Source organism: Medicago sativa, chromosome 1, assembly GCF_051527215.1.
Source record: "Medicago sativa cultivar Bolivia chromosome 1, Bolivia_mono, whole genome shotgun sequence".
In the NCBI taxonomy this organism is placed as follows: Eukaryota; Viridiplantae; Streptophyta; class Magnoliopsida; order Fabales; family Fabaceae; genus Medicago; species Medicago sativa.
Genome location: NC_140749.1, coordinates 65,640,485 through 65,712,573, shown reverse-complemented (window position 1 = coordinate 65,712,573; position 72,089 = coordinate 65,640,485). Strand labels below are relative to the sequence as shown.

The 72,089-nt window shown below is 35.9% G+C and overlaps 2 protein-coding genes and 1 long non-coding RNA gene across 3 annotated transcripts; 1 reads left to right on the top strand and 2 right to left on the bottom strand.

The window, feature by feature from the left end:
- Nucleotides 1-2,981: 2,981 nt before the first annotated feature.
- Nucleotides 2,982-12,242, bottom strand: LOC146956483 (2-oxoglutarate (2OG) and Fe(II)-dependent oxygenase superfamily protein). The gene is made up of 14 exons (XM_085729107.1): nt 12,060-12,242; nt 11,796-11,957; nt 11,079-11,252; nt 10,768-10,836; nt 10,518-10,644; nt 10,067-10,139; nt 9,768-9,884; nt 8,079-8,198; nt 7,926-7,944; nt 7,146-7,221; nt 6,703-7,019; nt 5,846-5,961; nt 5,657-5,750; nt 2,982-3,307 (listed from the first exon to the last, which is right to left on the bottom strand). Exons 1-14 carry the CDS (start codon nt 12,147-12,149, stop codon nt 3,239-3,241), a joined length of 1,623 nt encoding a protein of 540 aa, XP_085585233.1. The 5' UTR covers nt 12,150-12,242; the 3' UTR covers nt 2,982-3,238.
- Nucleotides 12,243-13,435: 1,193 nt separating this feature from the next.
- On the bottom strand, nt 13,436-15,942 carry LOC146956482 (uncharacterized). The gene is made up of 2 exons (XR_015020184.1): nt 15,236-15,942; nt 13,436-13,681 (listed from the first exon to the last, which is right to left on the bottom strand). It is a non-coding gene; the product is annotated as an uncharacterized LOC146956482 (long non-coding RNA).
- Nucleotides 15,943-36,940: 20,998 nt separating this feature from the next.
- Nucleotides 36,941-55,963, top strand: LOC146956481 (protein SPIRRIG-like). Its single transcript, XM_085729101.1, has 19 exons — nt 36,941-37,682; nt 38,634-38,703; nt 38,806-38,891; nt 40,477-40,612; nt 40,710-40,766; nt 41,058-41,237; nt 41,577-41,768; nt 41,905-41,970; nt 43,355-43,469; nt 43,585-44,747; nt 44,956-45,655; nt 45,730-45,832; nt 45,933-47,044; nt 47,141-48,791; nt 48,915-51,998; nt 52,284-52,592; nt 53,138-53,444; nt 53,544-53,690; nt 54,150-55,963. The coding sequence occupies exons 1-19, from the start codon at nt 37,501-37,503 to the stop codon at nt 55,326-55,328; spliced, it is 10,839 nt and encodes a 3,612-aa protein (XP_085585227.1). The 5' UTR covers nt 36,941-37,500; the 3' UTR covers nt 55,329-55,963.
- Nucleotides 55,964-72,089: the final 16,126 nt, after the last annotated feature.

The window sequence follows — 72,089 nt, the reverse complement described above, 5'->3', positions numbered from 1 at the left end:
CAATTTCTATTGTCGGTGTAAGAACTTTAGAACTTTTTTGTAGGTGATGTGTAAGTACCTTTGTTAACGTTCGATGAGCCTTAAGACATATCTTAACCATGATGAGCCTCTAAAATTCAACACACCTAAACCTTTGTAAAAAATTAAACTAATAAATAATAAACATGACGAATAATTGTGTGAAAATTTTAACAAACTTTGTTTTTTTATACTCACTCATTTAACAAACTTGTTATTACTGTCTCATTATATCATCTTAGGGGAATATATAAAGTCCACTATATAATTGGTCAAATCAACGACAGCCATAATGTAAATAACTAGTGAAAATAAATTGTAGATGCTAGTGAAATTATGATTTTAGAACATTATTTTTACAATAATTTAGTTAAAGTCTCTGCCTGGATGATGTAGATTGTCCAGCTTGTGTTTAAGAAGTTACACCATTTTGGATTTAGCAGCTAAATTCCAAAGGCCATCATATCCCTAGTTTTTGTCTCCATGACAAACTTGGCTCCACAATGGTCATGTAGGCCAAGTTAAATTTACCTAAGAATTTCAGAAGTAAATTTACCTAAGAATTTGTTAATTCTATTCTAACTGAAACAGCTCATTAATCTACGTTTTTTTTTTATAAATTCCAAATCGCAGCTCGTGAGTTTGTAGGTCCCTAACTAATTGTAATTACCATCCCCACATACATTATTATTATGTATATTATATTATTATTATTTTTTTGACAAGATATATTATATTATTATTATTATAAACCATAATAGTTTAAGATGGGTCCCCTTCACATATAGTTTACCAGTTAGAAAGGTGCAAAAGAATGCAATTAGTCAAATTGCATATTAGTGGGGGGAATCACTTCTACTTGTATGCATAGCAATACGTATTTTGATTCATTCCATTTAGAACCAAGACTCAAAAACTCATATACCAACTCGTGTTTAGTAATTTTGGGAGTGGTGTAGGTTGGCCACATTTATTGCCTAATTTCAAGAAATTCTTTTCCTCGTCACTTTTTCTTTTGAAGTGTTATTACTTATTAGGGGAAAAATGGACAGTGTTAAAGAAATATAACCTTTTCTAAAGATAAACAAAGTGTACGCTCCAAAACCCACAGTTTTATAAGCGTGAGTGAAAAGGTAAAATAAGCTTAAGAAAGAATTTAGTATGTGTATTTGTGCGGAGTGTAATAGTGGTCCGGGAGACATAATTAAAAGGTTAAAGAGTAAAGAGAAGAAGAAAAAAACAAAGGATAAGGTTAAAAAAAAACATGTCAACGGTTAAGGAAAAAATGTTTTGAAAGATTGAATTATAATTCTGAGCCTTTTTTTATGTGAATCCTTTATCAAATTTTGTGCCACTGCCACCCCCCACGCCCTGGTCCTTCCCCACAAGCACAATATATTAGCCTTTGGTTGGCGTCCACAAGTGCAATCACTATCAACATTATAGTGAAGTCAATGTACATGAAAGTCTAATAAAGTACTTATAATGCTTTGCATATAGAACCAATCTGTCAAGTTTTAAGTGAGTGAACATAAGAAAGATTAAACTCTTGTAATTGTTCACAATTTAGCTAATTCAGCTCAATTATTCGGATATTGGAGCTTTGTTAATAAATTGATACACTTAGATAATATGGGCGTTTGCTTTCTAAAAAAAGTTTTCTATTTTTATTTTTAAAAAATTTGTTAGTGTTACTTACAATGAGAAAATAGAAGTCTCACATCTTATTAACAAGTTAAAATGAACATGTATTCTAAAAAATAAAAACTAAAAATGTGTTTTAACAAAATAAAGAGACACTAATTTAGTCATTGTTCACTGCATAAGGTGAAGTAAAATTTTAAGTGTGTGTACCACTAGAAACCATTTCTCTAGCCATTGGAAAACTCAAAATGGAATGTCATACGAAGTCAAGAGAAAGTGTCTAATAAAACCCTAAGAAATATAAGTTGTTGAACATCACTTTAGTAAGGATTGCATTAAAAACTGTGCTTTCAAGCTCAGCATAAGTTAACAAAAGGAATGGAGAAAGTTTTGTCATTAAACTCGGTAGAAGGAAAAGAGCATAGGGATTAACCAAAGGAGGTATAGTGTCTGTCAGGTTTTGGGTGTTATGGTATATCCAAGCTTTTGAAAAGGATGTTTATAAGTTGCAGTGTTAAGGTACAAAACATCCCATTTGCCTACTCAAAGAGACTCTTTCAAATATCCCTCTGATAAAAAAGGAGACAAACTAAAAGCCTCTTCTATTCTCTCTCTCTCCCTCCCTCTCCCTCCCTCTCTCTCTCCCCCTGTCAACATTCTTGTATATGTCATCTTCCACTAGGGAATCTCATCTCCAATGCTAATAATTACCTAAACTTTCTTTTCCTTGTCATTGCTTCACTTTTTCCTTCAGCTGCAAATCCTCACAACACCGTCCACTCCCTAAATAAGACTGTGATACACATAGGATCATGGACGGTGATATTCTGTCTACCCACTTGAAAATTAATCTTTATAAGGTATCCTATCCTAAATTATATTTCTAACATGATTGTGTGATACACAGTAGAATATTGGACGTTTTAATTTAGGCACCATCCTTCTTTGTCAAGCAAAATTCAAGAAAATGCTACAAAAGTCAAACTGGATTTTAAGTACACATATCTATCTATACAATGAGAAAAGAATAAAGTTGCATGATGCAGATACTAATGACATTGCAACAAATATAACTAAAAAAGATAAAAGTATCCACGGTACCATCTGATTTGCACACAATGGGGGAGACCCAACTTTTTTAATATGTAAAATTTACTTACACCAACTAATCAATAATGTACAAGACATAATTATACATGGAAACATCTTGTGAACTAGTTTAGCTAGTTCAAATTGGGAACATCTTGTGAACTAGTTTAGCTAGTTCAAATTGGGAGCTTCTTTATTTCAGGAAAATATTAAATGGTGGGGTCAAAGAATCAATACACTACAACTTCAATTTTGATTAGTAAATTCAGTGTATCAAATACATAGGGGCTAGGGCACATACAATTGATACTACCTATACAACACTAACAACTGTTCAAATGTGTAATAATCATCTATTGAACGAACTGTAAACTGACAAGTAAAAGTACAGATCCAACGAAGAAATGCTTTGGTTTCAAATATGCATCAATTTATTCTTCGGAGGTACCTTGGTGGGCCAATTCATTCATAAAGTTCACTTAGCATCTCATCTGACCCCTGGCTTTGAGCATTCTAGATTCATTCCCACAAATTTGTCCAATACATTTTTAAATGCCTGAACCATACATGAAAAGAAAACGTAAGAAATGAATAGAGAATAAGTATTTTCATTCCATATACTTCTAAAGTGTGAACATTTCCTGAAGTTTTTAACATCTAATAAAATCACCTTTGATTAGTTTAATTAACATGATTTACATTTAAATGACTATCTTTTTGTCTAAACTACAAAATCCCAATAACCCAACTGCTTATTCTCTTTAATACATGAAAGTGAAACTAAAGTCTCAATGCACATGCAGGGCAACCAATGCCAGAGACTCATGCACTGAAACAGTGATGAGGATAGAGACAATAAAAAAGAAAAGATGCCATCATCAAAGTATATTTAGGAAATAGAAAAATAAATATTAAAAATATTAAATAAGTCAGTCAAAATTGTCTACATCAATTGATACTGATAAATAAATAAAAAAACAGTTTGTTTGGTCAGAAAATCATAATGAGTTTGAATCTTAATTGAAAATGACAGACACACAATACATAAAATGTCATCAATGTTAAGGTCGTGCATAAAATAATATTGTACATGGATGTGAAAATGCGCCAAATGCTAGAAAAGTTAAAGTAGCAAGAGTAGTGCATTGTACATAGAACATGAAACACATATTAAGGTTTCTCTTCTCTCAAAAAAAGAACATGAAACACATATTAAGGTTTAAATAATGCAATTATTTCCAAATAGTTATAGCATAGATGGCAAAAGTAATTTCAACCTCTTTCTGATGAACATTTATTTTTCATGACTGTATCGGGGCAGCAATCGAAAATTAAATGAAAATAGCTTCCCAGTGTTCTTTACAGCACCGGTTCACAATTATAAGCAAAAAAATGTCTATTGGACTCATATATAAGCAAATGTGAACTAACCTATCTACATTAAATGTTATTATTCCAAAAATCTATTGGAGTAATTTCATAACTCTACCCCCTTATTGCAACAATCTAATAGCTCTATCATATAATGAATTAACAAATAATACATAATACAAGAATATATAGTTTATACACAAGAAGGAGTCTGAAACAAATTATCAAAAAGACATCACAAATGGTATGGTCAAGTATTCCAAGGCAAGTGGAAATTTTGATCTCAAGTCACATTTCATGATAGACCTGCTATAACAAAAATTATCATGGAAGGAAAATAAGGGGGAGCAAGGGTGGGGACGTGGGGTTGCTGTATCATCCCAGACCGAGGAGAACATTGGGCCACAAAGAATGGGCCTACAAGGATATGCAAAGAATGAAGGTATAACAACGGCAACAACAGAATGGGGAATAACAGAACGGACATGTGTCAATTGGAGAGTGGAGGATGAGACAGGGAATCAGTTCCATACAGTGGAAAGGTGGGGGTCTGTTTGAGGGGAGGAAAAGAATTGGATAGTAACGGAAAAGCTTTGCCTTGGTGAAGGTTGTTTTCTCCATAGGGAGAGCGGTCTAGTTGTTTTACATTTTCATCCATAGTCACTCTATTTTCTAGTGAGGAGCTTTGCTCCATTGATAGCAAATTCAAGACAATCCATCATCTCCATTTCAACATTGATTCAGCTTATTTGTTTTTGTTTGAGCATTTTATTACGTGTTAGCTGAGAGGTGTTACTGGGGAGCCTAGAGAGGCTCCTATCTAGGGCAAAGAACATTGTAAGGTATTGCACGGAGAGGCCGTCCAATACAAAGAATGCTTCAGGGTGAAGCTTGAGCAGGATGTAAATAAGCATGTTACATAGTGAAAAATCCAATTAATTGTGTTCGGAGTTTCAACATAGTCCAAAACTTTTGTGAGTGAACCCGATATAAATTCCGTGTGCATTTCTCTCTTCCTTGATCTATTAAGTTTAGTAAATTGGCCCTTTTGTTAGTACAAATTGTCATTTCATCAGAATTTGAAAACTGGTCTTCTCAAGAATATTTATTGTTACTAACGCAGAAAGCTCAAACCTTGTTTTAGAACTTATGCAGACGCATTTTGAGAAAGTATTAATTCCTGTGAACTATTTTTCAAATAATCATAATACTTAAATGGTTTTAACTGTCTTATCATACAATGGAAAACAGTTCGAGGGTATATTAGAAAACTTCTTTCCTAGGATGTGTCATTCCATCAGCAAATTCATGTTGCTTTAGTATGTTGCATCATTAGAAGACTTGTCTTTTGAACGAACTTTGAGTGCTTGTATTACTTGAGTGAGAGTCAGAAAAGTTTTGGGTTAATAGGTTGGAGATTCAAGGGTTGCAATTGAACTCCCTTCATGTGACTCTAAGTACACACACCAGAAGGGTAAATATGGACGAACAATGAATTCCAAAAGATAAAGCTAGAGCACAGCTCCTCAATTACCTGTTGTGTGAATAGCTCCTTCCCCTTCAGAATAGAACTCATTGCTGCAGATTGATCATCAAACGCACTGTAGAAAACCTCGTAGAATCTATTCCTGCAATTAAAAAGGCGACCAAAATAATACGATGTTATCTTCTTGACAACCAATCACATGAAACACTTATGAAAATAGTACATATTAGAAAGTACCGATCTTCCTCAATAGTTAGTTCATCCATCTCATCAAATTTCCGTGTAAGAACTTCAGCCCCAACTGGTGATAGTACATGCAGAACGAGAGCCTCTAAAGTTCTTGGGAAGTTGTTCTGAAAATAGTAATAGTGCAACATATTTGAAATATTAAACATAACTTAAAAATATCAAAGAAATAGCCACGGCATGATTAAATACAAGGAAATTAGTATGTAATTTGAGTTAAAGAAGTAGCAGTAGTCTTTATACAACAAACAAATAACCCAATCTCATCTAGCCCAAGCATCACTTCTAAAGAATAAAGGAGGCATGAAATAAAAGCAGTTCCCTTTTAACGACAATAACACCTTTTCCCACTAGTTGGAATCAGTCATACTCTAATATATCAAATAATGCCACAATGTCCTACCATATATCTTGTCTAATGACAAGCCATTTAAATCTAAATCCTTCTTAATGGTTGAGCCAACAATTTTCATTGGTCTCCCTCTACCTCTAATAATTAGACTATCCTACATATGATCTACTCACTTTACGTAGGCTTTTACAAGTAGTTCCCTTTCAAGCAGGAAAGATATTATTATTGGAAGAGAGTCACGTGAAATATTCCTGAGAAAATGAGAAAAATAAAATGAAATGTATTTGTCAACTTGCAAGGAAGATTTCCATCGATATGATCAAGTACAAATGCCTTGTATCAACAATAACTTTGTTAAATCATAATTCGTAGTCCTCTTAAAAAAAAAAAATCACAATTCGTAGCTAAAACACCCACGCCATGGTTCACAGTACAAAGAAGTGCATAAAAACAACTTTTCAGACATTTGTAAATTGTATGGGTAATGAAAACTCACTGCCATAGCAAGAAAGACATTTTGAAGAGTTTGTGGTTTGACATTCCAGAGAATTTTGGCAACTGGATCATCTTTCAATTCAGAAGTCACTATTTTCTCATATTTATCGCTGCCTATGAGATCATAATCATTTATAGAAGTTGACAGTGATTGTTGATCCTGGCTGGCGCTAACACTGTTGTGAACCAAAGACACGAGTTCATGAAGCACCTGGACTGCAGCAGGTTCTAATTCTAGCAATGTCTTCCCCTCTTTAAGTCTTTTCTCCTTTAAATCCATTCCTTTCAACATCTGACTGCAATTTTCATCAGCGTGATCTGGTAATCAGATTATCAAAATTGATTAGACCGTCAATGGAGAAATGATAAGCTAGAATTTAGTTTTCTTGTAAGGAGAAAATCATAGAACACAGCTATATTAAAGCCATTTTCTAATTATCTTACTTGCTCTTCCATTCTTAGGAAGCGTGTTCGCACACATCCTAGTTTTTCCCATCCCCAATTTTAGCAGTTGCTGGTCCTGTCCTATATTGAAAAAGCATGTCATCGGCCCATTACAAAAACAACTAACTTGTGAGCATAAGGAAAAAAGATATCAATTTAACTCGATGAACTTTGATAGGCTAGAAGAATATAGACAGAAAACCCCTCCATTCTTCACACTCAGGAACAAAATTTAAGAGATAAATAGACAAATGCTCAAAAGACTTAAGCTTCCTGTTAGAATCAGTGACTATTATTAGTTACTGTTAGTATTCCTTGATTGTACGGATTCTTAAAATAGTGCTAATCAATTAAACCTTCAAATGTATTTACTAACACCATTACAAATACAAGGTGGTGTGGTCTGATTTAGACACGCAGAGGTACAAATTTTACACTTCCTGCTTCATCAACCATTTGCAAAGAAAATTTTCTGAAAATTTGTAATTCAATAACAATTAATCTGTACACTTTATGCTACCACACAAGAGAGAAAGGAACATCATGGCACTTAACGAAGCTAAACATCTAAAAAATTCTGAAAAAGGAAATTATTTATATGCACGCGTGCACACATACATGTGTAGATGCATTCATAAGTAAGCTCATACAAGAGCAAGACTAAATATTAGTTCTCTTCCGTATCCACTCTCCAACCCCACCAATACAAATGAAAAAATAATAGTGTAGGCTTCAATAATGTTTTCTGCAGTAACTGACATGTACAAAATAAGCACATACCATCTCTTTGTCAATCAACCTTCGAATGCATCCATTGGATCAACAGGCAAATGATATTTGAAAGAAGAAGAAAAAACAATTAACATTCAAAAGTCTTTTTATCACATAATATTCAATGACAAATTTAAACAGAGAACTACATCATCACCATACCGTCTCAATATTCTGCGTAAATAATAAGCATCCATATGTTCCATCATGCAAGACATTGTGTTGGATCTCCACCAAAAGTTAATAGCAATAGTAAAATCGTCACTATCTACTTGGTGGAACCTACACTATAGAACAGTAATTAAGAGACGACGTATAGAGAACAAGACTAAGACACCTGAGAAGTTTATTCATGTAAAAAGAAACATAGATTTTGTAATGAATATGCGAACTAGGGAAATATGCCAATTGCATTTTAAACACAAAACATAGATCCTACTGCAAAATACGGTTGGGTGGCATGAAGTGACAAATGAAGCTGTTGAGACTTGAGTCTCATACTGGATGTGATCATGTGATAAGGTCTAGAAAAGCATTTATAAGTGGGAGACATCTTTCACCCTATTTTGTAGGGTTGAGTTAGGTTCAACCCAAATTCTAAGATGGTATAGGAGTTTATCCAAGATTCATTGGGTCACTCGTTACTGTCCACTCAGGTAACACTTCGATATTCAGGTTTGAGCGTGAGAGGGTGTGATAAGATCCCCAAATCGGATGTGATATGTCCTGAAAATGTGTTTATAAGTGGGAGGCATCTCTCACCTTACAAAACCGTTTCGTAAGGTTGAGTTAGACCCAACTCAAATTCAAAGAGAAGACTAATGCACTAAATGTATATGCTCAAGCAACGGAAATTAATAACAACCACAAGATCAATAAACAAACAAAATGAATTTTAACTGCATCTAGGATATGCTTAAAAAATTCATCCTTCAAGAAAGATCTATACTCTCATGGCACAATTACTTTTAGCTAAGTGCTTGAACAATGCACATTCAAATGTACCATTTTAACCAACAACCAATAAATGAAAAGGACCATGATCCTGGAGTCAAGGAAAAGATGACATAATGCGAAGATATAGGAGTGAAACAGGCAAGAATTGTTAGCAATTGTAGGTGAGTGATCCCTCAGGCTTGTAAGCATTTATTTTTTAGAAAATGACTAAAGCTGGTTAACAAATGCACAAAGACTCAAATTAGAAAATCGAAACACAACTATATTTTCAATTTGACAAGCATGAACCAATGCACATATCAATCACCTTCATCAAAAGCACCAAACAAATGTGCATGAATTCTTTCTCGGATGCATATCTGATGTTTGTTTCTGACATTCTGTGTCAGCACAGCATTGGGAGAAAACAAAACTTAGTGTTAATAGAAAACTGTAAAGCGAAGATTCCAGAGAGCTTTTGCATCTCTGTTGTGACTAACTTTTTCTATACAACTCTGTTAGAATGATTTTATTACAGTTACAAGAGGTTGAAGAGTCTATTTATAGACTAAAGCTAATGACCTCTAGTGTGTCAGTCACCATTCCCTAGGTAACTGGCAGTTGCCAGTTGTACGGTTAGACAGTTACAGGGAATGCAATCTAGTGCAGAACCTCTATGGTGATCATGCTGATCACCAGTTATCTAATTATGAGCTGTTCCTTCAATAAGTGTGAACATTGAAAGTTCCAGATATTTAACCAGTACAGAATTCCCAGAAAACAATCAGAGAAGTTAAGCTCTTCTCGTATGACACCCAAGTTTCCCTGTCCATGTCTGCCAAATATGGAAGAGAAATAATCTACCCAGAAACAGAAAGGCTTATCACAAAGACATTGATGAGCTATAGACCTTACCATCCTTCAGGAATGAAAAGTGCATCGCCTGCCTCCAGAACAACCTTTTGTCCAAACTCCATTAAGTCTTCTGCCCTTGGATAAATTGAGTAATCGGGGTTTTCTAAAGCAACAGAACTGCCACAAGAATTTTATTGAAAAGAAAGACAAAAGAAGGCACTATTAGAATATAAAAGATATGTCAGTGAGCCATGTTTTGAGAACTGAACATGTAAGAGCTGTATTGCTCTCATGCTAGTAATAATCCGTGTTTACTACATCAATACATATAGAGGGCTCTTAACAACCATTGAGTATACCTGTGATTGGAAGCTTCCCCATAGATAGGCATTGGGTAGAGTGAGGGACTAGCAGAAGGAGGCCACAAAACAACTGCAAAATTTCGGTTTAATTAAATGACAGAAATGGATTGAGGCTTGAGGAAGGAAAAGAAGGTAGGGACGAAATATGTAGAATAAGTAACTGAAAACCCTGGAAAGGATTTTTTGCAGAATCATAAAAAGAAAATGGCCAGTGTGAAGCCAATAGAGTTCCAAAACTCTGCTATATGTTATTTACTATCACATTACTTTAGACATTAAATAAATTAAAACATCGGCAAACCAATACAAGTACTAAAAATTCCTACACAGTTGATAGCATATTACTGACAAGAAGCACCTGCATTTCTGCAGTGGTGAAAAAACCCATGCTGGGAGGTAGTAGGTAGGATAATAGGTCATAACAAGAAGAGGAAGACATATAACTTACCTTGTTTGAGGCCAGAAACTATGCACAAAAGATTGTGGTGTGGATCATAGTGAGTACTTGATCTAGATTGTGCATTGTTCATCCACAAATTTATAGAAGACAGTTCTTTTGATCCTAAAAATGGAGGCTGAAGAGAATAATATGATTAAATTAAAAAATTTATAAATAAAAGTCTCTATTATGAAGAGCAGCAACATACTGTGAAGAACCATAGACTACAAAACAAAGTAGCATGCAGAAATTTACTAACCGTCTGAATGTCTTCCCTTAGGGTTCCCAATTGAACTTTCTCCTTACGATTACTGTTCATGATCGGCACCTAAAGTACAATCACCAAAAATTCAGTTCAAAACACATTAACAACTAACATTGTTTCAAAACTATAACACCGTCAAAATATCAATTTAGTGCGTGGATGGAACAAGGCAAACATAGAGATGACTTCAACAACATTAACAAAATAACAATGTAAAAAAAATAGTACTAATATTGGTAAAAATAATGAAAATTAATTTTGATGAACCAATTGAGATAGGTTATTTCACATTGGAGAGTTTGAACCTGCGCTAAATAAATTTGTTCGGGAATATCTTCGAATGACAAACAATCATGTTGTGAGCTATCCGTTTGCGAAGCAACACAATGATCATCGTCCTCCAGATGTTGTTGTTGCTGAGTTTGCATATGCATCCGTTTCTTACACAAATCAAGGAAAGTAGAAAATGGTAGAGGAACCTGCAATGCAAGGAAATGAACAACAAAATGATTAACTTAACATCACCACATAATCCCATATCACATAAATAGTACCAATTTTGATTGCCTTATTTCAACTTACGAAAACGGCTTACGACATGTCCATAAGTTGATTTTAGCTTATTTCCATAAACCCTCCGATATAGCTTACAATAACTACTAGCTTATATGAGAACAGTTAAACTTTATTTTATCTTTTACTATAGAAATAGATTATACATAAAGGTTTGTTTGTAGTGACTTATTTGATTTTATCTAGTGGCATAAGCATGTTTGACAATGTTTGGGAGAAGTTATAAAAAAAGCTTATAACATTTTTATAAGCTGTTTTCAGCTTATTTCAATAAGCTCTACAGATGATAATACATGAAAATAGCTTACTCGTAAGTGCTTATGCTATAAGCTGCAAGTTAAGTTGTTTATCCAAACAGACAGGCCGAAACACTTATATGAAAAGCGCTTATTCTTCTTAATTAAGTTGTTTATTATTAAAGCAAATAAAGTGTTGTAATTAATAATTACCCTGTGATGACTTCCAAGATCACCATAAAAGACAGGTGCAGACGAAGATACCATAGCCTCCACCACAGAAGATCCTACCCGTGCCTGCAAGTAATCTAAACCATCGTTCCGTGGATTCCATAAAGAGAAAGCTCTCCAAGTTTTGGTGCAACCGCATAGAACCTTTTTAGGTTAGAAAAATCAAATATTAGTAATGCAAATCATAATCATAATGAAAAATTAATTAAGAGAAGAAGCGAAAAGTGTTGTTGTTTGATTGATTACAGCGGGAACGTTTTTAGCTTCGATAAGAGACTCGAAGTCGTTAGATGTAGGAAGTTCTTCGTATCTTCGGATTTTAATGCCCTCTTCCATACTTTGATCGTTTGAAGTTTGAAGGAATTTTCATTCAATTTCAGATTTCACAAGAGAGGAGAATGAAATGAACTGCAACTTCGTTACAGCAGCACCAACATTGGAAAATTGTTCTTCTAATTTAATACGCGAAAATACAAAAATGTCCCCACGACAATTAACTCTCGTCACACTCAATGTATCATGACGATTAACGGTGGTCGTTCGTTGACAACTGCAACAGTTAACTACCGCTGCACTCTATACCCGCACATAAATGCATTCGATCATTTATTCATTTAAAACATCTATTAAAGAAAGAAAAAGATTCATTTATAGGATAATGTCATTCATTTACATCTGAAAAAATAAATCAATTAAAACCAACATCATTCAATGATTTACAACAAATAATCCAAAAAAAAAAGTAAACATAAATTAATGCCTTCTAAATATTTGATATGTGGCGGTCAGATGCATCTCATCTTGCATCCTTCTCATGAGATCACGAAAGTATTTGATTGAGTCACCATCATACACTTCCTCATTTGTCATGTCATAGAGGGTTTGTATGATAATCAATGTGTAGGACAATCGTTGGCACGATCCCCCTCAATAATGATCTCCTCATCAGCCGAGCTAAGGGTGGTGCCTGGAACACCTCCATCAGCGTCGATAGACTTAAACAGATAATGATACATATTAGCCAGTGTCATCCCACCCCGTGACCACTTATGTATCATGGCCAGATCCTGCATCGCATCAAAGCCATATAAGGTTAATGTGCTTGTTGCTCTTGTCGGAGAGTATGGTACATTCGACCAAAATGAGCAAGAAAGTCCTCACACACCATTGCCTCTTGTTCTCTCTCTCTCTCTCCCTCTCTCTCTCTCTCTCTCTCTCTCTCTCCTCTCTTCCTCCTCCTCCTCCTCCTCCCCAGGTGCATCCTCCAACAAAATTACATGATTTAAGTGTTCCTCATACAATCGCTTCAAAAAGGGAATAAATATAAAACCACCCTATTGTTTCTTTGTCTTTTCAATCGCACGATCCTCATCAACACCGATCAACCTTGTCATCATATTTACATCGTACTCCTAAGAGGTATGTTTCTCGTGCCTCATCATATTCCCAACGATGGAAGTTGTTGGTCACCCCATGCCACATGTGACACCCTAAATCCAAAAAATAATTATAACTATTATTTAATTAAAATATAGTTTGATTCGCAGCGGAAGTGCCAACAAAAAAACTTTTCTCATAATATAAGAATTCTTCCACAAGATTTAGGATATCACGTCGACTCATAACAAACATAATTCATATTTCACTTCATTAAAAATTATAGTAATAATAACATCGAATCTTTTTCTTTTGAAAATATTTCATTTTACATCATAGACAATGATTTTCTTGCACAAAATTAAATAAGTAAGCATATCCCTTTTCCCGTGTCACTATCAGAGCGGTGCTTTTCCCCAAAATAATCGACGACACAAGACAAGTCCTCACGAAAGGCATGCACTTGACTCCAAGACTCATAACCTATATAACTACGGTTTCGCAACCGCAGGGCCAAGCCAGCAAACACAAACAACGAAGGGGTGAGTTCCGAGAACATGTAATAGTATAAAAAAAATGAGAAGAACACGTAAGCAATTAAGTCAAAGTCGTTTCACATCACAAACATAATATTCAGAACCTTGAAGAATATACTATATCATCTCAATCTATATTAGTAGAAAATATCATTACAACTTAAGAACCGAAAAAACTTCACAAACACAATGTCACAATTCAATTCCAACTAGTCACAACACATGTAGTCACCAATAACCATCTTCATAAGAACATCAACAAATAATCACCTTCATCGTCTCACGCAATTACATTAATAGACATCACAAAGTAATTCGTTAAAACATCACAACTTAACAACTTGACTCGACAACACGACTCAACTTGACAATGCACTCTTAACAACTTAACAACTTAAATCATCGTGAAACTTCTTGATATGCAAATGCATGTGGTACCATTCAACAACATATATGAGCGTAATTAGGCTCTTCAACAAGTGAGCATAAAGCTGTCGGGCTTAAAGCCCCCAACGTATTTGAGCACAAGGCTGCCGGGCCTAAAGCCCCCAACTTTAATGAGCACAAGGCTGCCGGGCCTAAAGCCCCCAACTTTAATGAGCATGCAATGGACTCAACTCCTACAACTTAGACATCTTGAACTTTTTAAACAACTTATATGATTTCAATAATTTGGACAACTTCTTACGACTTCACAACTTAGACCGACACTTACAACTTTATGACATTAATGGTCAACAACATCAAATGACAAACATCAACGTCTTAAACATCGCATCAACATAAGCATCATAAATAACACATATTTAAATCACACATCTTCCAAATAACACTTCATTATATAACACATCTTTAAATATCATCATTATCAAATACACATCATTAAATAGCACTTCAGTTATACATCATCAATTAACACATCAATTTCACATCTTTACATACCACATCTTTAAACCATATACATCTTCAAATATCACATAGTCAAATAATATATTTCATTTACACATCTTAAAATAATACATTTAGCACTATGGTATCCAAGACACATCTATAAGGAGAATAAATCTTATTTCAAACACATTCAAAGATAGTAAGAATAATTTCAATTATTATCTCTATAAAATCACTTAAAAAAAATAAACTATTATTTATACTAGGCATACGGCACCACTACAATTCCAACTTCTAATACATAACATCACATCTATATCAATCATTAAATAAGTCATCAATCTAAACAGTTGCAGCAAATCAAGCATAAGCACCCACAAATTTATCCATGACTTCAAATACCACATATTCACATAGTTTAAATCAAGCAACACCTTAATAATGTTTCTAATTCTTCTTTTAACCTCCCACATCTAAATTTGCACATTAATTAATTATTCTCTCAAAAGGCTACAACCGTCGCGGTGAGCCCCGAATGAACTTTGGGAAATACGGCTTTCCCGTTCATCCCAATTAATTTACACTCATGATCTCGAACTCTTCTCTCTCACCCCATACCTGGTTTGACGATCACGTGCAATACAAGAATTAAATATAATTCACAGCAACAACACAAGGTCGGCAGTGCACAACGAACATATCCAAATCAAATTGCTTGGCAGTGGCTTCACAACGTCAATAAAATGCAACAGCGCGGCAGAGTGCCGAAAGGATCCGACTTCAACTTCACTTTTAACACACAATTGAGTAAAATTCCTTCTGAAGGTTCCGACACAAGGAATCTAAAATCGATTTGTTTCTTTCCAAACGAATATGGTGCTGGTGAGAATTTGTAGGTGAATTCCTATCTCTAGAGATCCTATTTGAAAAATGGTAGCCAAAAGCCAACGGGGAAATAGGAAAATCATTGGTTTAAAGGGAGATAGATAAGCATGTAAACTTAGAAATATCAATGAACCATGGATCCAAAAACTGATATCGTAGTTTCGCTAATGGATAATATGAATTGGATGTCTCAAGATCCACCTAAAAGAAATAATATGATGATCTTCAACTAAAAGAAAATGACGTGCAAAGGCTCATCAATAAAGGAACTAGATGGAGACATGTGATAAGCATCTATATTAGAATGAATGAATTTCTAAGAGAAAGAGAGATGAAAAGGGTCGCCGTTTCTATACTAGGTCACATACTCAACCGTTTCTCTCTCCCTTCGGTTTCAGTAACATGCTATGATTATTAGGGTTTTATGTCTCTCTTATTCTAAATATATTGCACATGGATCGATCTATTCTAACACTCATTGGTGCATATATTCTCTTCTACTAATTAGGCTCACTCAACTATATACACCCATTCATTAATTCTCTCCACCCACTAATAATATAAACTAATTTTATTTTATTCACTCAAAACTATTATTATCCCAAAGATACTCATATACACTACTGTCACTTTTTTTTTCTTTCTTAAATGATTAAAATAATAAATTAATAAATAAAATATAACATTTTATATTATTTCTAAATCAAATAAATACGTATAAAATCATCACAGAATAACAACTACACATATAAGGAAAAATAATCAAAGTATTACTAAGATACCAAGATAATCATTTATAAAATAAATAATTAAATAAGACGATAGTTAGAAATATATATTATGGAAAATTTGGGGTGTTACACCACATCTATAACAATGCGGTACACATGACAATGTTAAGGATGGAGAACCTAGTATGTAGAAATGGGAAAATACTAGATCCATGAAATGGAGTCCTGAACCAGTCGAAATGGTTTGGTGGGTATGAAAGTGAGGCAATCTTCCTCCCATGTTTGATTGGCTAGACCACGCGCTCGTGACTTTAAAATACATAAACAAAACAAAAAACAAACCTGTTAAAAAATTATTTAACTAGAATAAACATTTGAGCAATAAAGAAATATAATTATACTTACCAACGTTACTCCAAATCTTGCAGGCGAGGTGGACATCGAATGACGATAACAATGACATATCATAAAAGCCTTCGAGAAGAGCATCAGGTGCTGGTGAGCCATACTGCTCATGGTGCTCAGGCTACTCATCTTGGTAGTGCTCCTCAGTGGTGTAACACCCGTCTTAATTATTTAATTAATTCAATGAGGTTTAGAATATATTTATAAATATATGCTTATATGATTTATGATTTAAGTGGTTTACATGATTTATATGTGTGAATTATATGATTCATGAATTTGAGTGGTTTATATGATTTATAGATAAATTGTGTGAAGTATATGTTTTGTGAAGCTATGATGTTGGTGTGACTTATTTTATTATTAAATAAAATAAGATATGAGAAATAAAATAAAAATATTAGAAGTGGGGCTGTGAGGTGAGATGAGTAAGTTTAGAGGTGAGTAGAGTAATACGAAAAGATAAATAGGGCAGACATAAGTTAGAAACATTTTTACGTGAAACGCTTTTGGATAAAAAGGGAGAAAAGTCAGAAGATAGGAGAACTAGAGGGAGAGCTGCGATTTCATCATAACCAGGTAAGGGTGAGACTAACTTTCAATATTATTAAGGGTATGATTCTGAAGAATGAATTTAACATGATTAGGTTGAGTTTTTGTGAGAATTGAGAAATTAGGTTTATGACCGATTTGATGATTGAACCATGAAAAGATGTTAGATTGATGCAAAACTTGTATACAGGCCTTAGATATTCCATAGGATGATAATTAGATGTTAATTGGATGATAGAACAAAGAGATTAGGTGAAATTTTGAGAAAGACATGTTTCTGGCCGTACTGACATTCATCGCTCGCCGTTGCGAGCAGCAACACTCGCCGTTGCGAGTAACCCCAAATCGCTCGCCATTGCGAGTAACCCCAAATCGCTCGCCGTTGCGAGCAAGAACACTCGCTGTTGCGAGTAACCCAAAACAGCTCGCCGTTGCGAGCAAAGTAACTCGCCGTTGCGAGTAACCCTTTTTAGGAGTTCCAGAGAGCACGTTTTGCTCGTCGTTGCGAGCAATTGTACTCGCCATTGCGAGTAATACTGTTAGTTGCCCAAATTTGTTTCCCTTGCGATCCTTTCGCACATGTAATTATGAGTTGATCTTAGGAGTAAGAATGAGGGTTGTTTAGGATACTTCTAGATGTTCCAGAAGTCTGTTTAGATGACTGAGATTTATTAGTAATGTTATATGAGTGATATCTAGATGTGTTATGAAATTTATGTTGATGTAATACATTCCTCAAATGATGTTGAGGCATTCGAGCACTGTTATAAGTTGTATTTTGATGTTGTTCAATGTTGTTGACCATTTAAATGTCTTGAAGCTGCATGAGTCGGTCTAAGTTGCAATGATTAAGAAGTTGTCCATAATAATGGAATTATAAAAGTTGTTCACGATGTTGTTAAGTTGTCTAAGTTGTAGGAAGATTGAGTCCATTGCATACTCATTAAAGATGGGGGCTTGAGGCCCGGCAGCTTAATGCTCAAACTACGTTGGGGGCTTGAGGCCCGGCAGCTTTATGCTCACATGTTGAAGAGCCTATTTACGCTCATTTATGTTGGGGGCTTGATGCCCCGAATGGTACCACATGCATTTGCATTTCAAGAAGTTTAAGATGATATAAGTTGTGAAGAGTTGCATTTGTCAAGTTGAGTCGTGTTGTTGAGTCAAGTGTCGAGTTGATTATGATGTCTGATGATGATTTAAAAGATGACGTTGATTATAAATTACTAATGATATTTGATTTTGAATTGATATGTTAAGATATTTTATGTTGTTAAATGCATTTTGATGAATTATATGTTTAATTTATTGACTGTGAAATCTCACCCCTTCTGCTTGAAAATGTTGCCCTTCGTATGGGTAACTTGTAGGTAATAAAGACTAGAGGCGTTCGTGAGTGGACTCCTCACTTTGTGTCTAGGTGCTCTGATACGTAACGGGATGGGGCTTGCTTTACTTCTATTCCTTACGTGTCTTATGAACTTTTTTAAGTATTGAACCAAATTTTATGAGATTTCCAATAAGGCTTGCGTGCCAAGACTTTTATTACGTTGAATTATTTTCCGCTGCGAAGTTTCAGATTTTATTATGTTGAACTTTGAAGGATAATTATTATTATTATCTATTTTATGACTTCTATGTAGTATGTGACATTCCATTTATGAATTAAATACTCTGATTTATTATGAAATTTTCAAGTTGGGAAAACGGGGTGTTACAAGTGGCATTATAGTGTTTCTCCTAAGTGACATAGTACTGGTCCTAAGGAGGTTCCATAAACTGGGACACACTTGTCTGTGATGTCCCCTCCATACCACCGTCCCATTGTGTCCCATTTTAGTAATAGGGTTTGCACCACTCTCTCCATGCAGACATTGTTGGTCATGGTCTCTTTGCATAGTCGGCACCTATGTGGGTTCTCAGACATATCCACACAACAAAAACGTGAAGAAAAAAACCAATGAAAAACTCATTCAAACATTTCATCAAATACTTGGAGGGCAAAATATACAGCATTGATTTACCGTGTTGTTTCAATTTTTAAACTATCACATTGAACTCAAACCTAGTCTAAACAATGTTTACAGTCAAAACATGCATATATAAGATCAAAAACTACCCAAAAATTCAATATTGTATCAAACCCTAAACACTAACATTTCCACCAAATTTTGAAGAAAAAAAAATAGCATATAAAACTAACAATGTGAGACTACAAGGGATTATGAACACTTGTAATTTTCTTATAACTTGCTTGACTTTGAAGAAAGAAATTGGACGAGATTCGTTTGAGTGAGAGATTTGTGTTTTTGGGTTTAAATAAAAAGTGTTGTTGTTGTTGTTTTGGAATAAGTGCAGAACGCAGTGGCAGTTAACCGTCGTTGGTTCATTTAGCGAGCGACAATTATATTCCGAGTGCAAAAGTATATTTTGAAGTTAGAATAGCAATTTTCGTAACACTAACGTATCTAGAATTGCGGGCTTCTCTAGTCCAAGTTCCAAGTTCTTAGGCTCGATGTTTAACTTAATATAAAAGAGATTACTATTTGCATCGCACTTTTTACTCTTACATTTCCTTTCTCTTTTTCTTACTATCTTTTTTTTCCAAATACCCTACACTTGTTCTACGTTTCCAACTAAATTTTTTTTGGGAATGGATTTACATTCATTCTCAAAACAACAAATTTCAGATTCAATTTTTTTTATATAAAAAAATGAGTATATGTCCATGAGGTAGTAAAAATTTATTATATTAACATCAAAAACAAAGTTCAATTTCACTAATTGTGGCATAATCACTAGTGCATTTTACACAGTTTCGATTTGTTTTTTGTCAGTGATATATATTGGACAAAAAAATACAACTCAATAAACTTGAGAATTGAGATCATGATTTAGCACAAGATCCGAGCTTCATCTCTGTGTAGGAGAGATTCCTCAATTTTGCTCAAAAATCTATTGATTTATCGGAATGTATCTTTCGATGGTACAAACCTATTGGAATGTATCTCATAATCGGGTTTTTTTTAGCACAAAATTCATCCGAAACTATTTTTATTGCCTTTTTTCAGGCTTGAGCAATCTGAAGACTATAGAGGAATCTCCCTCTGTAGATGGTATATGTTAAATTGTATCTAATGTGATGTGCTTATTGCCTAATATCAAATTTCAGTCAAAAATATTTGTTGGGCTGTACTGCTCCTGATTTCTTAATGCCAATATCATATGTATCTCAACCACTTCTTTTGTTATTTTCCACTTGAAACCCCAAACTTTTTCAAGTTGTGTAATTGCCACAACTTGTCCGTCTGAACATATATAACCAATTAATTTATATTTTCACATGTCCATTTCCTTGCTTACGAAGCTTACAATGTTTTTATCTTAATGTGACTATTATTATAAACATGGACAAGTTGATTCTAACTGTTTTATAAAAACAATGATCCTTCAGTCAGTATAAAATTAATCTCACTATGTCAACCAAACTTTATGAACGAGTCCTATAATGATCTCTACATTCTAAAAGCAACCAAGTATTTTGGAGTATCTAGGAGGGGGTGCCATTAAGGGAAAAGTCACCCTTATTTTGCTCACTCACCAACTTCGAGTGCCAAAAATAGAGCAAACATTAAACAAGATTGGTTCAAACATGTGACTTGGTTATTACCACTTTCGTGCTTGTTTAGGACATTTACGGAGTCATGCACATTTTTTAAAAAAAATGTTGCAGCTAAACATTACTACTATAAAAATTTAGAAACAGGATAATGCAAAAATAGTGAAACAATTGCAGCCAATTTGCAAATAGTAATCGCCAATTTGATTAGGTCAAAAACATGTCAAAGACTTGTCTCAAGACAAATCACCATCGTATGGGACAAGCAGTGGCGGATCTTGACCAAAATATTAGGAGGAGCGGTAAATACTAACAAAAATATTCTAGTCAAAATTCATAAGAGATCCATATAATTTTATTAAAAATTCAAAATAACACTAACACAAAACAAAAATAAAACATGTATGAAATGAGAGATAACAAAATATGGGCTTAACACATTTGTTGGACTTAACACAATGTGGGCTTTTACAGCCATTTTCAAATAATAATCATAAGAGAATTACTTTTTGCACGTCTACTATTACTACTGCTATTTACTCCAGTTTACAACTAGCTGTTTGAGGATCGTGAAAAGAAAAAAACAGAAAAAATTAAAAACACACAACAAGTAGAACTGGGTTAGCTTCTATCGTCTTCTTCACCCCCTTCTCTCCATACCTTCAAACCTTAAACAATTCTCAATCAATTTTTTTATCAAGTTTCTCAGTTGATTTGAATATGCAAACAAGGTCAAATCTTTCCCCATTGTCAGGTTCTTCCTTGAGGTAGGGCGCTTCAATTTTTTGTAACCCATTCCATTATCATCATCTTCTACCCCATGTTTGCTTCTTCCATTCAGCCCAATAATGTTCGATTCCCTTTCATCTTCTACCAAAGGAATCATTGTATTCTTTCTCATCAAAGGCAACCGAAATTCATGAGAGAAGGCACAAGAGTTAAAGGAAGGAATCGAAATTCGAATCGACGCGACATGGATGGATACAGAAATTTGAGATTAACTGCCGACAGAGTTTGTGTGGATGATCAAGGAAATGAACCTAAGGGGTACCGCTACAGAGGAAGAGCGCTGCAGTAGCAGCATATATAAAAAAAAAAAAAAAAAGTTGGGGGGAGCCGTGGCTCCCTTCCGCTACCAGGAAGATCCGCCACTGGGGACAAGTTAACATCTTCAAAATCATATTTTTTTTTTTTAAAAAAAATATTGATTTCCCTCTAAAACAAGTGGGCAGTTTATAATTTTATAAAGTGATAAAAATTTAAATTGAAACCTCAAATGCTTAATATTTCAGCCACCAAAATATATTATGCAAGGCATTAAAAATTAACAAAAAAAAAAACAATATATCAAAAGCCAAATCGTTTTTCTATTTCTATTAAGAGAATGTTTAATTATAATTTTGGTCTTTATAGTTGGATCGCTGTGACGGATTTTTGCCCTTTAGTTTTTTTATAGCAATTTTAGCTCTTTTATAGCAATTTTAGACCTTTTATTTTAAAAATTACTAATAAATTTGATAGAATTTGAAGAATGTTGTAGAATACGAAGTTAGAATTTTTAAGAGAATGAAATTTGAGTTTTTTAAGATAAAATTGATAAATTTTAAAGGAAGTCATGTTTAAAGCAATTCAATCAATTCAGAATGTAAATAAATCTAATAGATTATGATATATTGAAGGTTTTATACACTAAAAGATGAAGTGACTTAACTGAAACAATTGAAAACTTGAGGAGTAGAAATATTATTCTAGAAAAGTAATTTTTTTCTACGAATTAAAACTCTAACTCATTTTATTTGGTGCCAGCCTTCTGATTTTCAAAGTAAATGAGTCTTGATAATTCGAAGTTCGAATATGAAATAAGTCAAGTCTGATAAGAAATTGTTTTATGGAAAATATTAACTTGTGCCCTCAAGGCACAAGTTAATGATTCAAATATAGAAAAAACTTATTGAAATGTATGCATTGCATTTAATATTTAACTTTTTAATCATTTAAATGCACAAAATTTTAGAAAAAATTTCTTCTTTTAGGTTTCTTAACATGTGCCCTAAGGGCACAAGTTAACACTATCCTTGTTTTATTTAGAAATCGAATTCAGTTTTTTTTTTAAACAATTCGTCGTTTACTGAATATATTAACCCTTTTTAATTCTCTTTTCTTTAAAAAAAAAGTGTATTAATAAAAAATTTCGCATATTTTAACTATCAGATCCATTACTTAGCTTTTATTTAATTTGCTCAGTATTCAAGATATCACAATCAGAAGAATCTAAATGTGCAAGAAATGAACTGATTTGAGTCTCTGAGCGTTCTAAGTACAGTTACTTCAACTAAAAGAAAAATCAAAAGGTTGTCAAAAATGGCAATGCCCCGTTAATTAATTTACTATTTTACACTTGCAAATACTTGAAGCCAGTACCCTATTTCTTTCTATTGTTGCCTTACATTAGGTCTCAGGTCAGTATCTAACCAACCTTGGCAATGGCATGGGCATCTGACTTCATATTACACGTATATTACGTGGTATCGGTGTATATGTATTGCCTAACATTGTAATTATTAATCTTTTACTTTCTTTTTAAAAATAAATAAATGATATTCATTTAAATTAATAAAACACATTGATACTCTCTGAATTTAAAGTCGTTAAAAATAAAAAAAAAAATGAAAGCGCAAACAAACTCAGAACATCTATGGTAATAGTATAAAACAACTGAGTATATATGACTACAAATATGACTATATTTAAGTCTCTACAATAGTATAAAGCAACAGAGTCTACAGATCTGCAACATTGACAACGCCAAAATCATTGATCGAATATGCACTTGATCAAGGCTTATTTTTCAACCTGAATCAAATAGACACTACATTAAAACGGGAAATCTCAAAAACACGTCGCACAAATATTTGAAATCAAAACAAACAAAGTCATGCTAAGACGATGAAATCACAATACAAACAAAAGAAGACTTAAAATATGTGAAAACCACTTGTTTAACTAAAATAGAAAGAAAAACAATTTGGAGGGGCGATTGTGGGTCAAAATTGACCTTAAATCACTCATCTTCAGTACGAGTTAGTCTTAAATCACCCTTCTTTGATATAACAAGAAGAAAAAAAGTGAAGACGGCTATGGTTTGTGAAGGAGAAAAGAGAGAAAATATGAGTTATTTTGTAGGAAAATTCTATGGTGAAGTCATGAAAATGACTTTTCTGCTGAAGTTAACTTTATGACAGATCATTGAGCATTTGTGTATTTAATCTATGCCATGTCAGATTATAAGGTGCATTACACATAGGGATGGGAATAGGTCAGGCCGGCCTACAGGGGCCTACGACAGGCCAGGTCAGGCCATACTTTTTTCTTAAATAGAGAAGACTTAGGCTTTTTTAGAAATCTATTTAGCTTAAAAGGCCAGGCCACAGACCATTCAAAAAGGCTCTTAGGCCTATTAGGCCGGCCTATTTAAGTAAATATGAATATTATTCCTTATTATTATATTATATTTTGTACTTTGAATTAAAATAAAAATTTGATAACTTTTTTAGTAATTTAAGCTTGTCATACCCCAATTTTTGACCTAACATCCTACATTCATACATTGTCTGACCCTGAATAGTCTTTGACTTTTCAAAGGAAATTTCAGCAGAAAGGTATCTTAAAATACCTCATGTTTGGTTCCGAGTCGGGCCCTCATCGCTCTTTATATTTTTATAATTTTAGTTTTCTTTATTTTTTTTATTATTTGTTATTTACTCTTTAATTTCCATCTTTTATTTAATTTTATAATTTTAGTTTTTATTTCCAATTTTTATTTTAGCTTTTAATTAGTCATTTTTCGTATTTTATTTTAGTCACTTTTATTTTATTGTCCAAGTAAAAAAAACCAAAGTGTCAATGAGTCCAAAATTAAGTGTCCAGGGATCCAAAATATTTTTCCTCCAAGCCATGCCATAATCCGTGCAGAGTCAAAACTTTCTTCCCATTTTTCATCAGGAACGCGTTTCATCATCAATACCTCTTTTCACTTTTTTAATTTATTAGTCTTTTTTTTTTAAAAACTTTTAGTTTTTATTTTTTTTATTTAGTCTTGATTTTTATATTTTTTTATTTTCCATTTTACCATTTTGTTTTTATTTTTTTCGTTTAATTACTTCTTTAGGTTTTTATTAACTTTTTTTTAATGAGTCCAAAAATTGTCAAAAAATATAGTGTCAAGGTCCAATTTTTTTCTTTCTCAAGTGTGCCACCAATCATGCCATTTTTACATGTCAACTCTCCCATTTGAAAAATCATTCAAATCACATTCCAAAACCATCAATCTCATTCAAATCCCCATCAAAGTGCATTAAACCAATTTTCCATTTTTCATCAACCTTAGAACCTATAAATAGAGCTCTCATCCTTCACAATTTGACACACCAAAAAGTTCTCTTGAGTTGTCAAAGAACTTTTCTCTCTTCTCCCTCATTTAGCTTGTGTTGACGAGCTATTCTTTTCTTCTCCCTCTTTTTTCTGTCCCTTCGGAATAAGTCCCTTCGGAATTTTGTCCCTTCGGTAATTTTGACCCTTCGGTTGTCCTTTCCTTTTATTTTCTTGCATTTTATTTCTTTTTTAGCATTTTATTTTATTTCTATTTAGCATTTTAATTATTGTCATTTATTTTCCAGTAATTAGAATGTATTTAGGTCCAATGTAAATATAAATGAGAAAAGTGTGTGTGTGTGTGTGTCTTTTATTTCTTTACTGCTTTATACATATCAAAAAAATTAGATTAGGGATTTTGTGGTGATCCAACGTCACTACAAAAATCCACGCGCTTTTAAATTTATTGCTCCGTTAGCTTAATTTTCATTAATTATTCAAAAATAACAAAAACATGCAAATAACCAAAAATTCAAAAATATTTTCATAATAAACCTTGATTTTCAATCAAGTGATCGTTCTTTTTATTTTCTTTCTTAATCAAATATCAAATCAATTTTAATCATATTTTAAGTCTACTTTCTTTCAATATAAAAAACACAAACAAATTCTTTTTGCCACTTGGCTTTTCTCTTTAAAACTTTTTTTAAAACAAATAAAAAACACACAACCAATCAAACGTCATTTTTTAACCCCGAACTACGAGGTTTTGATCCCTCACGGGTACGTAGGCAGAGGACACTCGTCCTTCCAAATCAATAAAATGTAGATAATTAGGTCTTCCTTTTTTTAATCATTTCAAAGTTTCATTTTTTTTAAAAAAAAAAAAAGCAAGCAAGTTTATAGCACAAAACATTAAATAAAACCAAAAGGTTCTCGTAGAGTACTACGAATATTTAGGGTGCTAATACCTTCCCTAAATATAACCAACCCCCGGACCCCCCAATTTAAATAAATTTTTTCAAAGTCGTGAAATAAAAAGTGAGTCAAACGCTAACCAAATAGCCTTGACCTCCGAAAAATGACGCGACAGAAATGGCGACTTCACTGGGGACCCCCTAAGAGGGTTGAGCCTAACTTGGCTTTTATTTAACTTTTGTGCTATAACTTGCTTAAAAAATATAAAAATAAAAGATGGAAATACGTGTATGTATATTCTCTCCTTCTTCTTTCTTCTTTCTTCTAATGTGAGTGGTGAGATAAGTCCTACACCCGGACTTGAGGGAAATTAAGATAGGACCGGGTATAATCATAGTTTCCATGCCAAGAGTACTCTTCGGTATTGGTACATGTGATAACCCACTCAATGGAGGGATCTTAGAGGTATACTTTTGTCGACGTGAGTACTCACGTATGGCATGTTACTTTCAAGTGACCGTCGAAGTTGAGAACCTTTAGTCACCTTTAACCCATCTTGGCCTTCTAGGACGTAGTGCGGTGGCTAGTCGAGAGTACTCTCGTATTGGTTGACACGCGATACTACACCCAAACGAGACTAACCTACGAATATTGTTGGAACGAGAGTACTCTCGTCACCTAACAAATATTCGGAAGTGGTTGAAAACTTTGGGACCTTGGTAGAACCCTTGTTACATATGCAAATGAAAACCATAGTCCTTACCAAAAGGCGTTGTTATCCTTGACTCCATCATCATGACCTTAAACCTCACCATGTTTTCACCGTTTGTGTAGCATAATCATGCATACATGCATTCATTCATAAAAAAAAAAATCTCATCAATATCCAAGGGCTTAGATAAGTTTTTTGTAAACATCAAAGGTATGGACCTTGTACAAAGGGACACCAAGAAATACAATCTCAAAATTAGACCTTAGCTTTGTTAGGGACTTTTTCCTTGGCTTTTCTTTTTCCCTTAAAAAAGGAACTGCAATTAATATCTCAAATTATCAAATGAAACAATGCTCCTTGTGATGTTTACAATTACCTTGACAAGTCTAGCGGAAAAAAATGTGTGTCTATTTTTTCATAAGCACCTTGCATCATTTTGCATTTCATAGTCTCAATTTCGAGTCTCACAAGTTTTCCTTCTCCATGAAAGGTCAACCCACCTCAAAAGTGTCATGGCGTCCTCGTCCGAAACCAACTCGCATTTACAACACTCGAGCAATCATAAAGAGAAGATGGAGTTTCTCGAGCAAGAAAAGCAATTGCTCCGGGAGGAAATGGCCGCCATGCAGACTAAGATGGACGAAATGACTGAACTGATGAAGACACTGACGGCTGCTCAAGCACAAACACCTCCACCTCTTGTAACAGCTCCTCCAGTCACCATAACATACTCAACACCTGTGATCCATACTACTCTTCAAGATGAAGAACCCATCTTCCATTCAGGGAGTGTGGGGGCATATGATAGATTGGATGGGCTACAAGAGAAGTATGATAAAATTCAGCAAGATGTGAGAGCCCTCCATGGGAAGAAAGTGTTTGGGAAGACTGCTTACGATCTCTGTTTGGTGCCGAACGTCCAGATACCCCACAAGTTCAAGGTCCCAGATTTCGAGAAATATAAAGGGAACTCCTGTCCTGAGGAACATCTAACAATGTATGTGAGAAGGATGTCTGCCTATGCCAAGGATGATCCGGTCCTTATTTATTTCTTTCAAGAGAGTTTGGCTAGTCCTGCCTCAAAATGGTACATGAATCTAGACAAAACAAAGATCCGAACTTTCCATGATCTGTGTGATGCTTTTGTGGAACAATACAGTTACAATGTGGATATGGCCCCAGACCGAAGCGATCTTCAGGCTATGTCTCAGGGAGACAAAGAAACGTTCAAGGAATATGCTCAGCGGTGGAGAAATATCGCTGCCCAAGTCAGCCCACGTGTGGAAGGGAAGGAGATGACCAAACTTTTCTTAAAGACTCTCAATCAGTTCTATTATGTGAATATGGTCGGAAGTTCGCCCAAGGACTTTGCTGAGATGGTTTCTATAGGTGTACAATTGGAAGAAGGAGTCCGAGAAGGACGATTGATCGAGGAAAGTGTTCCCGCTAGTTGTTCGAAAAAGAAAGAGCAGGAGGTTAGTATGGTGAAAGAACACCCTCAGCCACAATATCCTCAGCAACCGTATCAGCAACATCAGCCTCGACAACAGGCCTCAAGGGCACAATTTGCCCCGATTCCCATGAAATATGCGGTTTTGCTTCCACAGTTGCTCGAAAAGAATCTAGTCCAGACCAAGTCGCCTCCTCCGGTGCCAGCAAGGTTACCAGCATGGTATAGACCTGACCTTTTCTGTAACTTCCATCAAGGGGCACCTGGCCACGATATTGAACATTGTAATGCACTGAAGAAAGAAGTCCAGAATTTGATCCGGACCAACCGCCTGACTTTCTAAGTCTTGACTCCAAATGTGCAAGCCAATCTACTACTAGATCATGGTGTCTAATGTTGCAACACAAAGAGGGATTAGCTGCAATTGATTCGATGTTGATGTTTTCTTCCGCTACTCGATTTGTTTAAATGATATGTTTATTGTTCACTGCTTTTCAAAAAATCTTTTTGTCCCGCCCGAGACGAAAGTGAACTTGTGTAGGGCTTTTTGCTTCATGTATTTTCCATCATTAATAAAAAGGTCGTTTTGATCCCGACTTTGTTTTTGTTTTGTGCTTTTCTGAAAAATGGTAATACAAAAAACCAAAAAATTCTTCTTTAATCATTCTCAAACATCTGCATAGTCATAACTTATAATTACTTGTCAAAATCAATAATCAAATCATGCATTAATAAACCCGTTGAACACATTAACCATGTACTCTCTTCCAACTTTGAGTACCTTGTATCCGAAGCTAAAGGGAAGAATAAAGGCACTCCCGATGAGATCTCTCGCATGCTGGGGCATCTTGGTCGTTCAAGCTACAAACAAAAATATTATCCAGAAGATGGTTGTCACTTTCAAAGACTTACATGAGATGTTACCGTTGCCTCGCATGGATATCGTACTTCAGTACACATTTCAACAGGGGCAACCCCCCTCCTTCCCCAATATGCAACATGGAGGTCGTGCTTCTCGTGGAAGTCGAAGTCCCGTCAATAGGAGTTCTGCTAAAGTCCAAGCTTGATTGAGTTTAAACGCATGACGACCTTGAACGGATATATTAAAAGAGGTTCGAAACGAGCTTCTAACAAAAGGGTTCGTCCCCATGAATTTCAAGAATGGAACTGTGTACTACTTTCCAGCTAGACTCCAGGGGCAAGTGGACGCCTAACTATGAAGGCCCATGTGCAATGACTTTCGCAACTACGGTGGTGACAAACTCACACGTCCTATGAACACTGATGCAGTCAAGAAATACTCTGTCAAAAATAAAAAGCTCGATAAGTCGCAAACCTGAAAAGGCGGCTTAGGCAAAAATGAGCGTCTCGGTGGACTGAAAACCCGAAAGGGCGGTCCAGGCAAAAATTAGAGACAAAAAAAGAAAAGATATAATTATCATGATATGTTGAAACCCAAAAGGGCGATCTATGCAAAAGTTAAGGATCATGACAAGTAACTGCATCAGTCAGCACAGTCCACTTGGGGCATACCTGCTATCAAAGAACCTCCGATTTGAAGCATCTACAAATCAGAGACTCGAAACAGGGGCATTCAAAGTTGTCAGGGAGAATAACGGTTATTGTGTTCAATGTACCTTCCCATATATTTACCATTTTCCAAATTTTTGAAAGATCCGTGGGGCCACGCCATTGGCAGGCCACTACTCAATTCATCAAATTTGAGCCTGTGCCCATTTATTTGGAACTCTCATTTATTCTATTTGCAAAATTTCTTCTATTTTTGATGGCAATACTTGAAGCAAGAATTTTCACAATACAAAACTTTTTTTACATCTTTTGAAAAGTGTGAACAATAGACACACTCTCTTTGAACTTATGAGTAGGTGAAGCGTACATCAGCATCCGCCTCGAGAACGGTCACATTCCGGAAGAGAAACATGGCTAAGCACTATGGAGAGAACTTCTGCCTTGAGCAAAGATGTTGTCACAGTCCAAAAAAAATACAAAAAAAAAAAAATCAATCAAAGCTCGCTAAGTTGAAAACCTAAAAAGGCAGCTTAGGCAATAGAGAGCGTCCCGGTGGACTGAAAACCTGAAAGGGCGGTCCAGGCAAAAATTAGGGGCACAAAAAAGGAATATACTCCCGGTGGACTGAAAACCCGAAAGGGCGGTCCAGGCAAAAGTTAGGGATTTTTTTCAAAAAAAAAAACAAAAAAACAAAAAACTTGATTGTTGAAGCATGCCGATGGAAGTACATTTTGCGCCGGTTTACAAATGGCGACTTCTTCTAGATTTTTTGGTCAACAATGAGCTTTATCCCCATGAGCATCAACTGCCACCTTGTGTCAGGTTTTACCCCGTCAACAGGCTTGATTTGTTCACAATAATTTCATCTCCAAGGAAGTTTGCCGAGTGTTTGTACTGCGATGTCAGTCCGCCTCCCATTTTACCTGTTGCGTCTTGTCTCATCGAGTTCGCTTGTCACTTATACAGTTATACATTCATACAAAGTTGGACATACATCCATACAAGTTACATTCATACAACATACATTCATACATTAATACTTCCACGTATTCATACATTCATGCATACACAACATATACACAACATCAATTCGTACATGGTTGCATTAGTCACCCAGAGTTTTGTTTGGCCGCACCCTTTCGGTTCGGTCCTTACTTATCATTGTGCCAAACGACGAGTTCTACAAATGAGCAGTTGGCAATCATCTTATTATCATCAAGAGTGTCATTCCCAGTGTGTCTGGTCAAGAGATGTCACCCGTCAGTGTCAAGTGGCAAGTCCTAAACAACGGACCGCTTGAGTTTACCTTTTTATCTTGTTTCAAGCTGCCAGTCCTAAACAACGGACCGCTTGAGTTTACCATTTTGTCTTGTTTCAAGCTGCCAGTCCTAAACAACGGACCGCTTGAGTTTACCTTTTGTCTTGTTTCAAGCTGCCAGTCCTAAACAACGGACCGCTTGAGTTTATCTTGTTTCAAGCTGCCAGTCCTAAATAACGGACCGCTTGAGTTTACCTTTTTCTCTTGTTTCAAGCTGCTAGTCCTAAACAACAGACCGCTTGAGTTTACCCTTTTTTTCTTGTTTCAAGCTGCCAGTCCTAAACAACGGACCACTTGAGTTTATCTTTTTTTTCTTGTTTCAAGCTGCCAGTCCTAAACAACGGACCACTTGAGTTTCTTTTTTGTCTTGTTTCAAGCTGCCAGTCCTAAACAACGGACCGCTTGAGTCTACATTTTGTCTTGTTTCAAGCTGCCAGTCCTAAACAACGGACCGCTTGAGTTTATCTGTTTATCTTGTTTCAAGCTGCCAGTCCTAACCAACAGACCGCTTGAGTTTACCTTTTTGTCTTGTTTCAAGCTGTCAGTCCTAAACAATGGATCGCTTGAGTTTCCTTTTCATCTTGTTTCAAGCTGCCAGTCCTAAACAACGGACCGCTTGAGTTTACTTTTTGTCTTGTTTTAAGCTGCTAGTCCTAAACAACGGACCGCTTGAGGTTCCTTTTTGTCTTATTTTAAGCTGCCAGTCCTAAACAACGGACCGCTTGAGTTTACCTTTCGCCAAGTTTCAGTTTGAAATCACATTTTTTTTCTCTCTCCAGTGTCATCCCCAGTTTATCTGTTCAAGTGATGTCGCTAAAAAGTTTTGTCTTCATTAAGCTATCGTTCCAAACCGATACGGTAGTAGACAATCTCTTCCACAGTGGAATTGTAATTCCCCAGCAGAGTCGGATCCCTTTCTTTGATGAATTTGGGTATCCCATTGTTGTTTCCATCCCAGTCAAATCATCTTTGCCGTCCTGCATTCATAATTGCATCATGAGCAATTCACAACATCTTAGGTCAAAAATTGGTGTACTTTTGTATTTAAGTCTCTTCGTCCCGTCAACTCAAAGATTTCATCTTCAAATCTCCGGACGAAGAAAACATAAATAGGGGCATCTGTCATACCCCAATTTTTGACCTAACATCCTACATTCATACATTGTCTGACCCTGAATAGTCTTTGACTTTTCAAAGGAAATTTCAGCAGAAAGGTATCTTAAAATACCTCATGTTTGGTTCCGAGTCGGGCCCTCATCGCTCTTTATATTTTTATAATTTTAGTTTTCTTTATTTTTTTTATTATTTGTTATTTACTCTTTAATTTCCATCTTTTATTTAATTTTATAATTTTAGTTTTTATTTCCAATTTTTATTTTAGCTTTTAATTAGTCATTTTTCATATTTTATTTTAGTCACTTTTATTTTATTGTCCAAGTAAAAAAAACCAAAGTGTCAATGAGTCCAAAATTAAGTGTCCAGGGATCCAAAATATTTTTCCTCCAAGCCATGCCATAATCCGTGCAGAGTCAAAACTTTCTTCCCATTTTTCATCAGGAACGCGTTTCATCATCAATACCTCTTTTCACTTTTTTAATTTATTAGTCTTTTTTTTTTAAAAACTTTTAGTTTTTATTTTTTTTATTTAGTCTTGATTTTTATATTTTTTTATTTTCCATTTTACCATTTTGTTTTTATTTTTTTCGTTTAATTACTTCTTTAGGTTTTTATTAACTTTTTTTAATGAGTCCAAAAATTGTCAAAAAATATAGTGTCAAGGTCCAATTTTTTTCTTTCTCAAGTGTGCCACCAATCATGCCATTTTTACATGTCAACTCTCCCATTTGAAAAATCATTCAAATCACATTCCAAAACCATCAATCTCATTCAAATCCCCATCAAAGTGCATTAAACCAATTTTCCATTTTTCATCAACCTTAGAACCTATAAATAGAGCTCTCATCCTTCACAATTTGACACACCAAAAAGTTCTCTTGAGTTGTCAAAGAACTTTTCTCTCTTCTCCCTCATTTAGCTTGTGTTGACGAGCTATTCTTTTCTTCTCCCTCTTTTTTCTGTCCCTTCGGAATAAGTCCCTTCGGAATTTTGTCCCTTCGGTAATTTTGACCCTTCGGTTGTCCTTTCCTTTTATTTTCTTGCATTTTATTTCTTTTTTAGCATTTTATTTTATTTCTATTTAGCATTTTAATTATTGTCATTTATTTTCCAGTAATTAGAATGTATTTAGGTCCAATGTAAATATAAATGAGAAAAGTGTGTGTGTGTGTGTGTCTTTTATTTCTTTACTGCTTTATACATATCAAAAAAATTAGATTAGGAATTTTGTGGCGATCCAACGTCACTACAAAAATCCACGCGCTTTTAAATTTATTGCTCCGTTAGCTTAATTTTCATTAATTATTCAAAAATAACAAAATAATGCAAATAACCAAAAATTCAAAAATATTTTCATAATAAACCTTGATTTTCAATCAAGTGATCGTTCTTTTTATTTTCTTTCTTAATCAAATATCAAATCAATTTTAATCATATTTTAAGTCTACTTTCTTTCAATATAAAAAACACAAACAAATTCTTTTTGCCACTTGGCTTTTCTCTTTAAAACTTTTTTTAAAACAAATAAAAAACACACAACCAATCAAACGTCATTTTTTAACCCCGAACTACGAGGTTTTGATCCCTCACGGGTACGTAGGCAGAGGACACTCGTCCTTCCAAATCAATAAAATGTAGATAATTAGGTCTTCCTTTTTTTAATCATTTCAAAGTTTCATTTTTTTTTAAAAAAAAAAAGCAAGCAAGTTTATAGCACAAAACATTAAATAAAACCAAAAGGTTCTCGTAGAGTACTACGAATATTTAGGGTGCTAATACCTTCCCTAAATATAACCAACCCCCGGACCCCCCAATTTAAATAAATTTTTTCAAAGTCGTGAAATAAAAAGTGAGTCAAACGCTAACCAAATAGCCTTGACCTCCGAAAAATGACGCGACAAAGCTTATTAGTATACATTAATTTTTTGCATGCTTAAACGTATTATTACAAACTAGAATTGTTATATGATACAATATATAGTCAAATTCCTTAAAAACTCATGCTAATTATCAAAAGAGAGTTTAATCTAATTGATATATTGGTTTGCTAGTTTATTTAAATTTATATCGCATTGCTTGTTTAAAAATGTTCATATGAAATAGACTTTTAAACAGGCTAGCAGCCCGTATCAAACTTTTAGAAGCCAGACTCAGGCCTAAAAAGTAAGCCTATGACAGGTCGCAGGCCAGACTTAGGCCTTAAAAAAAATTGGCAGACCAGGCTCAGGCCTTGCAAAGCCTAACTCGGCCTAACCTATTCTCATCCCTAATTACACATTTGCTCATAAGGTGTGTCATTATATATTTACTTATTGCAATTGAGTCCCTGATTAAATCAAACAAACATTTTTATTATTATTTTATTTTGTAAATCATAAATCTTATGCATAAAACTTTCCAACTTTCATTATCTCTATTATCTTTTATTCCAGATCCATTTTGTTCATCCATTTCTCCAAAATTCATTAGCTCCAACATTCACAAAAGAACATATATACTCTAATACGTGTACGAGTCAAAAGAGATTTTTCGCTCTGCATATGAATAGGAAGAGAAGAAGAACACGAACGGAAATGTATTAGGCAAAAGAGACGACTAAGATGGAGAACAAGATGAATAATTTAGGTTAGAGAAATCCTCTTCTGCAGATGAAGATGGAGAAACCGAAGAAAGAGGATGATTAAAAATGATTTAATTTGTGCATGATTAATAAGTGATTTAATTTTAAATAAAATAAGTTAATAAATCAAAAGTAATTATTACCTAAAAAAACCAAAAGTAATTATTATTTTGTACGAGGACTGATTTGTAACAAGGTAAAGTTTAGTCTTAGAGTGGTCTACCAGACTAGCTGACATGACATCAACACTTATATTATTGACTAAACAAAATAACTTTTTCCAAAAAAGTCATTTTTCTGACTGCACCGTAGAAACGTCTGTATTTGTGTGTGTGTCTATATATATATATATATATATATATATATATATATATATATATTAGGGATTGTATTCTTTTACTTGTTATATATACTAACAAAATATTGACAAAATGGACGGAAATGACTAAATTGTTACCATTTAATGAAATTAAAGACATATTTTTTATAAGGGACCAGTATGAATCTCACGATAGAGATAAGAGATCAAAAACATGTTTACATCTTCTTTTTTTTTTTTGCAAGTTGCAATAAAATTTAATGAATTATCAATCGACCATGGTAATAATTTGCTTGATAAGGGAGGATACTTCTTCAAAATTAAACTTTAATATTAACTATCATATACTTTGTGCTTGTTGTGAGTACAATCGTTGCTACGTATACTCTGTCTGGTGTTGTTCGAGCGAAAGGCGACAATATTTATGTGAAAGTGATCCCCTTCTTCAATGCCTTCCACTCTCTTTATATAGCTGATTTTGGGAGTTTTAGGGAGTTATAAGGAGTTGGATATGTTTGGACGGGTCAGAGTCATAATAGGCGAGTTGGATCATAAAGGGGATCCAAGTGGAATTAGTTACCAGATCAATCCGGTCTGCATTTGTGTCTATGTCATCCACGTGCTGAGCACGTGTTCTTCAAAATCATCAGAAGCCCTCTTGTATTTTCATGACCCTAGGCCCATACCATTTTAACAGGGGGTACCGAAGTATATTTGATATTATGGTCCATACTCAAATTGCATGAAGTGAAAGCTTTATGCCTCCTATATGTTATCCGTCGAAAAATGATATTATGGTCCATACTCAAATTGCATGAAGTGAAAGCTTTATGCCTCCTATATGTTATCCGTCGAAAAACTGAGCTCGGACCAACAAAGATGATATTCAAGTTGGATTCGAAATTATTATGATCACACAAAATTTAATCCATTGGATCAATATAAGTATGACCTCTTATTTTAAATTTTAGGAGTAGTTTATCTTCTTATTTTGACAACTCTTAAGTGGAAATTTTAAAGAGAAAAACCCGTGTGTTTGCTCACACTGAAGTAGTAGGGGTGGCTACATATATTGATATTTTAAAAATTACGACGAAGTTCCGTTATGCAGTACTGATATTTTTATTAATGAATTTTCCTAATTTTGTTTCGTCAAAAAAATAAAATTTACGAAACAAACATCCGTTTTAGTTTCAAATTTCTTTAGGAAGCACTTTGTCGATCATTGCTCAAACTCGAAGATTATAGAATAACTCTAATTATGCGCAAAAGTTCACATTCACACCAAAAACTCCCCTTTTAATTTTCATGTTACTTAAAAAAGAAGAAATGGGCATGTAATAAGTGAAAGGATGAAATACCTCTATAAGCTTGATGAAATCAAATCTACAAGGAAAGCAAACAAACGAGGAAATATACCCTAAAATAAAATCAAATACACCAACTAGTTAGTTAAATTAAAAAAATACAAACATATACAACAACAACTGGTTTCATTTCACAACCAAATGTCAAGAGGAGGGAATATCTAAGAAAGCTCTAAAATCCCATGATCCTATCCCACTAATATTCAATTCAACCTTATTTTGCAGACCAAGTCCTACATGAAGAAAGAAGACCCTAACCTAGTAGACTAGAGATAGAAAGAGAAAGTGGGAGAGAAGAGGCTTTCACGTTTTTCCTTCAATCACGGGATTCCACGTGGACCCTCTCCATTCATGGACCCCACTCTGACGTGTTACTTCTTCGGTGCAAAAACAAACTCAGATAACATACCAACATAACATACCATACAAGACTCATTTTAAATTAACAAAATCCAAGAACGAACCAAAGGGTGAAGCAAGCAAGCAAATAAGCAAATATTGAAATTGAAAATTGAAGAACATAAGGCCGTCCAAACGCGATTTCTTTTAATAAGCACTTATTTTATTTTTCTTCAGCTAGTACCATTTTTCTTTCTCTCACCGTTTTTATTACCTTCTCTCCGCATTCTAGGGCTTCAATTTCCCTAAACATTTTCCGAAATATTTGAAAATATTAGATTCATCCAAACAATTTTTTTTAAAAAAAAAAAATTAAAAAAAATTCTCGGAGAAGAAGAAGAAAACTCGAAATCGCGTAGATCGATCTTATTACTTATCAACATTTTCACCATTTTTGATCGAAACGCGTTTTTGTGCAGCTGCGATTATTGCAGCTTATTTGATTTTATTGATAATTGATTTTTGAATGGTGTTTTCTTTTTCCCTTTTCGGAGGGAGGAAGGGAAATCGTTGGATCTGGTGAATGTTGATGAGAAGAATCGAATGAGAGAGTTTTTGAAGGATCTGAACGATGAAATGGGTTAATTTGCTTAAAGACTTTAAAGAGAAGGTTGGTTTTACTCAATCGTCGTCCGCTTCGTCGCAACCACCGTCTGCTTCTACTTCTGCTGCTGTTTCTCCTTCTCGTGGTGATAACATCAACAACAATGCCTTCTTCTCAGCTTCGCAAAGCTCTTCTTCATCTCCTAACAGGTTTATATTTATCTATTTTTGCTTTTATTTTCCTATTTTGAAGTTTATTTTCCTTTTTTTTTTATGTGATTGAGGTTTTAGCGATGAAATTTTGTGATGATTTGAGTATGCATTGGCTTTGATTTGCTGAAAGATTAATAGAATAAGTTGTAATTGTTTTTTGTTATTTCAATTGAGAAAATGATGAAATAGATTTTGATTAGGGCAAATATAGATTTGTCTGTAGTTCAATGATCCTTTGCTAGTTTCCCATTTGCTGATATTTTTCTTCCAAGCTAGGTTTAGTTAACGAAATGGTGGAAAAATCTCGCCAGTTGGTTGAATTTGGAGTGCTTACTCTGTATGCGCGCATATTTTATGTGTTTTTTTGATGGTGTTATGCACAATTTGCGGTGCATTTGACTGCCACACTAGTATTTTAGTTGCGAACTTGCTTAACACCCCCATAACTTGGTCATATGTTTAGTTAGATTTTTCGATTTTGTCGGATTCTTCAACTGCATTTCCTTGAATGCGTTTTTCGCTTTACTAAATATACTACTAATATGGTAGTTACATTCCGTTTTGGAACTGGTGCCTTGTTCGCATATAGTAGTTATTTGTCGGTTATGGAAGCGCAACTGCAAGGTAGGTCATCTTTGCGTCATGGGTGCGTCAATCAAGGAATCGGGTTTTGAATTTTGGACTATTTGCTTGGATCCTTCTTTGTTTTTATTCTTTTATGACGCCATAATGGTCAGGTTTATTGATTAGAGAATGATGAAAATAAATGACTTATTTCCATTCATCAGTGAACATGCATATGCTGCTGTATAATTATTTTGTCGCAACATGGCAGGATTGACGGATTGTAGAAATGCCTTGCCTTGGTTTATTGTTTGGTCTATTTACTCTATGCTAAAATCCTTTTACCTTGTCCATCTTATCTCAAGTTATTGTGCTTTAAATCAGGGACAGACATGAGCTGGAATTGGATTTCAAGAGATTTTGGGAAGAGTTTCGGTCATCCAGCTCTGAGAAGGTTCTTATCATTGTTTGGTTTCTTTGATGATCTAATACATGTCTGTCCTGCACTGCTTAAGGGGATTAGGAGTTGCTAATGCTTAATCTCATTTTGTTGCAGGAAAAAGAAGCGGCCCTGAATTTGAGTATAGATGCTTTTTGTAGATTAGTAAGGCAGCAGGCTAATGTAGCTCAGTTAATTACCATGTAAGGAAACAATTTCTCCTTAGCTTCATTGCATTTCTGTACATGCCTTAATCTACATGCAACTTGATTGCTGTGAATGTATGCCCGTTCATGGTTAGATTTACTGTGAAAAACTGAACCAAACTGAAAAATTGTTCTTGAAAATTGAAGGGAACCGAATTAGTTCTTCGGTTCAGTGCATTTATCTTTATATTTTGAACCGAACTGGTTTTCTTATACAGAAACAAACAGATTCTCACAACCTACTTATGTTGGCCTGATGGTGTTGGCTTGGGACCTTGGAGTGTGCTCCTCCTCAAGGTCTCAAGTTCGATTCTCCCCGGTGCCAATTTGGGTGGGCTAATTTAGCCTCTTCAAAAAAAAAAAAAAAAAAAACGGATTCTCACTGCTGAAGTAGTTCAAGCACTTGACTCTAGTTAATCTTTAATAGTTGAAAGATATGATCCCTGTAACTGATTAAGAAACACATTCAGCAAAGAAGTTGAATTGGATCTACTGCTTTGTTGACATCATATTTTTATATTGGTTAACACCATTTTTTTTGGGGATAAACCCTAAACCAAAGGCAAAACGTGTTTACTAAAATTATTGAATTTTATATTGCTGGAATCTGATATTTCAAATAACGGAAAAAAAATACTGACCATCATCAATGAAACAACAAAAATATATCACAATTATCATAGTTGGTAAGAATTATTATCAGATAAACATTGACCAACATAACCGAGGCAAAGTATTGGATCGGGCGTAAATACAATAATAATGAATACATGTTGAGCGATGTAGGAACAAGGCCAGGAAGCACAAAGCGTATTGAGGCTGTTGTTGATCAACACGAAGCTTGAGACAGTAGCAAGTGAAGTTACAATACTCGAGTTAGATTAGTGTTTATTGACTCTATCAGTTCAGTTCTTTCTGTTAACGTTCTGAACTGAGTTTAAAGCTTCAGTTAGTGAATTGCGTGTAAAAGGCTAGGTTAGTTCACAAACTGACATCAACAATTCATTTCTTTACAGATAGGTTCAGATCGGTTCAATAGATAAGTTCAGTTTTTTGGTTTAATTGAACAGTCCTAGCGGTTATTTAGAATTATAGTCTAAACAACATTAGACTATAAGTTGTGAGAGGCAAAATGTTTTTTCTGTGTATTTGCTTTATCTGTCTACGGGGCGCAATGTTACTTAAGCTCTTATCTGTCTTGTTGTTTCACTTGGAGATAAATAAGCATTCATGAAGGTGTAAATGATGATATGCGAAGTTGTGCACTTAAATTGGAAGCCCTCTCGGTGATAATATGAATTTTAAATCTGTGGTTGATGCACTTTATGGGCCAGAAGGTCAAAAGCATTTTATAAAAATATGGATGGTATTTTCAATTGAAGGCAAAAAACTTTCACATTCCTGCTATAGTAGATTTAAAGACACCATTATCATACAAATAAACTTTAGATCTGGTCTGTGTCTTCCCATTTCTTTCTGAGAATTTTGAAAAAATATGGACTGTATATTTTGAAAAAAAAATGTTATCCATGTTGGCATTGGTGTTTGCTAACCGACTTTTAATAATATTGATGGTGAACAGGTTAGTTGAAACACATATATTCTCTTTTGTTGTGGGACGAGCGTTTGTAACCGATATAGAGAAGTTAAAGATCAGCAGTAAAACAAGATCTTTGGATGTTGCTCAAGTTTTGAAGTTTTTCTCTGAAGTCACAAAGGTTTGTCTTTGACATTTCTTTCTTGGGATGAGTATTGTTGCTGCTATTTATTTTGTTTTATCAATTAAATTTTGTTGATAGATACTCTTCTGTGCAGGATGACATCAGTCCCGGAGCAAATTTATTAACGTCAGTGGGAATCCTTGTATCTGGGGTATGCTTCTTAAAAGATTTAGTGCCAAGTCACCGTATTAGGAACAACACACAGTTGTGTTTCCATCTGACATCTGTTGTTTGTTTGATGGAAGTCTCAGTTTAATTAATATTTCTGACCTTTGTCATTCTTTTACTGTAGTGTTTAAATCCATTAGTTTTGTTGTTTAGTGTGGTAACTGCTTGGGGTTGCTGTATAACCATTGGATAGTTTTTCATTATTATAGTATTATACATTTGTCATGTTTTCTCATGAGCACTAACTCGTAGTTTTATTGTGTATTTTTTACAGCCTATTGACAAGCAATCTCTACTCGACTCCGGAATATTTTGCTGTCTAATCCATGTTCTCAATGCCCTTCTTGATCCTGATGTAACCATTCAAAGGCCAAATAGTGCTACTGATCATGAAGAACGGTTGGTCTTACAAAAAGAATATAATGTTGGTGTTGGGCAAAACCGGCGGCTCGAGGTTTCTTTCTCCTCATGATATATGTACCTTGTGTATCTCTTTCGTGTTTTTGCACATGTTGGATGGCACACAATTTTATCTTAAATTAGTTTTACATTTCCTTGTTTATGACAAACTTATGCTTGACAAGTCGTGGATGAAATGAATTTATTAACATCTAATGGGAGACTTTAAACTTATGTTATTGTCATATAAGATCTTAAGTCTCTCGAGTCCAAACCCTCACCATAGAAGAAAACCATAAAAACATTATTTCATTGTGAGTATATAACTGGGATAATCCAGGTCCCATTTGTACATTTTTTTTAAATTTGCATTTCAATCTATTTTCTTATGTAGGTAGAGGGAAGTGTCGTGCATATCATGAAAGCACTAGCTAGCCATCCATCAGCAGCTCAGAGTTTGATAGAGGATGATTCACTTCAGTTGCTTTTTCAAATGGTTGCCAAGGGGTCTTTGATTGTTTTCTCTCGTTATAAGGAAGGACTTATTCCATTGCACAGCATACAACTTCATAGACATGCTATGCAGGTAAAGTGGGGTTCACTTGTCTGCTGTTGAAATAAATTGTGAAAATTTTATAAATGTTGTTTATGATGAGTAGTTTGAGCTGATCCTATGCTTCTGGTGTTTAATGTTTGTGTCGCCGCTGTTTATATAATTTTAGATACTCGGTCTTCTTTTGGTAAATGACAATGGAAGCACAGCCAAATACATCCGCAAGCATCTCCTGGTATGTCATTGACTTTCAAATCTTAATACCGTTTGAAAGTAACTTGTCTTACAAAACCGATCTTACACTTTGTTTATAGTGTAGTTTGTGTTCAGCTTTTGGTACTTTAATTGCAGAATAGCATATAACAATGTTCAATATTAATGATGGGCGAGTTTGTGTGATTCTAGGATTTGAATTTTGTTATGAAAGATCTGCTTTGGTTACTTTCTCTTTGTCATTATAATCCAAAATTAAGTGAAAGCCAGTGTGCAAAGCCATAGTTGTTGCAATTTTCATGTAAAGGTCAAGTATATTCTGTTTTATGATGGAAATGTGAACTTGCAAAGCTTTAGGGAAGTGCAGGATAGAAAAACATATGAAGTATAAACATGTGGCTGGGGTGCTTACTATTTTGGCTTGGGAAGAAACTATAAAAATTCAAAATAATTGGATTACAAAGGCTATAGGAACATCAGTACATTCTGTTAAATGGTTGATTTTGTTTTCTTATCAATTTGTTCACTCCTCAATGAAAAGACAAGGCAATCAGCCTATATAATGGAAATGCGAACTTGCAAAGTTTTAGGGAAGTGCAGGATAGAAAAACATATAAAGTATAAACATGTGGCTGGGGTGCTTACTATTTTGGGTTGGGGAGAAACTATAAAAATTCAAAATAATTGGATTACAAAAGCTACAGGAACAACAATACATTTTGTTAAATGGTTGATTTAGTTTTCTTATCAATTTGTTCACTCTTCAAAGAAAAGACAAGGCAATCAGCCTATGTACAGAATAGAACTTATATAGCTAGTTCTTTATTAACAATTGACCAGATTAGAACTTGTACAGGCATGCCTTCAGCTACCAATATTAAATGTTTCAACATATGAGAAATGCTAGGAGCACTCCTTTTAACACTCACTCTCTTATTGGATGAAACACGTGGGTTTCACCACTTTATGTGGGATCCATTTCCAAAGTGTGAGACCCACATGAGTTTCACCCAATAAGAGAATGAGTGTTAGAGAGTGTGTTGAAATGAGTGTCCATAGCACTCCTCTTCAACATATATCTAGTTATCATAATCATGAAGCAACTTAACATCAGCACTGAATTTTTTTCTTGCTTAACCAAATAAAGTTTAGGTTGCAAAACTTTTGCTACTACCCTACAACTCATAGAGGTTCATTGAAGTCAGTCCAGATCTTAATGAACTAGTTAATTTTATGTTTGAAAATATCCACCTACTGATCATATTAGATGGTGTACAGGTCTTCATCTGAAATTAGCGTATACTGCTCTTATCATTGCTGTCGGATAGCACGATAATTATTTAATGTTCATATTAGTCATTTTATGCATTTCAAATTAACCCTTAATGCACCTTTGCTCAATGCAGATAAAAGTTCTTTTATTGGCTGTGAAAGATTTTGATCCTGATTGTGGAGATTCTGCTTATACCGTGGGCATTGTTGACTTGTTACTCAAGTGTGTTGAATTGTCATATAGAGCTGGTAATTTTCTAAGTGTTATATACTTTTAACAGTATCATTGTCTAAAAGCTGCTTGAGTGTATTCCTTTTTCCCATTAATGCTGGCTAGTTCTGATTTCTTAATTTGATTTTGCAGAGGCTGGTGGTGTCAGACTACGAGAGGATATACATAATGCCCATGGATATCAATTCCTTGTTCAATTCACACTAACTCTTTCCAACATGACAGAAAGTCAGGGCTTTCAATCCATTCCTTTTGATGATGACAAAGATGTTGCTTCAGATGGGTCCCAAAATAGCAGAGGACAAAATTTCAATGAACAAGAAAAATCTTCCATTCAATATCTTTCACCCACTCTGTCTAGGTTGTTAGATGTTCTTGTTAGTCTAGCCCAAACTGGGCTAGACGAGTCTCCACCTACATATGGGGGTAAGGGTTCTAAGTCTTCTCAGAGCAAGGGTGGTGGTCATAGCAAAAGTCGTACCTTATCTAGTGATTGGCTTGGTGATGAATTATGGGAGAAGGACAATGATAAAATCAAGGACCTTGAAGCAGTCCAGATGTTGCAAGATATTCTCCTCAAAGCCAGTAACCAGGAGTTGCAGGCCGAAGTATTAAATAGACTGTTCAAAATTTTTTCAGGTCATTTAGAGAACTACAAGTTGTGTCAACAATTACGCACCGTTCCGCTTTTAATCTTAAATATGGCTGGTTTTCCTTCTTCTTTGCAAGAGATAATCTTGAAAATTCTTGAGTATGCCGTGACTGTAGTAAATTGTGTTCCTGAGCAAGAGTTACTTTCACTTTGTTGCTTATTGCAGCAACCAATAACATCGGAGTTGAAGCAGACAATACTTTCTTTCTTTGTAAAACTCTTGTCCTTTGACCAACAGTACAAGAAAGTTCTGCGTGAAGTTGGTGTTTTGGAAGTTATGTTAGATGATTTGAAGCAACACAGGATTTTAGGTCCTGATCAACAGAATGTTAACCTCAACCTACCAGAGAGGAAAACTAGCTCAAGCAGCTTCAAGAAGCATATGGGCAATAAGGATGTCATTATCACTTCACCCAAGCTTATGGAATCTGGTTCAGGAAAGTTTCCTATTTTTGATGTTGAAGCTACCATTGCTATTGCCTGGGACTGCATGGTATCTTTGTTGAAGAAAGCTGAGGCCAATCAAGCTTCATTCCGCTCCGCTACTGGTGTGACTACCATGCTGCCTTTTTTGGTGTCTGATATACATCGTCCAGGGGTTCTTAGGATATTGTCATGTCTTATAATTGAAGATACCTCACAGGTTTGTAGGCACATTTTATAAAATTTACAATTTTTAAATTTTGACTGTGCGTATTAGCGTATACAAAAGTGCTATTAGTTTGAAAAATATTATCCTTGAATGTGCTATTTATCTTGGGGTGCATACTGCTTTTAAGATTACTCACTTTGCTTATTGCTCACTTGAAATCATCAAGGTGATTACCTTCTCTCATTATAACTTTTTCCAGGCTCATCCTGAGGAGTTAGGCGTGTTGGTTGAAATTTTGAAAAGTGGAATGGTAACCAGTGCTTCGGGATCTCAGTACCGGCTTTCCCTTGATGCAAAATGCGACACTATGGGAGCACTGTGGCGTATCTTGGGAGTTAATAACTCTGCTCAGAAGGTTTTTGGTGAAGCCACTGGTTTTTCCCTATTGCTCACAACACTCCATGGGTTCCAAAGTGATGGTGGAGACTTGGACCAATCTTCATTGAGTTTTTACGTAAAGGTTTTTACCTATTTGTTGCGTGTTGTAACTGCTGGAGTGTCTGACAATTCTGTTAATAGAATGAAGCTGCATGCAATTATATCGTCACAAACTTTCTTCGATCTTCTGTGTGAGTCTGGCTTACTTTGTGTGGAGCATGAAAAACAAGTCATCCAGTTGATGTTAGAACTTGCTCTTGAAATAGTTATTCCACCTTTCTTAGCATCAGAAGGTTTGACAAAACCAAATGCAATTGAGAACGAGTCTTCTCAGAGTCTTTTATTGACTCCCTCAGGTCCAATTAATCCTGATAAAGAGCGAGTTTACAATGCTGGTGCTGTTAAGATTTTGATTCGTTCATTATTGATGTTCACTCCTATGGTGCAGTTAAAACTTTTAGACTTAATTGAAAAGCTGGCTCGTGCTGGCCCCTTTAATCTCGAAAACCTCACCTCAACAGGTATTTTCTACGTTGTTTACTTCATTGCTTTTATTTGCTATTCTTGATGCTCACTGTTTTCATGGTATCTATAGGTTGTGTGGAACTTTTGCTGGATACAATCCACCCCTTTCTTTCGGGTTCATCTTCCTTACTCTCTCGTGCATTGAAGATTGTGGAAGTCCTCGGTTCTTACAGGTAGGGTGCATATTCTTATTGGCTGCTCTCTAAAGTTAATACATCCATTTTATCCGCTCCCCTATTTATATTTGAATTACAATACATTTCTGTTGATTAGGCTATCTGCATCTGAACTTCGTACGCTCATCAGATATGTTATGCAAATGAGGCTGAAAAATTCTGGTCATATAATTGTTGAAATGATGGAAAAATTAATTTTGATGCAAGACATGTCCTCAGAAAATATCTCTCTTGCACCATTTATGGAGATGGATATGAGCAAGATTGGGCATGCTGCCATTCAGGTTTCGTTGGGTGAAAGATCATGGCCTCCGGCTGCTGGTTATTCATTTGTTTGTTGGTTCCATTTTCAAAATTTTTTGAAGTCACCATCAAAAGATACCGACCCATCTAAAGTTGTCTCTTCCAAGAAGCGCTCTGGCCCAAATGGACTGCAGGAGAGACAAATTTTAAGGATTTTTTCTGTTGGTGCTACTAATAACGATGATGCAACCTATGCTGAACTTTATCTCCAGGAGGATGGCATTCTTACTCTTGCAACCAGCAATTCTTCTGTCTTATCGTTTTCTGGTTTAGATCTGGAGGAAGGAAGGTGGCATCACCTTGCAGTCATTCACAGCAAACCAAATGCTCTTGCTGGACTGTTTCAAGCTAGTGTTGCATATGTTTATCTAAATGGGAAGTTAAGGCACACTGGGAAGTTAGGATATTCACCCTCTCCACCTGGTAAACCATTGCAAGTCACAATTGGGACATCAGTTAATAACACGAGGGTTAGTGACTTAGCATGGAAACTACGCTCTTGCTATCTTTTTGAGGAAGTGCTTACACCTGGCTGTATCTGTTTCATGTATATACTTGGTAGAGGATATAGAGGGCTTTTTCAGGACACAGATCTTCTACAATTTGTACCTAACCAGGCCTGTGGTGGTGGTAGTATGGCCATATTAGATTCTTTAGACGCTGATTTGACTTTGGTTGCTACTGGTCAGAGAGTGGATGCTACTAGCAAGCAGGGAGACCTAAAGGCAGATGGAAGTGGAATTGTCTGGGATTTGGAGAGACTTGGAAACCTTTCTTTGCAGCTTTCAGGGAAGAAACTCATTTTTGCCTTCGATGGAACTTCTACAGAATTTATTCGATCTTCAGGTAGTTTTTCAGTGCTCAATTTGGTTGATCCTATGTCAGCTGCTGCGTCCCCTATTGGAGGTGCGTAACTAAATTTATGAAGTTACATCTTTTGTTTCTTTTTCCAGTAGGAATTTGTTTCTTCAATTAGTTTTATTGACATTTTTGGAGTTGCAGGTATTCCACGTTTTGGACGTCTCTGTGGAGATACTTACGTCTGCAAGCAAGATGTAATTGGAGAGACTATCCGTCCTATTGGTGGGATGGAACTTGTCCTCGCTCTTATTGAAGCTGCAGAAACTAGAGATATGCTGCATATGGCTCTGACTCTACTTGCCTGTGCACTGCACCAAAATCATCAAAATCTTAAGGACATGCAAACATATAGGGGATACCACCTGCTTGCGCTTTTTTTGCGTCGGAGAATGTCATTATTCGACATGCAATCTCTTGAGATCTTTTTTCAGATTGCTGCCTGTGAAGCTTCGTTTTCTGAACCCAAAAAGTTGGAAATTACCCAGACTAACTTGTCTCCCGCTGCATCACCGCAGGAAGCCAGTCTTGAGGATAATTTTTTGTCGAAGTTTCATGATGAGAATTCTTCAGCTGGGTCTCATGGAGACATGGATGATTTTTCTGTACCAAAAGATTCATTTAGTCACATTTCTGAGCTAGAAAATACTGATATTGCCGCAGAAACTTCAAATTGCATTGTCTTGTCAAATGCGGACATGGTTGAGCACGTCTTGTTGGATTGGACATTGTGGGTAACAGCCTCAGTTTCAATCCAAATTGCATTACTTGGTTTTCTTGAAAACTTAGTGTCTATGCATTGGTATAGAAATCATAACCTTACAATTTTGCGGCGAATCAACCTTGTCCAACATTTACTAGTTACATTGCAAAGGGGTGATGTTGAAGTTCCTGTCCTTGAAAAATTGGTTGTGTTGCTTGGGGTCATTTTGGAAGATGGGTTTCTATCTTCTGAGCTTGAAAATGTGGTTAGATTTGTGATAATGACATTTGATCCACCAGGGTTGACTCCACAACGTCCAATTATGAGAGAGTCAATGGGGAAACATGTGATTGTCAGAAATATGTTACTAGAGATGCTTATTGATCTGCAAGTCACAATTAAATCGGAAGAGTTGCTTGAGCAGTGGCATAAAGTTGTTTCTTCAAAGTTAATTACATATTTTCTTGATGAAGCAGTTCATCCAACAAGTATGAGATGGGTCATGACTTTACTTGGTGTGTGTATTACTTCCTCTCCAACATTTGCTCTTAAATTTCGAACCGGCGGAGGTTATCAAGGTTTGGTTCGGGTGCTCCCTAGTTTCTATGATTCCCCGGATATATATTATATTTTGTTCTGTTTGATGTTTGGCAAGCCAGTTTATCCTAGGTTACCAGAGGTCCGTATGTTGGACTTTCATGCCCTTATGCCAAATGATGGAAATTATACGGAACTTAAGTTTGTAGAATTGTTGGATTCTGTGGTTGCTATGGCAAAAACTACTTTTGATAGAGTAAGCATGCAGTCAATGCTTGCCCACCAAACTGGTAATCTTTCCCAGGCTGGTGCAAGCCTTGTGGCTGAGCTTGTAGAGGGAAATTCAGACATGGCTGGTGAACTTCAAGGAGAAGCTCTTGTGCACAAGACCTATGCTGCTCGCCTTATGGGTGGAGAGGCATCAGCTCCTGCTGCTGCAACTTCTGTCCTAAGATTTATGGTTGATCTAGCTAAGATGTGCCCCCCTTTTACTGCTGTTTGTAGGCGTCCAGAATTTCTTGAAAGCTGCATTGACTTGTATTTTTCTTGTGCAAGGTTTGTTTTGAGATGACCTCTCGGTATCTATTTTGCATTACTTTTAATTTCTTACCTCCATTCATAGTATTACATTGCATGAAATGAGTCCTTTTTATTGAACAAAAGCTTTCGTGCTTTCAGGGCTGCACATGCTGTTAAAATAGCCAAAGAACTCTCTGCAGTGACGGAAGAAAAAAGCTTCAATGATGGTGATGATACCTGCAGTTCCCAAAATACATTTTCTAGTTTGCCTCTGGATCAGGATCAGTCTGTCAAAACGTCCATTAGTGTCAGTAGCTTTCATCAGGGGCAGGTAAGTTCAAGTTCTGATGATATGGCTGCACCAGCAAACTCTAAGGTTGGTGAGAAATCAGACAATAACGTTACTGTAACTGCGCCAGAGTCAAATGTTACTGTAATTGAGCCAGAGTCAAATAAATCTGTTCATGAAGATACACAAACTGTTCAGAGCTTGGATGGTGATAATGCTGATCAGGGCTCTGTCTCATCTAGTGCACATGAGTTTAGCTTTCACAGTATCAAAGGCAACCTGGACATTCAGCTGCCAACAGATTCCCATAGTTCTGCATCGTTTGCTGTTCTGGATTCTCCCGTTTTTTCGGAAAAGTCCAGTTCTAGAACTCCTCTTACACCTTCTTCATCACCAGTTGTTGCGTTGACATCTTGGCTTGGAAGCTCAAGCCACAATGAAGCAAAATCTCCCTTAACTCCTACTCCTTCCTTCAATTCTTCAATGTCTGCTGGGGATTTCGATTCAACTTCAAACCTGAAGTCTAACTTTCAAGAGCCATCTGCTGCAAATGCTTACTTTACGGTAACCTCAAAGCTGCTTTTGGATATAGACGACTCTGGATATGGTGGTGGTCCATGCTCTGCTGGGGCTACTGCTGTGTTAGATTTCATTGCAGAGGTGCTTTCCGATTTTGTGACAGAGCAGGTGAAAGCATCACAGCTAATAGAGATCATCTTGGAAAGCGTTCCTCTATATATTGATAGTGAATCTGTGTTAGTTTTCCAAGGACTGTGCCTTGGGCGATTTATAAACTTCCTTGAGAGGCGACTGCTGCGTGATGATGAAGAAGATGAGAAAAAGTTAGATAAGATTCGCTGGTCATCAAATTTGGATGCTTTGTGCTGGCTGATAGTGGATCGTGTATACATGGGTGCTTTTCCTCAACCTTCAGGGGTACTGAAAACTCTTGAGTTCTTGTTGTCGATGTTGCAATTAGCAAACAAAGACGGTAGAATTGAAGATGCTGCTCCCAGTGGAAAGAGGCTCTTATCAATTGCAAGAGGAAGTAAGCAACTTGAGGCTTATATACATTCAATTCTTAAGAACACTAATCGGATGATATTATACTGCTTCCTCCCAAATTTTTTGGTCAGTATAGGGGAGGATGATCTCCTTTCGCGGTTGGGTTTTCTCGGGGAACCTAAAAAGAGACTGTCCTCAACTTCATCCCAGGATGATTCAGTTATTGATATATACACTGTCTTGCAATTATTGGTTGCTCATAAAAGAATAATATTCTGTCCCAGCAATACCGATACAGATCTTAATTGCTGTCTATGTGTGAATCTAGTATCTCTTCTCTGTGATAAAAGACATAATGTACAGAATATTGCTATTGATTTGTTCAAGTATCTTCTGGTACATAGGAGGGCTGCGCTAGAAGACTTGCTTGTTTCTAAACCTAATCAAGGGAAGCAACTTGATGTACTTCATGGTGGTTTTGATAAATTATTGACTAGAAGTTTATCTGAGTTTTCCGAGTGGTATCAGAATACTGAACAGATTGTGAATAAGGTATTGGAGCAGTGTGCTTGCATTATGTGGGTGCAGTATATTGCAGGATCAGCAAAGTTTCCAGGAGTAAGAATCAAAGGGATAGAAGGTCGTCGAAAGAGGGAAATGGGAAAGAAATCTCGAGAAGCTGCAAAATTAGATTTAAGGCACTGGGAGCAGGTAAATGAGCGAAGATATGCACTGGATTTAGTTCGTGATGCAATGTCCACTGAGCTGAGAGTTGTTAGGCAAGATAAGTATGGATGGATTCTGCATGCTGAGAGTGAGTGGCAATGCCATCTTCAGCAACTTGTGCACGAACGAGGGATATTTCCACTCAGTAAATCCTCTTTGACGGAAGAGCCAGAATGGCAGCTTTGTCCAATTGAAGGTCCGTATCGAATGCGGAAAAAACTTGAGTGCTGTAAACTTAAAATTGATACTATACAAAATATTCTTGATGGACAGTTTGAATTAGAGAAACCAGAATTGTCTAAAGGAATAGTTGACAATGGTCCTGATGCATCCGATTCAAAACCTTATTTTCCACTGTTGACTGATGGTGGCAAACAGAATAGTTCCGATGGTGAGCTGTATGGACCTTTTTTTGATGATAAGTTGGAGAGTGTTAAAGATGCAGTTTCTGATAAGAATGAGTGGAATGAAGACAAGGCTAGCAGTATGAATGAAGCAAGCCTGCATTCTGCACTTGAGCATGGTGCCAAGTCTAGTGTAGTATCAGTCCCAATTGAAGAAAGCACACTAGGAAGATCTGATATGGGATCTCCGAGGCAATCTTCTTCTGTAAAAGTTGATGATTTTAAGATTGCCGATGATAAGTCTGATAAAGAAGTGCATGATAATGGTGAATACTTAATCAGACCTTTTCTGGAACCTTTGGAGAAAATAAGATTTAAATATAACTGTGAACGGGTTGTAGGTCTCGACAAACATGATGGTATATTCCTAATAGGTGAATTCTGTTTGTATGTGATTGAAAACTTTTACATTGATGACTCTGGCTGCTTTTGGGAGAAGGAATGTGAAGATGAACTCTCAGTCATTGATCAGGCTTTGGGTGTCAAGAAAGATGCTAATGGCAGTTTAGATTTTCAATCCAAATCAACTTTGTCGTGGAGCACAACAGCTAAATCATTGGTTGGTGGAAGAGCATGGGCCTACAGTGGTGGTGCATGGGGAAAGGAGAAAGTACATACCAGTGGAAATTTACCGCATCCTTGGCGCATGTGGAAGCTTGATAGTGTCCATGAGATTTTGAAGCGCGATTACCAGCTTCGACCAGTTGCTGTTGAAATATTTAGCATGGATGGATGTAATGATCTTTTGGTCTTCCATAAAAAAGAGAGGGAAGAAGTTTTTAAAAATCTAGTTGCAATGAATCTTCCACGGAATAGCATGTAAGAGTTATTTCTTTTGGTTTTATTGATTTGTTACAACATATTTGTCGCCAGTTTTGTGTTTTTTATATTTCTAGCAAGTAGCATAATGCTTTTAACGTCATTGCTGGTTTGGAACTTGGGCATTTATGGTGCAATATTGATGATGAATTGTAACATAAAATCTAAAGATGGGAAATATGTGCTATCACTCAAGCACTTCTCTTCTTTAGATGCTTTAGTGTTGTTGCATATGATTGCCTGTTTTGCTTTGTTTTTTTAATATTGTTGTCTACATTGTATCAGGCTGGACACAACTATTTCGGGATCATCAAAACAAGAAAGCAATGAAGGCAGCCGTCTTTTCAAAGTAATGGCAAAATCCTTTTCAAAAAGGTGGCAAAGTGGAGAAATAAGCAACTTCCAGTACCTCATGCATCTCAACACCTTGGCAGGACGTGGATATAGTGATCTTACCCAATATCCAGTCTTTCCATGGGTCCTTGCAGATTATGAGAGTGAAAATCTTGATTTGTCTGACCCAAAAACATTCCGTAGGCTTGATAAACCAATGGGCTGTCAGACTCCGGAAGGTGAAGAGGAATTTATAAAAAGGTTGGTCCGTATGAATTGAGGTCAAGTTCTTGTCGCATGTTTCAACTTGTCTTTTATTATATATTTTTTTTTGACGAGAAAATTTAATGCATTTCATTTAAAAAAAGAGTAGAGATAAGAGATGGAATTCGAATGAAAATACAGAAATTAGCATGACATGGAGCTACCCTAGGTAAACTATGAGCAACTTCATTGGCTTGTCTCCTAATAAACCTCACATCACTGGCTTGTATATGATGTGTTGTTTGCAATTATTACCTGGGGATTATTGGCAAAAATATTTTGCTGAGTTTCTTGAAGCATGCCAATAAAATAAAATTTGTATACATTCACAAACCGAATATTTTTATAAACAATAATATCGTGGAAGGAGGCATCAGAACAATTTTTGTATTTGCAGGAAACTTATGGTTTTGTACACTTACCCGTGAGTTAATGTGTTATCATTATATCATGGAGAAACTTGATATTGTAATCATCATACCTTATCTTGTAAGATACTTTACCTTCTGGTACATCTCATTTACTTTATCATTTTTTATTAGATATGATAGCTGGGATGATCCAGAAGTTCCAAAGTTTCATTATGGATCTCATTATTCTAGTGCTGGCATCGTCCTATTCTATCTCCTCCGTCTGCCGCCATTCAGTATTGAGAATCAAAAGCTTCAGGGCGGCCAGTTTGACCATGCTGATCGCCTTTTCAATAGTGTAAGGGATACTTGGTTAAGTGCCGCTGGGAAGGGAAACACATCTGATGTGAAGGAACTGATTCCAGAATTTTTTTATATGCCCGAGTTCTTGGAGAATCAATTCAATCTTGACTTGGGAGAGAAACAGTCCGGCGAGAAGGTTATACTAGTGCAGTATATTATTGCTAATTTAAGTCTTCAAGAACCAAAATGCAGGTTAAGTTACTAGTATATTTAATCACTTTCGTTTTTCTTTTAGGTTGGGGATGTTATGCTACCTCCGTGGGCGAAGGGTAGCGCTCGAGTGTTCATCAGTAAGCATAGGGAAGCTCTTGAATCTGATTTTGTCTCAGAAAATTTGCATCACTGGATAGACCTAATTTTTGGATATAAGCAGAGAGGGAAGGTGGGTATTTCATTTTGCTATACAGATACTTGTCCCCAATCTTGTTTGAATGATCTCGTAATTACTGAATCTAATTATTGTATTGCTTAGTTTTATATTTATTTTTATTGAATTTTTGCTCTTCAAAGACTTTATGTCAAGCAGAATTAATTTTTCATTTGGTTGCAATAACAAAAAAGGCTTTCATTTTTAAAAGTAGTTATAATTTAAGTTGTTTTTAGTAGCTTCACATAATCTGAAATCTGATTTGAATTTTATTCAAAAGCTTAATCAAACACCATAAAAAAGTTTTAAAGCATTTCCACGTTTATTGATGATCCTGTCAAGAAATATGTTTTTGACAACCTCTCAAAAAAAAGAATATTGTTTTTGACAGACGCGCTAATTTCACGCCCTTTCGATTCCAGAAATATTTCATCTCTTCTGTTCCTAATATCTACTTTCCTGTACAATGGGCAGGCTGCTGAGGAATCAGTCAATGTGTTCTATCATTATACTTATGAAGGGAGTGTAGACATAGATTCAGTTACAGATCCTGCCATGAAAGCATCCATTTTAGCACAAATTAATCATTTTGGTCAGACACCAAAGCAACTGTTCCTCAAAGCTCACGTGAAAAGGCGAACTGACAGAAAACTTCCTCCCCATCCCCTTAAACATTCCAGTCATCTTGCTCCGCATGAAATCCGCAAAAGTTCTTCACCTATCACTCAAATTGTCACTCTCTACGATAAAATTCTCATCGCAGGAACTAACAATTTGCTTAAACCAAGAACATATACCAAATATGTTGCTTGGGGCTTCCCTGATCGTAGCCTGCGATTTTTGAGCTACGAACAAGATAGACTTATTTCAACACATGAAAATTTACATGGAGGTCATCAAATTCAGTGTGCTGGTGTTAGCCATGATGGTCAGATTCTGGTTACTGGGGCAGATGACGGGCTTGTTAATGTTTGGAGAGTCAGTAAATTTGGGCCCCGTGCCTTACGTCGCTTGAAGTTGGAGAAGCCACTTTGTGGGCACACAGCCAAAATCACTTGCCTTCAAGTATGCCAGCCTTACATGCTTATTGTGAGTGGATCGGATGATTGCACAGTTATTATATGGGATCTGAGCTCGATGGCATTTGTACGGCAGCTCCCAGAATTCCCAGCACCGGTTTCAGCAATTTTTGTTAATGACTTGACTGGAGAGATTGTTACAGCAGCTGGTATTCTTCTGGCGGTTTGGAGTATCAATGGGGATTGCCTGTCAATGATCAACACATCACAACTGCCTTCTGATTCTATTCTCTCAGTGACGAGCAGTAGATTTTCTGATTGGCAGGAAACAAAGTGGTACGCAACAGGCCATCAGAGTGGTGCTGTCAAAGTGTGGCAAATGGTTCACTGCTCTGACCCTGATAGCTCTCTCAGCAGATCAGGTGCAGGTGGGTTCAGAGTGTTAAACCTTGGTGCAAAGGAGCCAGAATACAGATTGATCTTACGCAAGGTACTCAAGTTCCATAAGCATCCGGTTACTGCTCTTCATCTCACAACCGATATGAAGCAGTTATTAAGTGGGGATTCGGGAGGGCATTTGCTTTCCTGGACACTGCCTGATGAGAGTCTGCGAGGTTCATTAAATCAGGGGTGAAGCCTGTGAATGATAATTAATTGTGCTGACTTTGGCTTTTGACCAGCCTTTATTGTTGAATCCTAACATTGGCTTCTGATGGATCTCAATTGTTGAAAGACGGGTTCATGTTCCTAATTAGCGAAATTTACAAAAGAATGCTGGCCGGATTGAAACAGGGAAAACAAGGTTGACAAAGAAAAGATGAGACCACACCACATGCAGAGAGCTAACTAAGCTATATGCGTGAAGAGTACCATGTGTTCAATTTGTAGGTGAAGCATCAATCAGTGAAGAAAGCTGGGTGCAAAGTGGAAAAGGAGAAAGCAAATGTTGCCTGCGGTTTTGTATTTTTGGTGACTGGCGGACAATATTTTGATTTTGCCAAGAGAGATCTACTGTTCTTTCTTTGATGTACATATGTGAAGCAGCTTGTAATGTTGTGTATTTAAGTTGTATAGTAAAAAAGGCAAGTCGTTAAGTGGAATGTGATTGAAATGATAGGCCTTATGAGAGGTATGGTTATGGGACAGTTGGTGGGATGAGTATAATATACTTTAAGGGAAATTCTTTTTCCATAGTGACATTGGGGTATTTCTTTAATGTGCCCCTAAAAGTAAAGAAAGAAACTAAAAGGTCATTTCCTTTGATTTTCACGTTGTCTGAATATTTCCTCATTTTATTTGCCTTTTTTTTTTTCTTCTTTTCTTTAGGTAACGACAAACATATTTTATTAAATGAGATCACAAGGGCTACTTCAGTATAAATGAAAACACAAATAGACAGGGAAAAATATATATTTTGGTCAAATGTTTGTTGTCTCGCATTTGCAGTTCTAATGGTCTGCCGTTTTTATTGACAAAAAATAATTTAGTCAATTAGAGTATACAACAACAACCAACCCTTATCTCCTTAAGTGGAATCGGGCTACATGACAATGAGAGTATAATAGAAAATTACTTCCTAATTCCTACGTCTCTATTATAGGACTGTAAAATTTTGTCGATCCTTTTACCTTCCAAGTTTCAAGATGCAACAATTATTTTCCAGAAAAATATAACCAATTAAATGAAGAGAATGACAAAATAAACACAATTTTTCTCTTATTAATGGAATGATACTTTGAAAAGAGAATGTATTTTGACAAATTTCATGTAAAAACTATTTTTCTTTTGTGAAATAAAAACTGCTTTTCTTTTGTCAAAAAAATAAAAACTGCTTTTCTTAATTTTGTATTTATATCAAGGGTGCTCAATTGCTAAATGTTACTTTGTCCGTTGTTTTTTTATAAGAACATTTAACAAATTTCACGAGTATTAATAAAAGTAATTAGAGTAATAAATTTTAGGAGTCACTTTTACACATTCAATTGTACAATTATTGGGATTTGGATTCACTGCAGTTGCAAAAAGCCTGCAGTCACTGCAGTCACGTTTTACTAACCGTTAGATTCATCCAAAGATCATAAAAGAGCCACGCCTTCCATTCTTAAATTGAAACAACACTTCCTAATTATCTCCTTCTTCACCGTCCACCCACAAACTATACAAGGAACACATGCTCGGTTCTTCTGCCATCGACATTGAACATCAATCTCAAGTCCTCATTGATGTTCCTGTATTTTATGTTGTCATAACAGCACAACTTGCAACAAATTATTTATTTGATTTCAAGTTCAAATGAAGCAAATTAAATTAAATTAAATTAAATTAAAACTAAATATGGGTTTATAAAAAAACAGGGATAACAAATGAAATCAAAATTAATTGATTTTTCAGTTCAACTTTTAAACACTCTGAAAAAATTGAAACTTGTTCAAAGTTTTAAGAGCCAAAGGAAAATATAATAGCTTATTGTCGTCTGATTTCGTAGAGTTCATAGTCTAATCTGGTTAAGATGTGAAATCCATTGAAGCTTTGCTTTTAATTGAAATCCATTGGTCTCGTGGATTACTTCGTTTATCATAGAGAGGAAGGCGTGGCTTTTTATAATCTTTGGATGAATCTAACGGTTAGTATAACGTGACTGCAGTGACTGCAGGCCTTTTGCAACTGCAGTGAATCTAAATCCCAATTATTGATAGCATTATATAGAAAAAAATAAATATCTCGACGGTAAATTAAACTAAAGAATATTTAAAGAATAATATTATTAAATGAGATGAAATAATTATTTACTTATGAATTTACTAACACAGTAAGACCTTGACACCCAAACAAAGGGTGTGAGTAAGAAGGTGTGTTTGTCTTATAGTAAAACTAATCAAATGGTTTTGTTTACAATTCAACGAGGACCTACAATATTGTAAGAGGAATTACTTTTCCCACCCTATGACCTTCTCCCGCGCCATGTAAAATTTCCAAAAATGCCCTTGTGTATTCCGGATTTTAAAATCCGGATTCATGTTTACTATTTTGGATTTTATAATTCGGACAATTTTTATGTATAATCAGCCATCAGACTCTCACATTTCAGCAGTTTTGAGTTTTTCTTTTAAAAACAACAAAAAAACTAAGTAAAAAAAATGCTAAAAACATGTCAAATAAAATCATAAAAATATAAAAATAGCACCAAAAAATTCTAAAAATCAAATAAAACTAATGCAAATTTTTTCGGAATTTTCTGAGAATATGAAAAATTAAAAAAAATTAAAAATGGGTCTAAACGATGGAATTTTGGATTTTGAGGGGCGGAGTCTCGTAAGAAGTTCCTTCCAGGGGAGTCATGGTCCTTGAATTTTTTCTGATTTTCTGGAGAAGTTTCGGAGCAATCCGATCAAGTAGCCCGAAAACCCGATTTTTGACTAAGAACAGGTAACAATGACCCAAAAATAGAAGGATGAGAGTTAGGAAGATTAATATTGTCCCTAAAATGACTATCCATGTTACAAACATGTTTAGAATTTGTGCTGATACAGTTCGAATTATATAATCCGAACTATTTTACCTTGAAAAAGGGTGTTTAGGGGGATTCCGGATTATGTAATCCGGAAACATCATGTAACGCGCCCTATTTTTTGAAGTTTCCGGATTAAAAAATCCGGAAAAATCCGTTACTCATTTTTTCACCCTTTAACAAAAGAAAACACCACCGGATTATAAAATCCGGGAACTCAAGGGCATTTTTGGAAAAAATAGGGCGCGCGAGGAAACACACAGGGTGGGAAAAGTAAATCCCTATTGTAAGATCGTGTCAAATTCAGTAACAACTTGAGATGTCTATTGAAATAAGCAACCACGACTCTGTGATCCATTTACCACATGTGCATAATAAAAAAAATTAAAAAAATTTCTTGAAACAAATGTTGTCTATTGAAATAAGCAACCATGACTCTGTGATCCATTTACCACATGTGCATAATAAAAAAAAAAAAATTAAATTATTATATTTTAAATTTGAATAAAATAAATTTCTTGAAACAAATGTTGTTAAAATAAAATTATAAAAAAAACATGTATATTTTGTTGATAGAAGTACTGCCACTTGCCTATATTTTTGTGCATGAGAAAACTCATCTAACATAATCTTTCATTCATCCTCTGGTGCAGGGCTAATAACATCAGGAGTCAGTGTAACGCCCGTTTCGATTATTTAATTATTTTAATGAGTTTTAGAATATATTTATATGATTAGTGTGATTTATGAGATTTATGTGATTTTAGAGAAATTTATGAGACGTTGTGACTTATTTTATTGTTTAATAAAATAAGATTCGAAAATAAAATAAATATTAAGTTGTGGGGTTATTTTGTGTAGAAATATATTTGTTATTTGATGTATAGATATATTTGTTATTTTGTGTAGAAATATATATGTTATTTGGTGTAGAAATATATTTGTTATTTTGTGTAGAAATATATATGTTATTTAGTGTAGAAATATATTTGTTATTTTGTGTGGAAATATATATGTTATCTGGTGTAGAAATATATTTGTTATTCAGTGAAGAGGTATATTTGTTATTTGGTGTTAAAATATTATATACATATATATTTTGATGAAATATGCTATTATGTGTTATTTGGTGTATTAATATTATTAAGTGGGAGAGATATATTTAATTTAGAAATAAATAAGATTATGAGGAAAAGAGTAATTTTGAGGTGTAAGAGAAATTAGATGAGGGGTTATAAATAAGAGAAGTTAGGTTTAGAAAGACATAGAACGTACGATCAGTTTTTGGAGAAAACAAGGTTTAGAGAGAAGAGAAGAAAAGAGAAGAGAAGAGAAGACAAAGAGAAGAGAGAAGAGGCTGCATCGATAATTCTAAGGTAAGGGTGAGACTAGCATTCAATCTTATTATGTGTATGATTCTAACGATTAGATTTAACGAGTTGTAGGAAGAGTTTTTGAGAGATCGAGAATTAGGGTTTAAGTGAAGAATTGAGAATTAATGGTTGTTGTTGTTTGATTTTGATGATTAGAGAAATTAGGTTTCACTCAAAATTGATGAAATATAATGTTGTTGTTGATGAATTCATGGTTGCTTGTTGCTGTTATTGTTATGATATGTTTTTGTTAATGATTGCAATGGGTAATCATAATCATAGAACTTGAAGTGAATTTATGTTGTTCTTGAAGGTTTTCATGAAAAATGGGTCAAATGGTGATTTTTGTTGAATGGGTGTTTTAGTTCAAGTTTTATATGGATTTGGGTGTCTTTTCATGTTTAGAAACGTTTAAACAAACTTTGGGACCAAATTTGGGCTTAGGGGATTCAAAATTGGGATTTTGGGATGAAAAATGGAGTTTTCCCGAGAGATATCTCTGACAGCATTCTCTGTTTCATGTTATTGCATCTTTTTCACACATTTCAGTTTTGAATTGGCTTTAGGTGTAAACATGAAAGTTGTAGGTATGGATGTTAGCTTTCTAATGCCGTTGGTTTGACTTCAAAAGGATTGATAGAACTTGAGTTATGGTCAAATTACTGCACGTAGGTCACAGTGAATTTTTATGGACTTTCAGCACAACTTTTCCGAATTTAAAATGAAAACTGGTATTGATCGGTACAGAATTGGTCTTAGGCGTAAACATTGAAGTTTTAGATAATTTTGTTAGCTTTCCTGTGGCTTTGGTTTGACGTGAATATGATTTTTAGTTTTTGAGTTATGATGAAAATACTCCAAGGAGGTCATAGCGAAATTGTACGGTGACAGCATTCTCTGTTTCATGTTTTTGCGTTTTGTTCATATGTTTCTGTTTGGAATTGATCTTTGTTGTAAACATGAAATTTGTTGATAATTGTGATATCTTTCCAGTAGCCTTGGTTTGACATGAAAATATGTTGTGCATAATTATTTATGTTCTTACAAAGATGCATGATGAATTGTTGATACTTGAATACGATGATATATGATGAATTAATTGTGTGCTGTCATGTTGCTGTTAATATTATCAATGTGATATTGTTATATCAGTATTAATGTGAATTATATATGATGTTTTAAGATGCTAAAATGTTAAGATGTTAAGACGTTAAGATGATATGAAGTTGTTAAGTCGTCGAGTCGTTATGAAGTCGTCAAGTTGTTAAGATGTCATAGATGTTCATGAAGTTTCTAAGACGTAAGACGTTGAGTCCATGCATACTCATTTATAGATGAGGGCTCATGCCCTGGAGCTTTTGCTCAACCCACGACGGTGAGGACTTATGCCCTAGGAGCTTTTGCTCAACCCACGACGATGAGGGCTTATGCCCTAGGAGTATATTTATGCTCAACGACGATGAGGGCTTATGCCCTAGAATGGTACCACATGCATTTGCATTTCATGATGATTCGAGATGGTTTAAGACGTTAAGAGTTGCATAGTTGAGTTTAGATGCATTGTCGAGTCAAGATGTTAAGTTGTGATGTTTTAACGAAGTGACTATAGATGAATGATGATGAAGATGTTTATGATGAATGATTATGAAGTTGTTTATGATGAATGGTTATGAAGTTGTTTATGATGATTGATTATGAAGTGGTTTATGATGATGATGTTATGTTGATGCTATATGATTTATGATATGATGCTATATGATTTATGATATGATGTCTATGTCTATTAGATGATGATATGTGACGATGTTATGATTATTAATTGATGATATGTGACGATGTTATGTTTATTATTTGATGATATGTGCTGATTGTTTGCGATTAGTATTTGATGATATGTGATGATGCTTTTATGAATATATTTATGATGATATATGATGACGTTTATGTTTGTACTTATGATGCTATAAGATGATGTCTTATGATTATATATATGAAGATATATGATGATGTTTATGATTGTATTTTTGATGATGTATGATGAAGTTTGTGACTAATGTAGGAAGATTAATGATGCTAGTTAATGAAGTTTAAGATGTTAGATATAATTGTTGAATTTAATGTGGTTAGAAGAAGGGATGAGAGAAGGGGAGTTAATGTGGAAGCGTCTTCGGTGCAAATTTTGGAGATGTTTCTTTTTAATGCTTTCTTAGGAGATGTGGACTTGGAGGATCTCAATGTTTTGGGTCGTCGGTTTACTTGGTACCATCCGAATGGGAGGTCGATGAGTAGGATTGATAGGATGCTTATCTCCGAAGAGTGGGCAAATGTTTGGGGGGAAAATGCTCTTTGGGTGTTGCCAAGGGATGTTTCCGACCATTGTCCGTTAGTGCTTAAAAATGGAGAATGGAATTGGGGGCCTACGCCTTTCCGGTTCAATAATTTTTGGCTTCAAAATAGCGGCTTTAAAGGGGTGGTTGAGGAGGCTTGGAGGAACCAAAATGTTACCGGGTGGATGAGTTTTGTTTTAAAAGAGAAATTGAAGGGCCTTAAATTCATTATTAAGGAGTGGAATAAGGTGGAATATGGTGGCATGGATGAGAGGGTGGAGAGTTTAGTGGTGGAGATTAAAAATATTGATGATAAGTGTGAGGATGGTGGTCTAACCCAACGGGAAGTTGATCTTCGTAAAGCCAAGTTTGAGGAGCTTTGGAAAGTTCTTAAGGCCAAGGATGCTTTGATAGCTCAAAGATCGAGGTCTAGATGGCTAAAGGAGGGTGACGCCAATTCTAAGTTTTTCCATAAGTGTGTTAAGTTGAGGAAAAGTAGAAATGCAATCAAGGCGCTTAAGGATGGAGATGGTTGGGTGGTATCCCCTTTTGAGGTTCGTAGAAAAGTGGTTAATTATTTTACGGATCATTATGCGGAGGAGAGGTGGGACCGGCCGAAATTGGATGGGGTGGATTTTGCCCGCCTAAGTGAGGCCGAGAATGGGATCCTAGTAGCTCCTTTTTCTTTGTTGGAAATGGAGGCGGTGGTGAGAGATAGTGATGGAAGTAAGAGTCCGGGTCCGGATGGTTTCAACTTCGCGTTCATCAAAGAATTTTGGTATTTGTTAAAAAATGAGATAAGGATCATGTTTGACCAATTCCATGCTAATGAAACTTTGCCGAAGAGTATGTTGGCTTTTTTTGTTACCTTAATCCCGAAAGTGTCCTCCCCGTTGGAATTGAAGGACTTTAGGCCCATATCTTTACTAGGGTGTTTATATAAACTACTTGCAAAGGTTTTGGCTAGAAGACTTGCTAGTGTTATGGATTCCATTATTTCGACATCTCAATCCGCCTTTCTAAAAGGTCGGCACTTGGTGGATGGGGTGTTGGTGGTGAATGAATTGGTGGATTTTGCTAAGAAAACTAAGAAAGATTGCCTTATTTTTAAGGTGGATTTCGAGAAGGCATATGACTCGGTGGATTGGAGTTTTTTGGAGTATATGATGAGAAGGGTGGGTATGTGCGAAAAGTGGGTGTCTTGGATGAAGGCTTGTGTGTTTGGAGGAACTATGTCTATCCTTGTTAACGGTAGTCCTACGGAGGAGATTTGCATACATCGGGGCCTAAAGCAAGGGGATCCTCTAGCACCATTTTTATTTTTGTTGGTGGCGGAAGGTTTTAGTGGATTGATGAGGAATGCGGTGGACCGTAATTTATTTGAAGGTTTCTCGCTTGGTGAAGGCGGGTTGGTGGTTTCCCACTTGCAATATACGGATGATACTCTTTGCATTGGTAAACCAACGGTGGAAAATCTTTGGGCTTTGAAATCCATTCTTAGAGGCTTTGAGATGGTGTCGGGGCTAAAGATTAATTTTTTTAAGAGCTCTTTGATTGGAGTTAATGTGGCAAGTGGCTTCATGGAAATGGCGTGTAATTTCTTGAATTGTAGTGAGGGGAACATTCCTTTCAAGTACTTGGGCCTTCCGGTAGGTGCTAATTCAAGGAGCATCTCTACTTGGGACCCGTTGGTCGAGAATCTTAGTGGCAAGTTGAATTCTTGGGGTCATAAGTTTATTAGTTTTGGTGGTAGGATTGTTCTTCTAAATTCGGTTCTCAATGCTATTCCAATTTTTTACTTGTCTTTTTTGAAGCTTCCGGTTCAAGTTTGGAAGAGGATTGTCCGAATTCAAAGAGAGTTCTTATGGGGAGGTGTGGGTGGTGGAAAGAAGATTAGTTGGGTGAAGTGGGAGACGGTGTGTCAAAGTAAAAGAAATGGGGGTTTGGGTGTTAAGGATATTCGCCTAATGAATGTTAGCCTTTTAGCAAAATGGCGTTGGAGGTTGTTGGAGGAGGATACGACATTGTGGAAAGAGGCTTTGAGGGCAAAGTACGGGTCAACTTTGGATAATTGGTTGGTAGGTGTCAATATTGGAGTGCCAAGATTGGCTTCATATTGGTGGAAAGAGATGCTTAAGATAGGAGATTTTGGTGTGTCTAATTGGTTCAATGCGGAGGTGGTGCGTAAGGTTGGTAATGGTCTCTCTTCTAGATTTTGGAGCGATACTTGGAGAGGAGACATTTGTTTCCGGACTAAATATCCAAGACTTTACTTAATTTCAACTCAAAAGGAGGCGTTGGTGGGAGAGGTGGGGGAGAGGTCGGATCTTCGCATGGAATGGAATTTTACTTGGAGAAGGCACCTTTTTATGTGGGAAGAGGAGGTTCTCTTAAGCCTCTTGGAGGACCTTGAGGGGGTGAGGTTAGTTGATCAAAGGGATGTGTGGTGGTGGAGGTTAGAAGACAAAGGGGAGTTTTCGGTACGGTCGGCTTATAAGAAGTTGGAGAGTGTGGTTTTGGGTGAGGTGGGTTGGAGAGAGGAGGAGAAAGGGGTCTTTGCTAACTTGTGGAAGTGTCCGGCGCCTTCTAAGGTGGTGGCTTTCACTTGGAAGGCTTTACTTAATCGTGTTCCAACCAAAGACAATCTTGTTAGGCGTAATGTTCTAGACCCGGAATCAAACTCCATGTGTGTCTTGTGTAATAGGACGGAGGAATCCACGCTCCACTTATTTATTCATTGTGAAGTGTCGAACGCGGTTTGGCTTAAGTTGATGCGGTGGTTAGATAGGTCATTTATCTCCCCTCCAAATCTTTTTGTTCATTGGGCATGTTGGCATAGAGGGGAAAAGAACATCAACGCGGTCAAGGGCTTGGGGGTGATTTGGTTAGCTACAATTTGGACTTTGTGGAAAATTAGAAATGATAAGGTCTTTAATGGTGTTAATTCAGAGGTGGATAAGGTGGTGGACGACGTGAAAGTTTTGGCTTGGAGGTGGTTTTTGAGTAGGACGCATGTTCCGGCTTGTTTGTTCTTCGAATGGTGTTGGGATCCTATTTGGTGCATGCGCAGGAATCCCCTCTGATGGCTGTCCTACTGCCAGCCTCTGTTTTGGGGCTAGCACTTGCTGATAGTGGTGCTGGTAGGCTTTGGCAAGTCTATGTTTTTGGTTGGTGCTTGCTTCTGGTGTTTTTCTCTTCGGGTATGCTGCTTTAGTGTGTGGTTAGGACTGTTTTTATGGCTGGTGTGGTTCTGTGGCAGCAGGTCTGTTTTTGTTTTGGGGTCCTTGGGGCTGTTTCCGTGACTTGTTTTTGAGGTGGGGATATGCATTATGTGCTGCGGCTGCTGTGTATATGTTGGCCTCATTTTCTAGTTGCCTTGGTGGTTTTTTTGGCCTCTTTAGGTGTTCTTTTTTTTTGGGGTGGTTTTTTTAAGGGGTTTTTGTTCGAGCCACGTTATTACGGCAACCGATTTCCCCTTGTAATATTTTATTTTTTTTCCCACCCAAGCTTATTAGTGCTCCTTGCACGGGCTTGTTGGTTAATAATATTTTGCCATTTCAAAAAAAAAAAAAAGTGTTGAATTATATGCCTAATATTATTATTTTGTGAAATCTCACCCCTTCTGCTTGAAAATGCTGCTCTTTGTATGGGTAACTTGCAGGTAACCAAGATTAGTTGCGGTCGTGAGTGGACTCCTCACAAGTGTGTGTGTCTTAGGTGCTCTGATACGTAACGGGATGAGATTATGTCTTTACTTTCTGTTCCTTACGTATTACTTTATGAATCTTTCAAGAATTGATGTTGAACTAAGTTTTATGAGATTTTATATTGAGGCCTTTGTGCCAAAGATTATTTAAGTTGTCAAACTATTCCGCTGCGAAGTTTTAAATATTATGTTGTTGAACGTTTTGACGGATAAATTATTATTTATTCCATTTATGATTTTTAAGAAATGTGACATTCCGTTTTATGATGAAAAACTCTGATTTTATTTATGAAAATTTTACGTTGGGAAAACGGGGTGTTACAGTCAGAGCGTGGTTGACCTGATTGAAGTGATCCCAAGTCCAAGACAATGGGAGATAACTTTGATGGTGGTGGTGGGGGGGGGGGGGGGGGGGGGTGTTAAACTGTGTTGACATCAAACTTTTTTTAAGCTGGTCAAAATCTGAGAGAGAGAGAGAGGGAGAGAGGGAGAGAGCGAGATTATACTGGTTTCTCCTACAAACTAGGAGTAGTCCAATTTCCTTGCACATCCAACGGATTTTCACTATAATCACTAAAGACTACAAATGTTCAAGCACACAAGAAAGGTACTTCAGATGCTCAAACACACAAGCAATAGACTTCTACAATCTAACTTAATCAAATAAAAGTTTTTTTGGATTTTACACTTGATATACAATCAGATATGTAAACAATTATAAATCAGAGTAAGACACTTAAGACTTAGAATTTCTAAGATATGGACTTAGTAAGAAAATTTTTATGCGCTTTTTGTAACACCCCGTTTTCCCAACATAAAAATTTCATTTAAAATCAGAGTATTTAATTCATAACGGAATGCCGCACACTACTTTAACATCTCAAAACAGATAAAAATAATTATCCTTCAAAATCAACATCATGAAAAATCTTAAACTGCTGCAGCGGAAAATAGTTCAACATTTAAAAGTCTTGGCACGCAGGCCTTATTGGAAATTCTCATAAATTAGTTCATAAAAGAAACACGTAAGGAATAGAAGTAAAAGCAAGCCCCCATCCCGTTACGTATCAGAGCACCTAGACACCAACTGAGAGTCCACTCATGAACGCCTCTAATCTTTATTACCTGCACATTACCCACGGTCGAGGCAACATATACGCAAAAGGGGTGAGATTTCATAATCAATACATTAAGAATATAATCCAATAAAATGCATTTAACAACTTAAACCTTAATAACATATCAACAATTAGCATATTTTTCATTTCATAACAAATACAATCATCAAATACCATTACTAATTTTCATCACAAATCATAATCAACTTAACACTTAACTTGACGACACAACTCATCTTTGACCATGCAACTCTATCAACTCAACAACAACTTAACAACACAACTCTTCTTTGACCATGCAACTCTATCAACTCAACAACAACTTGACAACTTAAACATCATGAACTTCTTGATATGCAAATGCATGTGGTACCAATCAACAACAAAATGAGCATAATGGCTCTTCAACGTGTGAGCACAAAGGCTGCCGGGCCTAAAGCCCCCAACTTTAATGAGCACAAGGCTGCCGGGCCTAAAGCCCCCAACTTTAATGAGCACAAAGGCTGCCGGGCCTAAAGCCCCCAACTTTAATGAGTATGCAATGAACTCAAACTTCCAACAACTTAGACAACAACATGAACAACTCAAACGACTCATAATCATGGACAACTTCTTAAATTCCAACAACATAGACCGACTCATGCAACATCAAGACACTAACAGTCAATAGCAGGAAACAGCAGCAAGATACAACATTTAATAACACTTGAATGCGTTAACATCACCTAAGGAATGAATTACATCAACATAAGTATCATAAAGCATCATAATATCATTCATGCAACAACACTATTAATCTCAGTCACCTAACAGACTGCAGGGTCTATAAAAACATCCTAAACAGCTCTCTTACTTAATTCTAAGGTCAACTCAAGACTGCACGTACGAAGGGATCGCATCGGGACAATTTTGGGCAACTAACAGCCTAACTCGCAGTGGCGAGTAACTCTGCTCGCAATGGCGAGCAAAGCGTGCATTCTGGGCTCCTAAGTCCTTACTCGCAGTGGCGAGTTATTCTGCTCGCAGTTGCGAGCTTACAGGTCACTCGCAGTTACGAGTTGCATTGCTCGTAGATGCGAGCTCTGGGTTCTAGCTCGCCGTTGCGAGTGTTCTTGCTCGCATATGCGAGCGATGAATGTCAGTACGGCCAGAAACCTAAAAATCACAACTTTTCACCTATATTCATGATTCCTTCATCCAAATAGCATCTAATTATCATCTTAAGTCATATCTAAGGTCTGTACACTAATTTTGCATCAATCTAACATCTGTTCTTGATTCATTCATCAAAATTGATCCTAAACCTAATTCTCAATTCTCACCAAAACTTAACCTAATCATGCTAAATTCATCCTATAGAATTATACCCTTAATAATATTGAGAATTAGTCTCACCCTTACCTGATAATAGCAGAATCGCAGCCCTCCTTTGGTTCTTCTCTCTTTCTGACTTTTCTCCCTTTTTCTCCCAAAAACGTACGTACTACTTTTCCTAACTTATGTCTGTCTATTTATCTCTCCTTTTACTCTTCTCACTACTAATTGCTCATCTCACCACGCAGCCCAATCTTTAATATTTTTATTTTATTTCTCATATCTTATTTTATTTAATAATAAAATAAGTCACACCAACATAACAACTTCACAACATCAATATACTTCACGTCATTCTAGAAAATCACATAATTTATCTATAAATCATGCAAACTATTTAAATTCTTAAATCATATAAATATATATATAAATAAATATATAAATCCTCATTAAATTAAATAAATAATTAAGACGAGCGTTACAACTCTCCCCAACTTATAGAATTTTCGTCCTCGAAAATTTACCTCAAGCAAACAACTCTGGGTAAGACTCCATCATCTTACTCTCCAGCTCCCACGTCAAGCTTTCACCAGTAGTGCCGCTCCAAACAACTCTCACTAGAGGTATTTCTTTGCCTCTCAACGTCTTCATTTTGCAATCATCAATCCTCAAAGGTAAAGTCTCCACCGTAAGGTTGTCTCTAACTTGCACGTCATCACTCTGAATCACATGGGACGGGTCTGGAACATACTTCCTCAGCTGCGACACATGAAACTCATCGTGCAAATTCGATAAATGCGGTGGTAAGCCAACTCTATAAGCCACCGTGCCAATTCTCTCAGATATCTGATAAGGACCAATAAACTTTGGAGTCAACTTCTTTGACTTCAATGCACGACCAACACCGGTCGTTGGGGTAACTCTCAAGAACACATGGTCTCCCTCTTGAAACTCAAGGTCTTTCTTACGCTTATCATGGTAACTCTTCTGTCGACTCTGCGACGCTTTCATCTTCTCTTGAATCATTTTCACCTTCTCAGTAGTCTGTTGAACAATTTCTGGTCCTAGAACCACACTTTCACCGGTCTCAAACCAACACAACGGAGTCCTACACCTCCGACCATACAAAGCCTCGAAAGGTGCCATCCCAATACTTGAATGATAGCTGTTATTATAAGTGAACTCTATCAACGGAAGATGACTATCCCAAGTTCCACCTTGCTCAAGTACACAAACTCTCAACAAGTCTTCGAGTGACTGAATGGTTCTTTCCGACTGACCATCTGTTTGAGGATGATAAGCCGAACTCAATCTCAACTTAGAGCCTAAAGCCTCTTGCAAACTCTTCCAAAATCTAGAAGTAAATCTTGGATCTCTATCTGACACGATGCTCGAAGGAACACCATGCAATTTCACTATGTCTCGAATATAAATCTCTACCAACTGAGCCACAGGAAAACTAATATTAATCGAAAGGAAGTGTGCCGACTTCGTCAATCTATCAACAATCACCCAAATAGCGTCATTCCCCTTAGGAGTATTCGGCAAACTCGTCACAAAACCCATGGATATACTATCCCATTTCCATTCTGGTATATCTAACGGTGTCATCAATCCAGCAGGCTTCTGATGCTCCACCTTCGACTTCTGACAAATTAAACAAGAATACACAAATTGTGCTACATCACGTTTCAGTCCAGACCACCAAAACAACTTCTTTAAATCATGATACATCTTTGTAGCTCCCGGATGAATAATCAAGCTACTCCTATGACTCTCTTCAAGAATCATCTTCTTTATCTCATCATTGTCTGGAATACAAATCCTACCTCGAAACCTCAACACTCCTTGATCATCGACCTTAAAGTCATCATCTTCAGTTTGATGACTTGCAACCAATAAATCCACAAATTGTTCAAGCAATTCAAACTCCTTAACCATCATAGCAGACATATGTAAAGTCTTCCTACTCAAGGCATCGACAACAACATTAGCTTTACCCGGATGATAATTCAAACTAAAGTCATAATCGTTCAACAACTCGAGCCACCTACGCTGTCTCATATTCAATCCCTTATGATCAAACAAATACTTCAAGCTCTTGTGATCACTAAACACCTCAAATCTCGAACCATACAAGTAATTTCTCCAAATCTTAAGCACAAATACAACTGCAGCTAATTCAAGATCATGAGTAGGATAGTTTCGTTCATGAATTAAAACTGTCTTGATGCATAAGCAACCACCTTACCATCTTGCATAAGTACACCACCTAGCCCAATTTAGACACATCACAATATACCACAAAGGTTCATCAGGTTTCGGCAAAATCAAAATTGGAGCCGTCGTCAAACGCTTCTTCAATTCATTAAAACTGTTCTCACACCGAACATCCCACACAAAAATTTTACCTTTACACGTCAACTGCGTTAACGGAAGTGCTAACTTAGAAAATCCTTCTATAAACCTTCGATAGTAACCTGCCAAACCCAAAAAGCTTCTAACTTCAGTAACTGACTTTGGAGTCTCCCATCGTGATACCGCATCAACTTTAGCTGGATCCACTGCAATACCACTACTAGAGATAATATGGCCAAGAAACTTACTCCCTTCAACCAGAATTCACACTTAGACAATTTAGCATATCGCTTCTTCTCTTTCAGCACTTGCAAGACAATTTTCAGATGCTCAGCATGTTCTTCTTCTGTCTTAAAGTAAATCAAAATATCATCGATGAATACAACCACGAAGCGGTCCAAAAATGCATGGAAATGCAATTCATATACTCCATAAACACACCAGGCGCATTACTAACACCAAAAGGCATCACCTTATATTCATAATGTCCATATCGCGTCCTAAAAGCCGTCTTCTGCATATCTTCATCTTTTACTTTAATTTGGTGATAACCGAACCTCAAGTTAATCTTGCTGAACACACGTGCACCCACTAGCTGGTCCATCAAGTCATCAATTCTTGGAAGTGGATATCTATTCTTTATGGTTACTTTATTCAGCTGTCGATAATCAATGCACAACCTCATACTACCATCTTTCTTCTTAACCAACAATACCGGCGCTCCCCAAGGTGAAACACTTGGTCTTATAAACTTCTTATCAAGCAAATCCTCCAACTGTTTCTTCAACTCAGCCAACTCGGAAGCTGACATACGATAAGGTGTCATCGATACAGGCTTCGTTCCCGGAACAAGATCAATAGAAAATTCAACCTCCCTCTCCGGCGGCAGACACTTCCTGATGTGCCGGTAAGATCACACAACAATCTCTTCAGGAAAACTTCGGGAAATCCTCACACAATTTGCAACTTATCACTCACTGCTTGATTCTCAATAGACAGTGACGCCGTCAACGAAACCATCAAAATTCCATCACGTGCTAACTTCTTCAGCTGCTTAGTAGACAAAAACTCTGCTCCACTTTCTTTTTCAGCAGAAGAGAAATACACCGACTTACTAAAACAATTAATATGGACATGGTTGCACTCCAACCAGACCATACAAAGGGTTAAACAACAAACAACAAACAGGACCACTAGGACAATAAAAAATTGTCACACAACACTATTAGGCTCGACACGACTCTACTAATTGGCCGGACGGACCGACCTGCTCTGATACCAATTGTAACACCCCGTTTTCCCAACATAAAAATTTCATTTAAAATCAGAGTATTTAATTCATAAAGGAATGCCACACACTACTTTAACATCTCAAAACAGATAAAAATAATTATCCTTCAAAATCAACATCATAAAAAATCTTAAACTGCTGCAGCGGAAAATAGTTCAACATTTAAAAGTCTTGGCACGCAGGCCTTATTGGAAATTCTCATAAATTAGTTCATAAAAGAAACACGTAAGGAATAGAAGTAAAAGCAAGCCCCCATCCTGTTACGTATCAGAGCACCTAGACACCAACTGAGAGTCCACTCATGAACGCCTCTAATCTTTATTACCTGCACATTACCCACGGTCGAGGCAACATATACGCAGAAGGGGTGAGATTTCATAATCAATACATTAAGAATATA

What these genes read in the sequence shown, in the direction of transcription:
- LOC146956483 (XM_085729107.1), bottom strand. Translation starts at nt 12,149, where the DNA reads ATGGAAGAGGGCATTAAAATCCGAAGATACGAAGAACTTCCTACATCT. An exon ending in ATCTTGGAAGTCATCACAGG is followed by an intron (nt 11,253 to 11,795) that starts GTAATTATTAAT and finishes CTTGCATTGCAG; the next exon opens with GTTCCTCTACCATTTTCTAC. An exon ending in GGGGAAGCTTCCAATCACAG is followed by an intron (nt 9,885 to 10,066) that starts GTATACTCAATG and finishes TTCTTGTGGCAG; the next exon opens with TTCTGTTGCTTTAGAAAACC.
- LOC146956481 (XM_085729101.1), top strand. Translation starts at nt 37,501, where the DNA reads ATGAAATGGGTTAATTTGCTTAAAGACTTTAAAGAGAAGGTTGGTTTT. An exon ending in GTAGCTCAGTTAATTACCAT is followed by an intron (nt 38,892 to 40,476) that starts GTAAGGAAACAA and finishes GATGGTGAACAG; the next exon opens with GTTAGTTGAAACACATATAT. An exon ending in TGGGAATCCTTGTATCTGGG is followed by an intron (nt 40,767 to 41,057) that starts GTATGCTTCTTA and finishes TATTTTTTACAG; the next exon opens with CCTATTGACAAGCAATCTCT.